The sequence below is a fragment of the Nesoenas mayeri genome (assembly GCF_963082525.1).
Source record: "Nesoenas mayeri genome assembly, chromosome: 1".
NCBI lineage: Eukaryota > Metazoa > Chordata > Aves > Columbiformes > Columbidae > Nesoenas > Nesoenas mayeri.
In genome coordinates this window covers 129,022,608-129,094,696 of record NC_137541.1, presented here as the reverse complement: position 1 = coordinate 129,094,696, position 72,089 = coordinate 129,022,608, and positions in this window count along the sequence as shown.

Here is a 72,089-nt window from a genome sequence, read left to right as displayed (position 1 = left end):
AGAGGAGAGGAAGAGAAAGGAATAAAGAAGGAAGAAAGAGAGAAAGGAGTTTTCTTTCTGTGTGCTCCACTTGTGATACAGAGTATATAATCTTCAGCAACCCTCTGTGAACATGTATTTTAAGCTATTTCTGTTGATCTGAAATGATCTTTGCCTGTCATGCTTTCTGTTCCTCCTAGAAGACAAACAGTTGTCCTTACTTTAATGTACCTCTGGGAGTAAGGGTGATGCCAAAGATTTTGAACTGTTTAAAAGGAAATTTTAAAAGATCATGAAGAAGTAGTTATTGAACAAAAAAGGTAAAATGATCCAAAGCTGCAATTTAACAATTTCTTTCCCTTCTTAATGCATAATTATTCAGGTGACAAGCTTGTTTTCTGGAATGTATTTCAAGATGTGGACATCTGGAGATCGACAGTTATTTGACTGTATTTTTGAATGGCAATCTACATTTATAAACTGAATAAACAATTTCAAGCTTACTTGAAATAGGTCCAGAGCTGTAAAATTTTAGTAACAAGTATTGATCCTTTACTGACATCTAGAAGAATAAAACTTTGCTAAGCTAGAGATAGATGAGGTATATTCTTTCCTTAGTGCTTTCTCTGGGATCCCTAGTATTCAATAAACTAAAATGAAGAATTGTCAGTGTTTTGTTTCTCATTTGGCCTTCTTTTACATCATGTTCATTTTTTCTCCATTAAATTATTTAGAATAACATAAATGATATGATCTAACAGGTATTTGATACAACAGTGTATAGATGAAGGATCTCCAAGCTGAAAACGTCCAAGTCTACAGCATTTATTTTTTGGTAATTCATTTGACCTGGTTCATCCTAGGCTGAGGAGCTGGGCCTCTTCAGCCTTGAGAGAAGACATCTCGGGGAAACCTTATCACTGTCTACAGCTGCCTAACCAAAGGATACAGAGAAGATGGAGCCAGATTCTCTTTAGAGGTGCACAGTAACAGAATTAGAGGCAACAAACATGAGCTGGAATATAGGAAATTATTATTAGATATAGGGAATAAACATTTTGTGATGGGACAAAGGGTAGTGGCTTTAAACTAAGAGAGGGGAGATTCAGGCTAGACATGAAGAAGAAACTTTTTACAATGAGGGTGGTGAAACACTGACACTGGTTGCCCAGAGAGGTGGTAGATGCCCCATCCCTGGAGACATTCCAGGCCAGGCTGGACGGGGCTCTGAGGAACCTGATCTAGTTGAAGATGTCCCTGCTCATTGCAGGGGGGCTGGACTAGGTGGCCTTTGGAAGTCCTTTCCAACTCAAACTATTCTATGATTCTACAATTTTCTACCACAAGGTAAAAATGTTAGTTGAAAAGTGTTTCCTTCAAGAAAAATTATCAGGGGGAGGGGGCTTAGGGTGAAGAATGCTTTTCATCTAAATAGAAATTTTTACACACCTTACCTTCTCATAGCAACTGTGTATATATATATATATATATATATATATATATACACATATATAAAAATCTACTACTCTGCAAAAGAGTGACTAATCTGATTTAAAATTCACTTAACATACCTTTTGCTCTCCTGACAACTGATGCACATACAATATTAGATAAAAATCTGGAAATGTAGCAGGCATGCACTCACATAATAACTTCTACCAGGCAGACTGGGATAGAAGATAGTTGGTAATCAAACCTATCAGAACAGCAGATGTGGAGGTTTAACCTGATAAGACTGCAGTCAGTAATGTGGTGCAAGATGGAGGAGACAGGACTGACAACTGAAGGCAGGCAGCTACTGAGTACAGAGAAGAATAGATTTATTGGGTCAGAGAACCTGAAAGGTTCTCATGCTCGGGATACGATCAGAGTAAAAGATATCTCATCCTCCCTGGAATACCAGTAAATCTCTGAACTATCCAAACAGTGCAAGTAACTTTACCAGGTGTTTACTGTTTTCTCTAGTGCATAATCACTAAACGGTGTGTTGCGTAAATACGTATTGCATTTTCTGAGTGTAAAAGTTAGGCTCTTATCCATTTTCCTTCTCCTCCTCCTGCGAGGCTGTTGATTACATAAACTCATAAAAGTGTTCAGGTTTATTATGATTTTAACTTTTTAGACCTGAGGCTACCTGAGGCGGCATTGGATTTAACTTTATGAAACTTCAGTAATATTTGGAAAGAAAGGTTTCCTCAGTAAGCTATTAATAATTCCCCTATCATAACAGGGGAGAAAAATACAAGAGAATAGAAACTACCAGAAGTTATGAAAGACTGGAATGTTGCCCAGGAATTTACCAAGTATAAGATGCATTTTCAACTAGGATAACAATAAATACATATTTATGAAGACACTTAGCTTTATATGTAAAGATAGCACAGATTACCACATATACATAAAGAAGTTAGGTTAAATCATTCAGTAGCAGAACACTGTGTACTAAGAAAGGGAAAAGTTTGAGAAGAAAATGTATTAATTGTCACAATAAATATATTCCTTCTATAAGGAGCTGTAGAATAGACATTTCCAGCCCTGTAGTAGTGATTCCATAGAGCACTTGGAAGGTCTTTTGAGAAGATTGCATGAAGCAGTTAGATACTTGTTTTCTTAGGAATCTTCAAACTTCAACAAACAGAAAACACAATCATTTTCATTTACAATGTGTTTATGGCTGTCTGCATGCCTATTGTATGATTCATATCCATGAAATTTCTGAATGAAGTGAATATGAGTTCTTTTAAAATTATAATTACAGTAATTAAAATTGCAAACAGGAAGATTTTCACTATTCTCCTACAGGATGAAAGTTTAATATTATTTTAATCCAACCCCCCCAAAAAAAAGAAAAAAAAAAAAGTAAAAATCTATAAGCTTCTGAGTTAATCTTACTTTTTTCAAGAGCTTGATTTAGTGAATTTCTTCACTAAATTCATAATTTGTGTAAATAGTGTAGACAGAGACACAAAACTTGGATCGATTGTCTGTGAGAATTATGAAAGTGAGGACTAAAAGTGCAAAGTTACAGGAAAAGCCAGAAAACTCCTTCATTGCCTATATTTCAAATGATAATGTCACTTTATATTATGTGTTCCTGCTAGTTTCCTATGTCTGGACTACATTTTAAACAGAACTACTTGTCTAGAATGCTAGAATTGTTTCATAAAACATGTTCTTCCATTTACAACTTTCTTAAAATACAAATGCAGATGTATTTTGTTGTTTTACTCCTGATCGCCTTTGAATTAATTTGCTTAAGTTATCAGTGGTTTATGGATAGGCACAGAAAAGCTATATAAAATTACTACTTTTTGATATATACACACAGAATATATGCATACATATAAAATATTAAGAAAACAAGCAAACAAACAAAAAGAAACCACATTTGAAGCATTTAATAGTGTCATGCTATGGTAATAAAATCATAGAGACCTAAGGCTTTAAAACTTGAACTGGATTAAGCCAGGAAAACAAAGAGACCCACCTTTGCTCTACAAATAGCAGAATAAAGACACATGAAAGACAAATATCTTTTGAAGTTCAAGCTCAGATCCTGCACAGTGATACAAGGGAAGATTTTAGCTTGCATTATTGGTTCCTTTTCCAGTAGAAAAGTTATAAAAAAATCAAGCAGAATAGTTGTAGCTCTTTCCTCTCTTTACAATATATTTTATCTCTCTGAGACAAGAACAGACACACTGGCTCTTTTGTGTTTTCAGTTTTTAAGTTTGTGCCTGAAGTGCCAGTGGAATCAGCTCCTCACATTAGAGATAAAATAAATTCTCTGGAGAGCTGAGCCTGTCAAAATAGATGGAAAAAAACCCAACTTGCTATGTGTTCAAATAATAGATGCAGCAACTGCAAATAACACTGAAGAACAGCCCCAATACTTCTTACATTTAAATTAAGTTTTCTAGTGATACACTGGACTTCTGAAAAGTAGCATGTTGCAGATTGGACGGAGAAAAAGCATTAAGATCTATAAATCTTAGAATTCTTATTGATATGACAGGAAGTTTGTTGTGCTGAATAATAAGGCAAATACTGGCAAGAAAAAGGTCAATGAATATACTGAACTTCAGTTGCCATGGAAACCTGTAATCTCTTTTACTTATGATTAGATACTGAGATAAATCAGATGCATATTTCTGTGTATAGTTGTGGGAGAAAGGTTATTTAGTTTTAAGAAATAAATTCCTAAGAGAAAAACAAGAAGATATCTTATTTGATGTTCCATTTACAGACATGCTCTTATTCAGAATTGTCCACTCTCCAAACTGGTTCAGCAGTTGGAGTAAAATAATTTTTGTTTGGGAAAATCAACAGCTGTTTTTCTCCAAAGTCAGATGACTAAGCAGGGAAAAATTTCTTAGCAAATAAAGTAATCTTAAAAAATAAACCGAATCTATTTAAAAACTGAATCTACAAGTACTTACTGATGATTATGTGCATATACCTGGCCCCAAATGCCTTCAGGTCCTTAGCTACTTTATGTTAGCACAGATTCTTCAAACCTGTGTTAGATCTTGGAATACATATTTTATTGATGGTATGACTACACAATAGAAAGTTAGAAACATACATTTATCAGTCTACTTCTTTGGTACACATTCTCAAAAGTACTATAAAAGCTCCAATAACTCATTATCTGATTAATTTGTCTGATAAAGCAAAGGCTATTTTAGACCAACATAATAAAAAACAACAGCAGCATGAAACACGACTCCCAGAACAAACACTTATCTAAAATAAATATTCTATGGTAGAGTGCATGGTGTACAGCTTCTTTCTTGTTGCTGTAAAAATACACTTTTGTTTAAAATCAGATAAACAAAATATGTCATTCAACTGTTGTTAAGCTGCAAGTGACAGACTTCTTGTGAGTTAGCCTGCACCAGCCCCACTCTCACAGATTCTTTGCATCATGTTGATGCCACAAAAGCCTCACAGCCACTACTGAAGGATTCATTTTATTATTTTTCCATTTTGCAACTATCAGTATGCTCTTGATACTGAAAGCAGAGAGGAAGCATAGATGCTTTTTATTTCTTTACTTCTGTGCCCCTGAAGAACTATATCCTGCCAGGGGAACATTCCACCAAATCGCTAATACTGTAACCACAGTAGACTTCAAAGAGTCATCTTTACGGACTGTGACGGAGTAACGTAAAATTTAAATTTGAAAATATTTATTCAGTTCTGTTTCACAACAGAATTATAAATTATTTCATTAAAAGTGACATTTTTGTGTTCAAAAAGTCTTATCAAGGCTTGCATTTTACATTGGACGCTGCAACTTGTTTGCATATGTGCTCACTGTTACCTGTCTTTCACTTCTGCAAGAATTTAAGAACTGCCTATATAGTAAACAAATCATAGCAAGTAATTCTTCTGTTACCAATAATGTTCTTCAGTGGTGAATTTCCCAGCCCACAGAACTGTCCTGGTTTGGATCCCAGGCTACTGGAGATGTTAAAAAGTCTGCTGATGGCCCACAAGTTGACAGCTCTATGAGCTCGACTGGAAGGTGTGATACTGAAGTTGTAGAGCACATTAAAAATATTATTATAGTGTCTTCTGAATAACAGCCATATTATTGATTGTACCTGTTGATCCTATTCTGCTGTTTCATTTTAGCAAGGTGATAAATCTCAGTTGGTAGTTACAGCAATCCTCAGAGCCTTGAAATAGTTTTCAGTGCACGGTTGGTTCTATCAGTCAGGATGAGAATATTTCTTTCTTGTATTATTTGTTGTGAACCACCAATTTTATAAATTAAAAAATAATCTCTACTAAATGAGAGAAAAAGGTACTTTCAAAGTAATGCCACTTTCTAGGAGAGAATTTCTTTAGCTTTTTCATCAAATATATCTTATCCAAAATCAAGATCATTGTTCCTGTGTATACATAATCAATAAATCCTCCTTTCTATAGGTACAGCAATGACAGAAGAATCATGGAATAATTTAGGTTGGAAAAGACCTTTAATATCATCAAGTCAACCGTTAACCTGGTACTGCCAAGTCCACCACTAAACCATGTCCCTAAGTACCACATCTGCACATCTCTTAAATGCCTCCAGGGACAGTGACTCAATCAATTCCCTGGGCAGCCTGTTCCAATGCTTTACAACCCTTTCAGTGAAGAAATTGTTCCTAAACACCAGTTTAAACCTCCTCTGGTGGTGATCTGATGTTCATCCAAATACCAGGTGATCTGATATTAAGTCAGTTTTATCATCCAGTTTTTTCTTTTTATCTTATTATTTCAAGAATAGTTTCATTATTTGTGACATTCATTACTCTTACGCCCGTATTTGCAGGTGAGAGAGAATTTCCATTACAGTTGTAACTTATGATACCGTTTTCTTTTCTTCAAATTTTGGCACAGGAAAATTGCACTCATTCACTTAAATCTATTATGCAATGGACTTTTATAATAATGAAACAAGAATATGAAATGAATAGCAAGGCACAAAGACATGTAGTGCAGTTGCAAGTCTAAATGTTGTTTTCAGTATATCATTATCTACATATGAGAAGTAAAATGCAGCTGTGAGGAAGATAGCATGTGAGGAAACAGAAAACCTGAGCAGTATTAAACTCCAGAATTATCTGAAAACTCCATTTTTTTTTGCCATTGAAACTTCCCCTTTCCCCCTCTACCTAGGTAACATTCCTTTCTGAAAGAACACAGGAGGACCCCAGTTATTGACAATAAGAACTGTCTTTTTATTGTTTGTGTTCACTTGCTTCCCAGATTTCTTCCAGTGTGACAGAGTTCACTGTGGAAAGCTTTGCCTGAACAGTCTGAGAAACACTGCAATAACACCAGTCTATGCAGAGCCTAAAATAATTTATTCAAATGCCTCAGATGGATTAATTTTCATTCTGCACATCTAATCAGTCTGGATACACCTATTTGTCTGCTAGATCATGGTTATTCTACAAAGTAAAATTCATTTATTGTTGTAGTAGAATAAAGCTGATGCACTCAAGGAAGGGAACATATAAAAAATTGTTTTCTGATGTGTTAACAATTAGGTCTTCTCCATTAAAAAAATCACATAATAATTATACGTCAATTTTAGTCTGCATTTTACCAACACAGAAATATTTTCAGCAGTTACAAGAAACTGGAGAGTAGTTTACCTAATTTAGTTCAGATTTAAGTGTGAAACTTGACTGAATGATCAACTTTCAAAAAATATAACTCATATTAAAAAAATTCCTGTATATTTTAATTTATTTCAAGAATTACTGCATGTATTTCAGTTTAATATAACAGATAGATAGAAAACAGAAACTTTTTCAAACAGACTGCTTCAATCCAGCGTCAGTGTGCTTTACGTTTCTTTTTGTATCCTTTGAAAAGTTTGATGTCAATTGTTTTTCATGTGCCACATATTAAAGTTAGCAATTATTAAAAATACTTATTCTTCAGCATAATAATTATACAAAAATAGGTTCATTTTACTCAGTAGATGTGGAAATTTTAAATACTGGAATTAAGACATAGAGCAGTTTGGATAAAACTGTACCCTGCTGTGTGACATAGTACAGATGCTTATAAAATCCTAACTCCTATCTCCATTCAGTTTATTTTTGCTTTTCCCTGAAACACAAGTGGAACAACTATGAAAGTGTTTGATAGAGCAGTATCAGGAGACCTTTGCCTCCAGGGAGCTGACACAAGCCCAACTTTAAATGTTTTTTCTAGAATTAGGATTTATGAATCTTAGTTTCTTGCATAAGGCAAAAGAAGTCAGACTAGAACTCAATAAAATGGGGTCCTCAACAGAGCAAGGAGGTTAATAATTATTAGAACTATGACATTACTAATGTTAGTAAATATTCAAGATTAGTCAGGCCTACACGAAAGACAGTCTGGCCTTTCAACAGCAGAATAATACTTTGTCTTTAAAAACTCACTCCGTTCCACCTTAGCATTCTTGGACACCATACAGATTTCTAAAAAAATGAAGTAAAATATTGGAATCAAAGAAAAAAACTACACTTTCTTGTGACAGAGATCATGAAGATCAAAGAGGAAATCACGTGGCCAAGAACTATGTCTATTTCTGTTCCACAACTCTTAAAAAATTGTTGCTTTGTTACTTTCTCACTATCAAAAATATCTCCAGTGAAGTGATGAGCAAGTACACTGTTAAAGTTACATTCTTTCAAAATACGCTGAAAAATTTTCACAAATGGTATAATACAATGCTCTAGCAGCGTTCTTCACCTACAAGTGGAGACGAAGAAATGGTGAATTACAACACGGGATGTACACACAGTACTTCAAAAACTGCTTTCAAAAAAGGAAATTAAATAAATATAGAGATATTTCTGGTGGTAGTATAATAAGCAAATAAGTAAATGTGCATATATTTACGTTATTGTCTTCTAATCTATTTCCCTACAGCATAAATCAACTAGTGTTGTATACATATGAACCTGTAAGGTTTGCTTCATTTTTAAGGCCATTGTTTTACATTACATGGTTTGGGAAAACCACAAATTTCTTCTATATTTAACATGCTAGGAATCATTTAATAACATCCCATTCACGTAAGGCTAATTCAGATGAAGAAATTAGATAAACTTCATTGTTTTACTTCAGAATTTGTAATTAAATCAGCTTCTAGAGCAATTTATCTTGCATTAATATTTTTTTTTTTTTTAAGTTTGGGTTAATAAAAGCAAAATAAACAGTTTTGAAAAATCAGAATTTTTAATGTTTTGATTGTAAGTATTGAAACTATCATATCATTGAAATAATATAATAAAATTATTATGAATTATAAAATATTTTATGTACAAACAATGTAATCTAGAGCAATGATTTCTTGAAACAAAATTGTTTTTTATTAATTTGACCACTGTAAAGAAAATAAGAACATTTACTAGTCCCATTGTGTTCAGGAGAGCTTTAAGTTTAAATATTTTGATGGATAAAGAATTACTAAAATATGAGTAGTATAATAAACACTGAAATTTAGTAAAAATGAAGCAAATTATATATTTCCTACATCACAGAGAAGGTAAGAAGAAAGAATCAGAAAAGAGAAATGTCAAAGCTATCCTTTCTGTTTATCTCCCACTATTTACCTCATGTCATTAAGAAAATAAATCTCATTATTACTGAAGATTCTAATAATGGGATACATGAAAGATTCTAATAATGGGACACACACACAGACTTCCATAAACCATTCTGTATTCTTTTTATCCTACATAAAATCTTGTTTTATGCTTTGTTACAGGCTATTAAAAAACAAAATACAGAGTGTCGCAAATTACCATGCTTGTTTTAGAATGTAAACCGAAGTCCATAAGAAGGCCTAACTACCAGTCCTGATATATTTTAATATAAATAACCTATTCTTTCATTTCCAAAATTGACCAGAATCATAAGATCAAATTAAACCCACCTACTATATGTTCACCACTACAGATCTGCTTGTTCCTTTTATGACGATTTTTCAATAATTAAAGAGACTAATGTATTTAAGATGTGGATAGTCTGACTATGGTAACATCCTATAGTAGGACAGTAGAACTGTTACCAAACATACTAACACAGAAATACCATACTACCTCTTAACAAAGCAAAAGAAACAAACATGTAAAGACAATAACCCAATAAAATTTCAACTGATTTATTGATCTATTTTATCAAATCTAAAAGATCTGTTTTAAAGAAAGCAAAGATTCATATTCTAATCATGCTCAACTATTAGAGCTTGAAACCAGAAAGCTGATCAGGAACAAGTTCCTATAATGTCCATCAGGTGTAGGAGTTGGTAGAAGAGAGGCTTCCACTGAATGTTGTTTTAATATTTTTTAATAAAATATAAGTCACTTATGTGACTTCCACACAAGAAGATGAAATACCAAGGTGAACTAAGTACCTCTGTGCAACATAAAACAATTATTATTTTAAGTGCCTATTGTAAGAGATTTGTAAAATCTTATGGTAATACCATGAATGGATTTTTTTGTACAATTTTATGCTATATTCTATTCCTCCAGTTTGCTAGCACTACACAAAGTGCTTTTCCCCCTATATTTACTTAAACATTGAGCCTATAAACTTCATGAAGCCTAATCTTTAAAGTCTAAAAATCAAAACTATATTTATAAACAAAGTGAGTTTTCATAGCAGAACAATAAAAACAGTAAAAAATTAATGGGTTTTGCCTCTTCTATAGGGTTAAGGAGAACAGTATTCAGGTGGCTACTACTACTTACACATATTTTCACCAATAGTTATTATGTTTTAATGACAATCCTGCCTTGCAGTGTACCTTTTTCTTTCAGTCAACAACATGCTGAAGTTTAGATAAATTAAACAATTCTGTGTTATGTTTTTAGTTTCTTAATACCTTTTTTTTTTTTCCTTTTTACCTACACAAGACAAGAAAGGACCTCTGAAACCTAAAATGAAGGTTGAGCTGACAAGGTTTGTTTGAAATTAAGCTTTTGAGTTCTGCATATCTTTTAAAACTAATTCTCAAGCAAAGTTTCATTAACAAAATTTTAAATTGATTTCAAACATTGGTTTTTAGCCCATTATAGTGAATCCTACATATATTCAATTATTTGTGATGTACTATTTACCTTCACCAAACAAAAACGATAGAAGAGACTTCCTTTTCACTTTCAAGGTTGTAGAGTTGTTAATTGTTATTGGTTTTGTTCTCATTCATATCTGTAACCTAAATAATGATTACTTTCATTTTCTATTATATTTTACTTTTTCTTTTTAATAAATATGCTATCTTTTAAATCCTCCATATCTACTGATTCTGATGTGATGCATATTATGTTTCTAAGACACTTTTTTTTTAAACAATAAAAATATTATTAATTTCTCAGATGCCATTCAAATGAATGCAGATCCAAATAACATTTACATGCATGTTACATTCCCTCTGAACAGATATGTATAATAGTAGATTGGATGGAGTTTACAGTAGAAATATAATGAAAGAAAAAATACAATAAATAAAAACAGATCAAATGAAAATGCTAATTATTTCTATCTCATTCAAACATTTTTATTTTGTCTCTTTCTCTGCTCCTATAAAATTAGTAATACAAATTCTCAGAGAGAAGAAAAGCTAGCCTGAACAGGTTCTAGTGATTTCTTCAGTTTACCAAAGAGATCTTTGTAAAGGTGATCTGAATAAAACTATTCATTATTTGCTCAAAATAATATTTCTAGTAATCTGAAAATCAAAGTGTCACTGCAGGACAGTCAAAGGTGTGACCTCTGTTGTGTAGTTATCTGTAGGTAGCTCTTGTCTAATGAGTTAGTTAGGGAATGCTCGTGTACCTTCAGCTCTATGAAAAGCAGTTGGGCCACCTGGATTTTGCAACAGGGAATAAATATATCCGATGTGTGCCAAATCCAGCTACCCTTACTACTACAGATACGTACTCAAAAGAGTTATCTAGGTTTATTTTTCTGTTTTCAGCATTCAAATATTAGGTACAGCTTTTTAATACTTGGATATATTTGAACTTTCAGATCTTCAGAGATTATAAATTGATCAAGAATAGTATAATATTTCAGTCAATAATCATAATTAAAATATAGAAAATCAATAAATTAACTCTCTTTTTACATCTCACAAAGGAACTGAAATCTGACTATAATATATGTACAATTTTCACCAAATTACTTTGGACTACTATGTGCTCCTGACCAGATTCCTTGTTTTCCTCCAAGATCTGAGGCTGGCATTGCAAAAGATCTAAAGAGGAAAGTGGAAGGAGAGGTGCTAACTTTTCACATTCAACTAACATTTTTTTTTTTCTCATGGGCAAAACTGATCTTCACAAAATGAACATTCATCTGTTCAGCTGATGCCACCTGTCCATTCTTCCCTCCAGCATCTAAGTCGTTATGCAAGAAATATTTACCAGGTTTCATTTTATCTGAATTCTTTACTGCGGCTACCACTCCTAGCTGTAGTAGCAGTCTGGAATAATGCCTGAAGCTGGAGTGAAAAAGGAAAATTCTGTTTTGTGTGGGAATTTTGTATTTTGAAATTTTGGGTTTTTTTAAACAATAAAATTATGAAGGATTAGACAGATGGCATTCTAGTGACTTTAGATGCAAATAGTATTGACATATGCAAAACATTACACCCTCTGTGAACATGCATGTATGATAGTAGATTCGATGGAGTTCGAAAGGAAAATTTTAATTAAAAAAAAGATGTAGAGAAAAGAAAACAGATAAAATGAAAAAAACTTGTTATTTCTTAGAAGAATTGTTTCTTAGAATTCTTACTTAGATGTAAAATCAGCAGTATTTTTTCCTAAAAGCAAATGAGTTCCTATTTAGAACTTGTGCTTTTTGCCGGACTTCTCCATAAAATATTTGCTTTTCTCAATATGTCTAAATATTCATCAGAATGTTTACAAATCTCTTAAGAATAATGGTGTTTAAAACATAATAAAATAAACCCTGATGTTGCTTAACTTACTGGCAAAATACATGGAAAAGACAATGACAATGGCATAACCCCCCTCCTCAAAAGATCTTAAACAAAACAAAAGGTCTCCTTCTTGGTAATTTGCTTCTGTCTGAAGTTGATTCCTCACCTCTACATGTTCTCACCACTGTACTTATTATTGATGCTATACCAGTGATAGAAAATGTGAAGAAAATTAGAAGTCAGTATCTGAAAACCATGTAAGAAGTTACAGACATAGTACTGTATAATAGCAGTTTTGACGGGTAAAGAATTGGTTTCCAATTTCAACAAAAACCCCAATAACTTTATCCTTTGAGAGAATTTTGGCACCTCTAAAGTGTCCGGATTGCCTCTCTTTCTGATGTTGCCACAAAGACCTTGCAGGAAATTTGAGCCAAATAAATTCTGAAGAACAGCTTTCTACCATTGCAACACAAAAGCTACCAAATGCATAAAAAAGGCTGATCCTGTAAAATGCAAAAAAATCTAAATTTGTAATGACTGAAACTCAAATATCATTCAGTGCTTTATTTAACAGAAACAATGGTTATTCACTCAACTGATTTTTACAAGAAGCTTCTTTGGCTACTTACAGCACAAATTACTCACTTAGCAACTAGCTATTTGTGCCATGCTCGTAGTGCAAGCCTCATCCATAACAAATCAAATGAATTCTAGTAGCTTTGTGTGAACAAGAAAAGATTGTTACTAATGTCTCTGTTGAAGACAGTTTGATCTCAGTTCTTTCTGAAAGTGGTGTAATCTCCTTGTGAGATTGAACTGCAGAGAAAAATCAGCAGAAAACAAACAACTCTAATTCTCCTTCTGCACTGAAATAGTTGAGAGATGTATTTTTTCAATATTTTCTTCACATGAAAACTGCTGTTGCATTTCTTCATAGGGGAATGACTTATTGAAATCAACACATGGTAGGCAAGAGCTTTTTTTTTCTTCCTCTATTTTCAGGAAAATGGGATATCTCTGTTAAAGTGACAATGTCAAGAGCAAATATATTACTGTTTGACTCCAAACAGCATGGGCTAATACAGTCACAGAGGTTTGAAGTATTGACCTCCTATTCTGTTGTGGAATCCAGCAGTATCTAATCACCACTGATCTCCGTACTGGCCTCAGTACCCTGACATTTTTTCGGCAATTATATTTACCATCTGCCCCCACCTGGCTGTTACACTACCTGTAACAGGCTCTGCATGAAACTGGCCTGCTTTGAAGAGCTCTGATACACCTCTGATTGCCACCAAGTTCATTTGTAATGAGTTCTCCTGGAAGTTCTGGACATGCAGAGCAACACGTAGACTGCTTGTTGCCCAAAGAGCAGCTCTCTCAACCAGCCCGTTCAAATGGTCCTGACAGCACCACATTTCCTACTGACTGACTTTGAACTTGCATGTTCTCAAGTGGTCTCTAGCTAAGACTCCTGATGCGAATAGCAGATCAAAAGCTGGAAAGTTTATAACTCATTAGCTATCAGGAAAAAGAGCAATATTCAAAAGCAACCAAAGAGATCATGATGTTTGGTCTTAACTTCATACTTAACTTCAGACAGCCCAGGACAGTAGGAGAAGTGGCAAAAATATAATTTATATTTATATTTGTATTTATCTTAAAAATCTCTCCCTTTAAATAGAACACATGGGGTAAACCCAGAAGTTAAAATGGAAAATCAAGTTAATGCATTGCAGGTTTTAGCAAATCTACCACTCCCCTGGTTCTTCCTTCCTGTAGAAAGATTTGGTGTGGAGTGGGGGTGAAAGCAACATATATTGGTTGGCTAGCCCTGCCAACCTTTATCAACATCTTCACTCTACAAACACATTTCAGATTTATGAAGTTATGCTGCTTCATAAACTACAGGAACTGATATTTTATATTTGCCTACTTGTAGAAAACTGTATAGAAAATTTATACTTTGAGTGCATGAACATTCAGGATACATAAAAATGAGTAAGTATGCTTTTTGCCTTGTATTTGTGTTTTAATTGAGAATCAAAGCCAAGCTGGGAAAACATATCATTGTTTATACAACCACTCAGCTTGACAGGGCAGATGGAAAATTGGGCTAAAAATAGAAAGCACTGGAAAGCATTCTTGCTGGGTGAATTTCAAATACAGAGATAAGTTAGAGGTGTATGCAACCAGCATAACACATAGAGGACCACTAGCTAACAAATACACAGCTTGAAAAGGAAAATTTAATGGCAACCTTCAAACAAGTGGAAGTGATAAAAGAGGTATGACAGTCTGCAATGCTTGATTTCTTGCTGAATAAATCTTCGAGATACATTAATACAGATGTAGTTTATATGAATTATCTCTTAAACACCTCATTTTTCTTTTCCTGAGTGGCACAGTAAAAAAATTTAGAAAGGGAGCTGATAAACACTAAATACTTGGAATACAAAAGATCTGTTACGTAGGGAATATTTATTCAAGTCATATGCCTAGTGAACTGCTCCTTCTTTTGGTCAATTAATGAGGTGTTCTAGAGGTTTCTGTATAGAGGAACTGATCTTGAGCACTCAACATTTTACTCTACAACAGAAGAGATATCCTTTACTATCTAGACCTTTTTCAGGAAATTCACTCTGAAATAATATGAATTGAAACAATGAAAGCTTTGATATGACAAACATGTGGCTCATTCTATCCTGAAAGTAAATTGTGAAGGGAAGCACTTCACAGACAGGTAGTAGGCATTTTTCAAGGAAGATCTATGTCACACCTCAACTCACCACATGCCACAAATTAGTGTCAAAAGAGAGAGTATGAAGAATGGAAACTTTTTGTGATTTATAGATATTATACATATAGAGACATACAGAGGTATGCACCCATACACCCACCCTTAACTAGTGTCTCTTACATCCTATGTAGCCGCTCACTTTCCAGTTTTTGACTTCACGTAACCACTTGCAGGTCTAAGATTACATTGACAGCAAGCTATCAAGCTATCTGAAGGGTTTTTGCCTATATTCCACTGTATAGTTAAATGGATATCAAATGAGATTGGCAAAAGGTAGCCTAAGGAAGATAATAATGAAAATCCTGAAATAGCTGTTAACTCATAAGGGGAGGACCCTGCTTGTAGGTAGACAGAGAAACCTTTAGATCCTTCCAACAGTGGTTGTCTGTGTATTACAGCAAGTTATAGGAAGTCTGAAACAGAATGATCAAATCTTCTGATGGCTGATAAATAGAATAGAAAGATGTGATTATTTTCCTAATTTACTGGCAAACTATTGAATACATTAAATAAAATGGTAGCTATCTGTTATCACAAGTAATCTTTTTAATGTTTCTAGTAAATACATAACAGTACAAAATGTCTTTATTTGCTTCACTTAAAAATTCCCTTTTGCCTCAGTCAGCTTCAGCTTACTTCCTGTCTCTCAGGCCATCACTAGTAACATGTTTTCAAGTCATAAGCTTATCTAGTCAGACGTGAAGATACAGAAGTCCCCAAAACAGGGAAAATCAAATTTTGAAAGTAGCAGGAATTCCTTACTGCTAAAAGTACTAAACAACTGTGTTCCCACAACTAAAAATAATTAAACAAATTATGCATGGACCATGAAATGTGTTAAAACTTTTTGTGACCTTCACTTTGAGAAGCTACATCATCAGTTTGTTCCACTTTCTTACTTAGCTTTGCTCTGTTGTCTTTTCAAACAGAAGTGAATGTTCAAATACTACAACCAAAGCAGACAGGTATATCATTACTGTCACCTCACTTCACCATCTGAACAGAAACATTTCTTCTGGGTAATTTTGGTAATAATAATTATTAAATTAGTCCAGAAATGAAGTCCATTTTCTGAATTAAGCAGGTGCAGAGGTTACAAAATACTGAGGCTTCCAAGTTATTTAAGTGTGGGCTACATTTCTTTTGAATAAATGGGCTATAAATGCTTTTATTAAAAATTGTCCATACTTGTGAGCAGAATATGCTAAAACCAGCATTTAACAGAAATATATTGGAAATTGATATCAATAAAAGTTTAAAAGCCAAAATGGCACATTAAACAAAAAAGTTAAAAATATATAACTAATAAAAGGATTGTAGAAATGTTCAGGGTTACAACAAAGAAAAAATACTTGATGCATTAACTCTTATTGTTTGGTTAGAAACTAATTGGGAAACCTTGGATTCTGAAAATTATTTTTTTTTACTGTGACCTTGTTGTTTCATAGGCATGGTTTATAAGAATGTTGTACCCTCACTGAAACATTTCAGATACTCTCAGAACATTAGCACACTTATATGGCAAACTGCTATCTCTAGTCATATTTTATGAAGTAGGAAGTTTGTTAAAGAGGTAGCAAGAAAAAACAGTGAGCCCTTCATTGGAATTCCATAAGAAAACACGGAGGGAATTTAACTCAAATATATTGTGTGTCACTGACATTTGAGATTTTATTCTGTTTTTTAATTCTTAAATTGTGTATAAATTCATTTTTAATACTTACTGTATAAATAATAATGCTATGTTAATAAATTTTGAAGACAGCAACAAATTATAATTTTGTAGTCAGTTCTTACAGGTATTATAAAGAACTTAAGTTGGTTTACTGTACTTGAACCAGTCATCAATACCATTTATCTGTTTCTTACAATAACTAATCTTGCATTTTATGTGCTCTCTACAAAGTGTGAAGTTTGCACAGTGTGAAATGTGTGGAGGGGAAATGGCATTGCAGGGGTTAAATAGGATGGGAATAGGGAAGATATTTTTCTTTAGAAGTCTGCCAGAGCAGACTGCTTTTCCCAAGAAAGCTTATATAGAGAAAAAAAAAAATCTAAAATTTTCTAAAATTTCTGGTAAACAAACAGCTAAGATCGAAAGAGGTTGCATGCAACTGACAGAGCAAGCAAAGGATGCATTCATTACAAGAAGTTCTACATTTCACACAGAAACAAAAAGTTAAAAAAATCTTCAAACAAAAAAGCAGACTACCACAAACCTGTAAACAGCTGTTTTCCATGCTTAATCTGCACCCCACCTCAGCTATCTAAAACCTGCCCCAAACCTGTGTATAGATTGAAATAACTGTGGGATATTTTTAAATAGTAATTTATTTTCAGAAAAATACAAACTTCATTGTTGAAAAATTTGGGAAAACATGTCAAAAAAGGATTTTCAGAAAGGGAAATGAAAGATGAAAGACTTAACTTTGGCATTTTAAAAGTGAACTGTTCTGATATTTTTTCTTAAATAAAAAAAGTATTTTGCAGGAGAGAAAAAAAAAAACAAACAAAAAACAACCCATAAATATGAAAAGAGTTTCCATTGCAAAAGCATGAGAGTTTTCACAGGAAATTGTGTTTGTTTTAACTGGGGTAAATAATCTTAAGTCTTGTTTTATAAAAAAAGCCATTATTCTCAATAAACTCCTACCAGAATATTAAGCCCAAACCATTACTAATAGTGTAGAAGCATTGGTAATCATTGTGTAGGAAGAAAATATCAGATAAACAACTTTCCGATGAACTAATGACAAAGTCCATGCAGAAGACAAAAGTGTAACAAAGATGTAATAGAACATTACACTTAAATTTATATAGATATGTTACCTCTGCCACCATCCCACCTTCTTTCAATGAGGCAAAAAATATTGAAGCATTTTGGTGAGAAATTTTGGGTGATTTTGAGTTCTGAAGTATTTAAAATGTCTTATAGCAGATTTTGTTTTGTCTGATGCAGAGAACAAACTGTCAAGATGGGAGGTAGGTGGCAACTGAAACACCTTCATCTGGGTTCTGAAAGGGGTGGCTTAGGATCACAGAGAGATAGTGACGACTGCCACAAGTACACAAAAAGACTCCTAGACTTGCCACTACAGAAGGAAAATAGTATTGCAAACTTTTGATGCCAGCTCAATCATTTACCAGCAAAGCATTGTTGAAAATAGCCAGAAAAGACAGGAGAGATAGTGGGTGCAGAGGGCATGTTTATTGCTCTCAAGTACTGACACTAATGAACTCCACCCATCAGCGCAACAGTACAACTTGCATTTCAGTAGTGCTTTCTTTTCCTGTTGGAGTTTTCCATACATAGTTACAAGAAAAGTAATCTTAATGCCTGTTTTCAATGTATTACCTTTCACAATCAGAGTGAGAAAAATGTTATTTGAGATCCTGATAACAAAACATTGTCAGTGTTTTTAAGTAGTTTGAAATGTTGTGCACATTGTCTTTAAATTCATAGAAAACATCACTTAATTGTTAAGCTTTAGATTATAATTTGCTTTCAAAAGGAGATTCTAGCTTACTTCAAACTCAAAAATCAAGCTTGCCATTTCTGTCTTCATTATCTGATATAAGTAAAAAGGAAAAAGAAGGCTTCAAAGCTTTTCAAGGTTTCATTGAAAAAAGAAAGTTCTTACAATTGTTTCATGTCCTTTGACTGCCCCAGTGACAATGTCTATCTTTCAAAATTTTGACAGTGCACAGTGAATAAAAACTATAAAACAGGCTTCAGCTTACCACCTATGTTTTAAAAGGCCTTTTATTATAAAGAACCCTCCATTAAGTAGTTGTATAATTGCTGCTTAAGAACTTCAGCAACCTCTGCCCTGTTTTTACCCATCCTTTCACAGTGACTGTATCATCCCTGGTCTCCAGGGTCTTCACCAGTTTCTACCATCTTTCTAGGTACAGTTTAAGACACTAATTTTGTAGTCCAAATACCTCTTTTTCTGTGCACTATTGCTTAATCAAATAGTTCATCTCTTCTGTAGTTGCAAAGATATACTGGAATATATAATCCAAGATGCACTTTATTTCAACAGAAAGAAACTGGAAGAATATTGGTAACTTTTAGTAAGACATCCTCACGTCAGAATAAACTTTGCTCTTTGATCTCAATATACGGACATTATGACCAGCAAAGTATCCATTAAAGTGGTTAAGTACATTCTTTCTCAGATTTTTGAAATTGGCAATTTCAAGAAGAAATTGAAAACCCAAACTTACTGCATATCTTTGTCTCTTACTGTTTAAATGGTAAAAAGAAAACCGTATTTCTGAGTCAAAATGAGCAAAAACACAGGAGTTAACTTATACCCTCTCAAGAATACTATACTCAGGAAAGAGCACAATTTTCCTTCTTTTTGTTTTGTTTTTGTTTTGTTTTTGTTTTGTTTTTGTTGTTTTGTTGCAGAACAAAGCACAGGACATGCAACAAAGATTATATTTGTGTAGAGATGTGGTAGAAAACTTGCACTGAAGACTAAGGGAAGAGGTATACTGTGGGTTAATTCCAATTATGAAATGATTCATGAATCTAGATAAGCAACAGAGTCGAAAATACACCTTCTGAAATAAGGACATCTAAGTGACATTTGCAGTGTGTGTGACATTTCAGTTTACATCATTGGAAACCTCCTCTCTTGCAAATGTTTCTATTCTCCAGATTTAAACTTCACCTTCTGCTGCTTTTTTTTTTTTTTTTTTTTTTTTCCCTGTGCTGTAAAAGACAGGGACTGAAAGGAAAAGGATGCAATTAAGATTTAGTAATCTTTTAAAAGATGATATTGAGCATTCTGAAAGAATGGGGGAAACAGAGATTCAGGGGAGAGGGATGAAGCAGGGGAGAAGTTGACTATGGAGACAGAGTCGTGAGTGGAACAAAACACTATATATGAAAGAGAAGAAAGTGAGAAGGAGAAGGGAGCCATAACTGAAGTGAGAATTAACAAGGTGGGCAGTAGGTAGAATTTCTTTGAATGAGAAGAAAAGAGGTGATTTGTTTAAACAGCAGACATGAAGCAGAGAGAACTGTGTAGAATCAAAACTACCAAGAAAGAGAGAACGAGTGCTGTAAGGAGATGGAGGAACCAAAAAATGAAGAAGGGATAACAGATTTGCAAAGGCAGAAGAATATTCTAAGAAAGACAAGTGAAAAATGGGCAAGATAGAAACTACATGTATTCATTTTTATGCCCAAACCTGCTGAACAGAATGTACGCTAATATGAATAGAACTGACTAGCATTATTTCAGAGATTATTGGTGATAAAAAAGGATGAGAGAAAGGTCTGTCTTCCAGAGTCAGACAGCAGCCCTTGCTGCCTGAATGGAGGCATGCAGCCTACCAGCAGCCTTGAGAGCTACAATGAAAGAAAGTAGAAAGGGCCTTGATGCAAAGTTTATGGATTATTTGTATTCCCTTTGACATGTCTTTTCCAGAAAATAATAGTCTTCTACATAGGTCAATTCTAAGAGCCTTATTTCTATAAAACAAATACACGGACTTTATCGACCACACTGTCCCAGCCACTTTACAAATCATGCAGGAATATAAAGCTGTAAACCTGTGTTAAGCAGTCAGGTTTACAACTTCTCTAGCAGACAAGTAGCTCAGAACAGATGGTGTATAATGGCAAATTTTTTCTTTTGTATGTACTTCCCTACCTCAACACCTTATCAAATGAGTGTCAGACAAAATATTCTCCTGGTTTTGGCATGCATAGAGTTCATTTTCTTCCTAGTGGCTGGTATAGTTCTGTGGTTTTGATTTAATATGAGAATAATATGAATAACACACTGATGTTTTAGTTGTTGCTGAGCAGTCAAGGACTTTTCAGCTTCTTATACTGGCCTGCATATGAGAAGGCGGTGAGTGCAGAAAAGGCTGGGAGGAGACACAGCTAACACAGCTGACCCCAACTGACCAAGGGAATATTCCACACCATATGATGTCGTGCTCAGTATATGAATCTGGAAGAAGAAGAAGAAGGAAAGGGGGGACATTTGGAGTTTTGACATTTTGTCTTGACAAGTAACTGTTGAAAGTGATGGAGCCCTGCTTTCCTGGAGATGACTGAACACCTGCCTGCCCATGGGAAGACTTTGACTATGTCTGCTCAGCTCTGATCTGCTAGAGAATGCTGGTATGCACTGAGAAAACAGAACAAGCATGTATGATTGTACTGGGGGTAGTTTACACAAAAGCTCTGGCCTACATCTGCTCCTCTCTAAGAAGTTAGGTGCACACAGGAAAGAAACAGAGAAGCATAGCTCTCATCCTTGTGACACATTTGGAGGATAAAGGGGGGCCAGGAGATAATAGTACCCCAGGTAATAACTGCTATTTGGATCCAGATATGAAGCAAGTTCTAGGGCAATGTGTCCAGTGGCATCAACCATCTAAGTTAGAAAGTAATAGTGAAGATAGTAGCACCGTGGGCGAAACATCCACACCCAGGGGCCTCACATAGTACAGGAATCTGAGCTTTTGGAGGGATGTCAATAATTAAGGGCTGGGTCACCAGGCAGCGCCTGGTACTCTAAGAAGCAGCAGTGAGTGTCCCCTTTCCTTGGGTCCATGGCATAAGTCACAGCTGGATCACAGTGGACCACACTAGTGTGAGTATATACTCAGTAGGAGACAAACAAGCTTGATGCAAAATAGAAATTGCTGTCCACCTGGTGTACCCATCTGTCTTCATAACTACATTAAAATCATTGTATCTGAGTAGTACAACCCTGTTCTTGTGACTAGCTCACTCTGAGGTTCCCATGTCATGTTTATATTTAAAAAAATACTCAAAGAGCAGGACATAAATGACAGAGAATCCCTGATGCCTTGCATTATTATGACAATTTTAAAACTATAAAACGCAGCAGATTGCTATACTTTAAATATCTACTTGCAATAAAAATATACTTTACCACAGCAGTGTGCCCAATCCTTTTCTATCACATCAGGGAATATGTTATTTGCTGCACCAAGATTAGTTATTTGATACTGAGCTCAACTAGTTTGATGTCAAGCCTCTTTGATTCATGCAACTTTTATTTACAGAAGTGCCCAGAAGTAACAAGATCAGCTCCAAAAGTAATTTCAGAATAATTTCCTAAACAAAGTAAAATAAACAAGATTATAAAGGCCAAGCTTGGTCTGAAAGGTAATTACTCACCAAAGTCTCTTAGAATGAGATAAGTTTCTTCTACCTTAATAGTCTGCATGCAGCAATGGGCAAAGGGTAGAGGGAGAGACTTTGATTGTTATTATTTTTTAATGCATAAACTGTGAAATTTGACTTCAGAGAAATTTGAGATGACCCTTATTTCCAGTGACTGCTATAAAAATCTTAAAAAAAAGGTAACAAAGTATTAATGATAAACCAAGATTATAATCTTTCAGGAAGATGTAGTGTGACCACAACTGGCAAATGTGTCTCAGAGGTGTCTCTTTGTAGCTTCAAGTCAAGAAAAAGTGAACAAAATGCTTCACTAATAATATCCTCCAAATATCTTTACTGCAACATTCCAGTGTTCTGTTCTGCATCATCACAACCATCTGGCAATAAAAAAATTGACCAGGTGTTACAGGAAATAGCTGGCATGCAATCACCTTGAATAATACGATCTTGAATAGGATCAAAACCAAAAAGAAAATTATAACATTAGGAAGAAAACACCACAGAGATTTAAAGTTGTATGACTTTTTTCTTTTTTTCATAGGAAGACTTGAGGAATTAAGTGCAAAAGCAAACAAATGCACAAAAGATATTTTGCTATATTAGCAGGAAAAAACAAACTTCAGAACTAAACAGAAAAGAAGGAAAAACTGGTAACATCTGATTTATCAAGACTCCAAGTGTTTGAACTGTTGTGGCAATAGCCTCCTGCATATGTCCTACAACAAACAGCATTTCTGAAGGGTAACCTGTCATCTAAGTTTAGAAACACAGCTGTATAAAGATGTTTCTTAAGGCTGTCAAACCATGTTAAGACTGAACTGGGTTTAAAAGTGAGTGTCACCTACTTTGCAGATTGGGTATTCATTAATTCCAGATGAAAAAGTACATGTGAAACATTTTATAATTTTTTCTTCATGTGAAGAAACCAATAATGCATAAATGTCACTGTTACCAATATAATCATTCCATATGAACAAAGAGAGTGTACAGATAATAGAATATGAGCAACATAATCTGCCCAAACATACAATGTAATTATAGACAGATCAAAGCAATATTTAGTATAGCTGGAGCTTGCAATGATTCAGCTGAGAGTTATCTTAGCATTCAACATAATTTCCACATTCAGTGAACTGCACATTGTGTAAAAATAATCTAACAATTACCAAAATGGCAATACCCACCTTCTGTTTATTTAATTTTGCTATGGTTAAAGTCTATAAGCATCTTGCAGCTGGAATAATTATCTTATTACTGAGAGTCTACTTAAATTCTAAATTTTAATATGGGTTATTGAAGTAGTTTTCCAAATGCTTTGCTGTTATACTTTTTACTAAAGAACTCCCAGTGCACACTAATATTTATAGTCTTGTTCATCCTGTGCAAGTATATTGAAATCTGTGTCAAAGACCGTTCTTGGGGCCTTCATTTTAAAGTGTAATTGATGAAACCAAACCACATATATTAGCACACAGTTCTTCATCAATGGAATGACTGTAATATTTGGGAACTTGTATACAAGACTCTGATGATACTAGACTAGAATTTTAATTGAAGCAGGCAAGGATCTCAGGATATTTTATGGTAATCTGTGATCAATGATTTACACATAACATTTTTCCAAAAATTACAGTAACAGGTTAGTGATGTGTATGGCTGAGAGTTTCCACATACAAAGGAAAGGCACATTCATACTATTTTTAACGTATCCTAGTCAGTTTAGTGTCAAAAGATACAAGTTTGATTGTCATTGCAAAGAAATCCCACTGTTTAGGCCCAGGGCTTCTAATGTTTGGTAAATTCAGGAAAAAAAACCCCAAACAATACCCTGAAAACATATGAAAGTTTTTATACTATTGTGATTTAAAGCACTTTTATTACTGGACAATCCATCCACTAACAAAAATGATGTGATTTCGGGAAACAAGAGTATGACAGAAGTTAAGGTGATATACATTAATAACTGTTATTAGATTAGGATTAGATCAGAAGTGATTAGGTAAGCATGACAATTTAGAGATATACAATCTTTTTCTCTCTGTATTTAGATGATACAAATAATAAGAAGATCAGAGAGTTTTGACGTATTCCATAATATATAATATTATTAATTAATTCAATAGCAGATAAAAAGTAGAACATGAAAATTCCACAATCACTTTCTAAATAAAGACTGTGTGTTCCTATATAAAAGTCAACAGCTCAAGTTGTTAGGTACAGACACCTACATGAATTCACCATGCTTCAAATTTTTAGGTAGCATCGGGTGTTTACAAATTACCTGGGACTACAGTACAAGGTAAAAAAAGGATGGTACTGAGAAGGTGAGTTTCTAATAGCTTCCCAAAGAAAGCTGGTAAGAATGATGTCTGAGGAGATGTGCAGAGACGCTCAAACAAAGGAAGGAACAATCAGAAGGATGATGTAATCTGTCTGTAAACTGAGGGTAGCTGCACAATTGTGGTTTTTGTTTTGAAGTTATCTTTTTCTAAATCATTGATACTTCTTTTTACAACTCTTAACTGCACTGTGAGGGTTAGAATTGCATGTTCTGACACACCTAGGAAAGAAAATCACAGCAGTGTACTGTCAGGGTTAGGAAACCTGTTTATTACCATTCTCGACCTCTGTAGTAGTAAGGACAAGCAGACCTCTGTGTGTGGGTATTAGTGTGTAAGGAAAACTAATCAGGAGATAATACATGCTTATGATGTTATTTATCAGGAGCTGATAGGTATCTGAAATGATCTTCATTAAACCTTTCAGCCAAATTCAGACACATACAGATTTAAGTGGCAAAAACTATAAGAGAGTGTGTTTGTTAGTCATTAGTTTTGTCTAGTTCTTATCCAAGTACAGTTTATCTAAATCACACAGCATAGAATTGTATAGTGATGAAAATTAATTTAAATTTAAATTCTTGACTGATGATTTGACTTCAACATTTTAATTTAACTCAAGAAGAGCACCAAATATTATTGCACAACAGAGTCTGCTAAAAGAGTTTAATCTACTTTCCATTCACGTTTTGTATTAGACATTATATACAAATGCTGATACGAAATTATAATTAAAAAATGTCTTGTGGATGAAGGAAGCCACAAAAGTGATGCATATCCTTCATTTGCTTTCAGAGGTAAACCATTATAAAAGATTTATCCCTTGATAAGCAAAATACTTCAGCCTTCAGCACCACTAAAACCAAAACATATGGGTTCTTTATTAATTAATGAAGTAGAGCTTACCATCTTCAGCAACACAGTCATATATATACAAAATAATGTTGTTTATCCTGAAATTCTAATTACCTTAGAACCATAATTCAATTAGTATTATTAGTTCTCCAGCACTACACTTGACATTAAGACAAGCTTTAAAAGCCACAGCAAATTTGAGTTAATAATTTGGTACAATTGCTACTAGCATAGTTATTTCTCTGTGGCTGACCTTTGGATTATTGCACTTTAAAATGGAATTTTCATAAAATTAAAAAGCAGAATAGTTCTGTAAAATGCTACTTATTCAACAGTATGTATTCATTAGATCCTGCCAAATGCAAAATACAATTATTTCAAATATATATTTTAGAAATTCATATTACAATAGTACATATTCCTATGCTGTAAATCTTCACGTTACATCAAAACTAGTTTTTAACTTTTAACATGTCTTTTTTATTGGCCATTAAGTTTTCAATTGTTTTTATTACGGTTACATAGATATAATTTGAATTAATTTCAGACAAAAGAAGCTCACACTGGTTTTGACTGAAGGATCAATTTTGCCAAACATCTGCATAAGAAATTTGGATTAATGCATCTCCCAGAAGTGAAAGAGAAGACAGAAAGGCACTGAAAATTAAAAGGTTTCCTCAGTAAATATTCTGGTCTACACCTGTATTCAGTCTTGAAGTTTAACAGTTCAGTAAGTAGTGGAAAAATAAAGATCCTACTTCAATCTGGAAAACATCCCATCCTACTATATTTGACCTTCCATGATACTGTTCATCTTCACTGAATACACAACTTTTGCAACATTGGGCTTTTCTGGAACACTCGCAACACAAAAATGTTTACACTCCTGGAGCTAAAAGCCCTATTTTAAAAAAGGGATTGAAGGCAGGATCCAGAAGAGTATTTAAGTATGTCAAAACTTGTAAACACATTGGTCCTTGAGCAAAATCCCTACTAGTAACTTGTGGCACACTATGTAGATGCAATTTAATGCTGCAAAATCAGGTTCACAAACATCAGTATAGTGAGTTGAGAAGCCATTTATGGGTGAAAATAGAAACTCCTGAATAGACAAGCATGATTACACAGTTTGGTTCCTAGGGACCTGATTTCTTCCCTCTGTCTAGCCTGCATCTCCCCTCCTATAATTTAAAACCATTACCCCTTGCCCTGTCACCATCTTTCCTATAGGTCCCTTTCAAGTGCTGAAAGGCCACAGTAACGTCTCCCCAGAGCTTTCTTTTCTCCAGGTTGAACAATCCCATAGGTGCCCTCGTAGGTGTTCTATCATTCTGATCATTTTTGTGGTCTCATCTGGATCCACTCCAACAGGTCTATGTCTTTCCTGTACTGATGATTCCAGAGGTGGAAGCAGTACCCATGTATGGTCTCACCAGAGCAGAGGGGCAGAACCACCTCTCCCTTGACCTGCTGGCAACTTCTTCTTATGCAGCCCAGGATACAATTGGCCTTCTGGGTTGCAAGAGCATGTTGCTGGCTCATGTCCAGTTTTTGTTCACTGAGTGCTTCTCTTCAGGACTGTTCTCATTCCATTCATCCCCAATGTGTACTGTATGCAGAACCTTGCACTTGGTCTTGTTGAACTTCATGAGGTTTGCACAGGCCCACTCCTCAAGCCTGTCATGGTTGCTCTGGATGGGATGTCTTCCCTCTAGCATATCAACTGTACCACTCAGCTTGATGCTGAGATGTATGGTAATTTTCCAGGTGCATGCTTTCTCTCTTTCTTTTTCTTCTTTCTCTTCCTTAGTTCACCAATTGTTAGTTTTTGAACCTTTTCTGAAGCTCAACATTGTGTATTTTTTCCTGTCCAAAATATTTTTTCCTCATTTTAATTCAAATCTCTTGGTAAAATAACTTTCTTTCCAAAATAATCCATTATTTCAGAAACACTAATATTAAAACAGAAAAAGAAAAAAAAAGATTTGTGCTTTGTTGGCAGGGAGAATTTTTGTGACAACAACTAGAGAAGCTAGAAGGATCAAAACAATAGGCAATGAACAACAAAGGTTGCATAAATAATACAATATTATCTTTCAAACCCCACATTTGTTACAGCATTTGCTATGCATTACAATGATATAAGGTTTAATTTTCCGTTATGCACTAAACTGACACACACTTTTTGAAATTTGCATTATTTCTTTCTGTGATTAAATATGGTCTCATATTTGTCTAATTTATTTATCTTAAAAAAAAAAGGCTGTAAGCTTAGTAGAAAAGGAAATAATGCTTATGAAAAAGTGTACATTTAAATAAGTGCAAACACTTTTGCACAGTACAATCTATTAGTTTTATGTTAGCATATTTTGAAGTAGTTTTCAAGTTCTTGTGTATTCAGCAATTATATTAAGATCATATCAGAGAAAGAAATCATATCAATAAAGTAATATCTGTGAGGGTGAGATTTATCATTATTTGTGTCTCTTCTTGATGCAGAGGTATTTTAGGAGTATTTGGATGAGCATGCAGAAGTTTAGCTACCAGGCATACTAAAGATGTTGTTGAACTAGCTTCAAGCAGATATGGTAAGGATTTTTTCAGTAAAACAGTTTTAAAGTTAAAAAATCCAGGTCAGAGACCAAAATTTTGAGTTTTGGTTATCACCTGTTCACCATTTTTTTACAAAGTGCAGAGTGGATTGCTCATGAATTAGGGTGGCTGATTTCCAGTACTGGAAATGAGATGTCCCTGCAGCTTCTTAGAACCTTGACGTGGTGCTATATTTCATGATTTCTACTGAAATGTCTATTCGTCAAACAGCTACAAATTGAGACTGAACATTTATCAAACCAAATGGGGATACATGACCAGTATAGAATCAAATTTAAATTGCCATTAAGGTTGTTTCTTCATGAGAAAGGACATTACATTTAGGTCTCTATGTATAGACCCAGGTATAGCCCAGCAGTATAGTTTACACTAAAAACCATTTCAGGAACTCAAGGATGGAAATGTGTGATGCAGGTCCACTCAGTTATTTACAGCAGTTAGCCTGAGTCCCATACTTCTTGGTTCTTGGATATATGCAGAAGCTCTGCACAATATCTAAAGAGATAAACAACTTCTGAACCTGGGTTACTCTTGAAATCCTAAATTTGAGTTCTTGCCATGCTTCAAACGATCCAATAAATTATGCAAAGTTCTGTCTTGAACTTCACCACAAAATTCCTAGAACAGTATCTGGCATCTCTCCATATTTTTCTGCATCTCCAATGGCCTATTACAAGACTCACTTTTACTGAGAAACACATGAGTTGTGATTTACCTTCCCACTTGCCTGAAGTAATAAGTTCTCCTGAAAAGGTATCAAGTTGGCATTGTAGCATACAGATGACTACCACAGAGACAAAGCTAAAAGTCTCCATGGAACAAAACTCAGTGCAGCTATAATAGATGTACTGCATTCCTCAGTACATCCCACACTACCTCTCACTAGTTTTCCCATTACCTGGCATATGCTGCTCCCCATGTTGGCAGAAGTAACAGAGAGCTCATTGTGCTGGGGCAGCAGCCAAATACCTGAACGTCCCCAGTCATGGAAATTAGTCATCACTGCATGGTATTCAAAATGTCACCTTAGACACAGTGTGAGCTCAGTTTCATCTCATGCAATAAGACCCTCTACCTATTAAATATGAAATAACAACCTTCAGGCTTAACTGAAGTGTTTAGGAATGTCTGTACCTGTAAATGCAAGATAAAAAGCCCAAGCCAAACTAGAAGTTAGGTGGCTCACCAGGTTGCTATATTTGCACATCAGTGACTGTTAAGGTTAATACTATCTCTTAATAGATTAAAGTCATTGAAACAGAGCCTCATGAGCAGAACATTACTGTTAACTTCCCCTCTGTGTATCTGGCCAATTGCTTTTTTAGTGAGGCAACTGTAGGAAGTCAAACATAACAGTGTTTCGGCCTTAAAAGAAGTCACAGTAATTACTCAATTTTAATTGAAATACCATTAATTTAACAATAAAAAAATGTAAAGCCATGTAATAATAGTTACCAAAAATACATTATACTCTTCATTAGAGTTCTCATGGAAATGTGTGGGACAGCTGTGCTACTTCTTTCCAAAATTTGCTTTCTTCTTTCAGTCTCTGAAAAAAACCAGCAATATTAAAAGCAACTGGAGCCATCTTTTAAGCCCTTTTTCCAAACCTGGAAACATCACGAACCCTACACTTCTAACAAAACTATTAATTCAGTGTAACAGCTATGGCCATGAATCCTAAGGGCTGATTTTCACAACTGAGGGGTGGCTGCCATGTTGGCAGCCAGGACTTCTGACACATTGTCATCTTTCCAGCCACTTGTTCTTGTTCCCACATTCTCAATATAAAATTGTTTTTTTAAAAAAAAGTTTTTTTAAAAATACAGCCAGCCTTTCATACAGATACTTCAGAGGACATATGAAGATTTTATTTTTTTTAAATAGCAAAATTTTTCACCATTCTTAATTTTCATAACAATAATCGATAGTAAACATTACTCTCAGCTCTGGTACACAACCTTCAGTTGTCACAAAAACGAGTTTACAACATTGTACCTAATCAAAATATTCTGGTCTCTCTGAAATACACTGAAACGTCTTAGTTATCTTGCCTTCTGTACCACACACAGAGGAAGAAAAAATAACTGTTACATTCTGTACACTGATTCTGTTGGCTCAAAGCATGAACCTGAAGACTCGCTTACTAATCTTTAATACTGTCACACCTGACACCTACCCAGAACTTTTAATTTCAAAGAGAAGATTGCTGTAATTAAAATATTGTGAACACAGGTTGTTCCTACCAGTTGCAAGATCTTTGCTTGATAAGGGTTCTTCTTATCATTTCTACTTGGCACCTACTGCACTGGATATAAAATCATCATAATTTTTAACACCTAATTAAACACTGTTTAATCAGGTGGTATTAGTCACAGTGGTCCTTGCTAAAAATAAAAAGGGAGTGAGAGATTTATGATGATAGTGTTCCAATTAAGCCTTGGCTACTGCTGTTCTCTAGCACTTACTGGACTAAGCAGAAATCCCTAGGAGACATCCCAATAAAACAACTAGTGTAATTAAGTTGAATATGGTATATATTGTATTACATGATAATGAGAAGATTAAATATTGGCTCTCTGCATACTAGATTTTCTGATGAATAATGATCTGCTGAGGTCATGGCAGGACCGGTCACACTTTCTATCTTGTAGTTAGAAGCAGTACAGATTTTTCGCTACCATTTTTTTTCAGCCATTTTTCCCTAACAATAGTCATAACTTCATAACACATGAATGACATGGAACCAACATCTGACAGATTTGCCAGAAGTTAGACAAAGTCTAAACAATAACATGGTTAAAAAAAAATAAATCAGAAAACTATCAAAAAATGCAAGCCATGAAGAGAATTATAAGGAGTCATGAAACCGTAGCCTAGAATTTACTTGCTAACAACTAAAGAGAAGGCAGCTTTGAAACAAAAATATTGCTTGAAGAAATACCAGGAATTTTTAATCAAAGACAAATTATGTACAATATCAAGATATTTATAAAAATAAGGAAAATATTTTAGAGCTGTGAAGGACATGTGTAGGCTAAGTGACTGGTGATAAGGATGCATTAGTCTTTGTAGTGTCAGATGACACTAAATTATAATGATCTTGCTATATGTCTTAAAAAATGTTAAGAAAGTGTTAAAAAATATATAGAGTCACATTTGTCCTTTTATCTTCAGAAGTCATCCGTTCGAGTCACAGTAGTTTTGTGCTCTTAAAAATATAATTCTTGACATAGGTCTACAAAACAAAGAGCTCTTACAAGTTCCACTCCTACTACTAGAAGAAATGGAGATCATTGTGTTTCTTGTTTACAAGATCATAAATTCAATGTTAGCAAAAATTTGAAGTGTCATGAAATATTCTATAAAGACCACACATAAGCCCCACTACAATACAAAAATAGTGTTTGAAATTCTTGCTTGCCGGGGGAGAAAATACATGTTCAATTAAAAGATTTTCTGTATTTAAAAAAAAAAAAGTTTTCTACAATAAATTGTTTATGCACCAATAAACGTATTAAGAATAAGAAGTTTCTCCTGAAAGTAAAGATGCAATAAATTAGAAGAGCATTGTTGTGTGTCTGTAGTAGTGCCTTATGGGAAAATGTCAAATCTCTGGATTATGCCAGTAAATTTAAGGTATCTCTTAGTATTTCTGGTTTTGTTTGTTTGTTTTCTAATAGAAGAGAAAGTGAATCCTGATAAGAAAGAGTTCACACACAGAGCTTCTTCCATGAATGAGAACAGGTATATCAGATACTTAATCCACAATTGTCATGGAATGCTTTTGCAAATTCTGCATTAAGACTTTTTCCTTTTATTTTGTCACATGATTAGATATTTTTCTAAAACCAATCTTTTATATCTAATTTCAGTAAGAAGTTTTCACTTTCAAAAAAGTACTATCTGTCTTGACTGAAAACCAATACATATTGGCACTAAACCTAACTTTAGTTTTATTATGTAAGATTTTTTTAAATGTAGAGATATTAAATGCATCCTGAACTCAAGTTTAACTGTCACTTTCTGAATTGAAGAACAATCCCGAGTTCATGCAAAAGTATCAAGTAAAAGTGTAAACTACAAAAGGTATTTTTAATTTAATAATATAAAAATTATACTATAAATTATATATAAAGGTGTATAAAAGCATCTGTTCTTCGTAACATGAAAATTAAATGCTGAGGTAAATTTCAAACATAATTTACATTATCATCACAGAAAACCAGTACTGAATCTGTTTATTTTTTTCTGTCTTGATTTCATCTGAATGAAATATCTTTCAAGATTACTAAGCCATGGCTAATGAAACAATCTCAGTAATGTACAGTAAATGCCGTCCTGCATGATCACAGTGTCTCAAGGACAAGATGTAGCCTACATAGAAAAAAATTTAATACAGATATTTTAACAACCAAAAAACATAAATCATACAGTGAAGAATGACTGGAACAAGCCAATATTAGTCTTTCCATACTCTGAAAGAATGAGGTATATCACTGCGAATACACTTGGTTAGTTGACCTTATCTACACTTTGGAACATATATTTTAATGTATTCAGTTTCCAAACACTATATTGAATAGAGACCACCTGGAATACAGTTGTAGATGTGAATCAATATAACTTCTTAAGATGTGCTGAATTTGATATGCTACCTAGGAAGAAAAAGAGTGATTTTCTAAAAGGCCCGTATATATTGATTTATAATGAAAGAGGGAGTAAAGACAAGAAATATGCCTTCTTGAGTTTAAGCCACAGTCATTCATCATTAAATCAGCTGAGACAACTTCACTGCCTTCATATGAGGATAATCTTTACAGTAAATCTACCAAATTTTAAGCAGCAGGATATGTTATCAACTATATTAAATAAAATATACTGGTTAATTACAATTTTGATATTTTCATCCAACAAGATTTAGGACAAAGCTATATATTACTATTTGCGTAGTACAATTTAATAAGAATTTGAATGAACATGGAGGGAAGGATGTTTAGCAAACACAAAGAAACAGCTGATCTTTCTTCATAAAAGTGAAATAATATTTCATTTTTTACACAGAACAAACAGAAATCTACCTATATAAAATCGCTATGGAAAGTTTTTTCTTTTACATAGTACTCTTTGTGGAACTCCAGTACTACTGGCGATAACATTGTGTGTTGTCCAGAACTTGCAGCTTTGGAAAGATTAATAATTCCAAAGAAAGGTGATTTTTCTAATACATTCTTTGTTTTTTCCACCAAATGCTAGTACTCTTCATAACTCTCTTAATATCTTAAAGAAAGGCAGTTGCATCTTGAATTATTAAATAAACACTGAATTCTCACAAAAACAAAACAAAACAACACAAACTCCAACAAAAACTCTACTGAAATTTCATTTATCTGTAATTTATAATACCAACATATTAGCTAGTCTTGCTTGGGCTAACAAGAGTTTGGCCCCATGAAAGGGAAGTGAATACTTATAAGTCTAGATATATCATGTCAGTGAGGGTAAAAAAATGCAAGTATGTCTTAAATTACTGAGATTGATTCATTCCATAGACTGAAGATTCATAGTCATTTTTAGAAATGGATCATATAGTCTAATTATTACACACCTGAGCTGTCAAACTGTGACATCTGAGCTCTTGAGTAGTAAGACAAGAGCAGTAATGGGTGGTACTGATTAGCTAAAGCATCTAACAGAAAAGTACCAGTTTAAAATAAAATAGTCCTCCATTTCTAGAAAATATTCAAACATAACTTTCCAGACAAAGGCTTTGGAAAGAACAGAGGGAAGGGGAAAGGGGAAAGGGGAAAGGGGAAAGGGGAAAGGGGAAAGGGGAAAGGGGAAAGGGGAAAGGGGAAAGGGGAAAGGGGAAAGGGGAAAGGGGAAAGGGGAAAGGGGAAGGGAAAGAGAAGAGAAGAGAAGAGAAGAGAAGAGAAGAGAAGAGAAGAGAAGAGAAGAGAAGAGAAGAGAAGAGAAGAGAAGAGAAGAGAAGAGAAGAGAAGAAAAAAATAGAAGCCTAATATTAAAAATATATTTTTATATTTAACAAAAGGTCTGACACCATGGTATTTGTTTGCAGTAGAACTGGCATATATTTTCTTCAGATATGAATTTGCAACCAGCTTATAAAGCAGTCGTATTTTCCAACTGTATACATTCAGAAACAGCTCTAATTCAAGCTCCAGTTTCATCTCTAATTCAAACCAACAGAAAAAGTAACTATATTCAGCTTTGAATATTAGGCAACCTGAAATTGTAGCACTTATTAGCAAATTTTTTAATTTTATACAGAAAAGTGTGCCAATATTAATATTTGCCTTCCACATACTCACTTAAAAACTTAACCTGGAACTCTAGAACTAGAATTTCATTTTGACATTTTGCCAGGTACTTAAGTACTGAGACAAATTATCTATTTGGCACTATCTTCACTTCTGCAGATCTACCAGCAAAACTCTTCTAAAACTTCAGAAAGAAGAAGGTTTAAATCTTGTCAGTTCTAACATTAACTCCCAGGCCTTATAATTACCCTCAAAATATGACAACATGGCATACATTTAAAAGGAGTCAAATTTCCATGAAGGACTCATTATAATCTGTCTACATGAAAACGTAGTACTTAAAGTTGTAGAAGTGATGTTAAAGTCAGAAAAACATCCTCGTACCTTGTACTATATCAAGAGTTAAAAATTCTGTCAGTGCAGTCTGGCTAAGGAAGATAACTCCTTACAATAGCTGATGCAAAGGATTTCTGCTTGACCAAGATGCTTGAGAGTTTTCTGCATTAGGAAAAAGGCTGAGTGAATACATCTAGCTTCAGGCAGGGCAAGCACATATACTTCTGGTTTCCATTCACTGACTTCAATTTAGATATCCTTTCAGGTCATAAGAAAATCAGAGATGGCATCTCAATTACATATATTTAAGAGAGTCTTAAGACAACATAATGAAAAATGTAACCAAGGAAATAGTGTTTAGATTTGGATCTGAACTGAATTTATGGCATGTTTCAGATTCAGAATAGGGCCACACATATTCCTGTGTAGGCACCAAAGTCTTGAGTACTATTTCATGAAAAAGTGTCAGTTTTTCTGATAGCTACAATTCCACTGTTTTTTGAATACCACACATTTCTTAGGGGACAAAAACTGTGTCAAAAAAGCTAATATCAAAGAATTAAACTGCTACAGGTCAAATTTGCTCAGATTGAGCTATCAAAAGAATTTACATTTCACTAAGGAAGAACAGTTAACTTCTATTAAAAAGGCATTTTAAATTAATGCTTGAGAGAACAAAAAATAAACCCAATATCTATTTTTATGGTTCTAAAATCCAAAGACAGCAGATTTACTCAGGGTGAAAAAAAGGAGCAAGAACATTATTACTTTTGACTACATTTGCTGCCATCAAAATAATAAACATTTTTCCTACTTCAATTACTGAAAAACCTTAAAGGCTTTAAGAGTATTAGCTACAGTTGAAAATGCATAGTCGTATCTTTATAGCTCTTGTTATTTAAAGTGGTTTAACAGGCAAATAGATTTAATTTATATGTACAGCTGGGAATCTTCTGATTCTGACACAACTGCTGCTTTTAGATATTGAAAGAAGAAAGTGAAATTAATGTAGTTGTACTCTGTAGTTTTTACTAGTGTTTATAAAACAAATTCTTCTGAGAGATGAGAAAATCCATACATGAAATGAAAACTTCTATTTGCTTTTTCAAACAATCCATCTTTTTGTTAGAGCTGAGCTCTTTATTCATAGGGGTGAGTTTATTTTGGAAATAAGTAATTTGAGGTAAGACAATATTTTCTTAATAGAAGTTCAGTATTGATCCTTGTGATGATCCTCTCTGTAGTTCAATGCAGCATACCCAAGAATGAGCTGGGTTTTTTTACACATAGAAATAATTCACTTTTAGCCAGTGGCTCAGTAATATTGTTTGTAGTGAACATATAATAGTTTGGATTGGAAGAGACCTTCAAAGGTCATCAAATCCCATTCCCTGCAATGAGCTGGGACATCTACAACTAGATCAGGTTGCTCAGAGCCCCGTCCAGCCTGGCCTTGAATGTCTCCAGGGATGGGGCATCTACCACTTCTCTGGGCAACCAGTGACAGTGTTTTACCACCCTCATTGTAAAAAAATTCTTGCTCATGTATACCCTGAGTGTCACCTTTATTAGTCTCAAAATGTTACCCCTTGTCCTATCACAACAGGCTCTGCTAAAAAGTCTGTGCCACCTTTCTTATAGGTCCCTTTTAAGTACTCTAAGGCTGAAATAAAGTCTCCCTGGAGCCTTCTCTTGTCTAGGCAGAAGAACCCCAGCTCTCTCAGCCTGTAATTCTGCATTATTTGGAAGAAAAGAAAACAAACAAACAAACAAAATGACCAAAGAAGCCCACAACAAACACACAAACACCCCCCCCAAACAACAACAACAACAAAACAGAGGGCAACTGCTTCTATACTGGTCTTTAAATATGGAAATTTATCTGCCTCCTTTAAAATTGTAGAGTCAAGCTGTAAATATATTTTAAAACCACCATCAGCAAGCATTTATAGCAAAGTGTTTTCTTTTGAAAAAGTGTATCCTGCTTCACTACCATACCAAAGACTGTAAAACAGAAAATTAAAGTTGCCCAAACCAGTCTGCTCCATGCATCTGATGAGGGTTCATGAGAGTTCTCTTGTATTTGTAGGCTTTACCTTCTGAACCAGAGATGCACTGTTACCTCTGAGAAGATCTCAGCTAGACACAGCCATGGACACTATCCAAGAACTTGTGGAATTCATTTATTGGCAAAAATATACAGGCACAAAAATATTCTCTCAGTGAATTTGACTGAATCTGCTTGTTACATCTGAAGAAAGAGTAGTGGTCTTAATGAATTCTGGCCTTTCACTTCATACTAAAACCAACTAATATTAAAATGGACAAAATGTGTTCTGCTAAGTAAGTATATGCTTGTATTTGGCAAGTCCAATTGCATATTTGCAGTTTTGTAATTTCCACTTCTAGTAATGTTCAAACCCTATGATCTATTGTTATGCAATGGAAATTGAAATAATATAAAATAAATGATGGTTTTTAATGAGGTCGAGTAGTATTACTACATATCTCATTGCCAAGACATTATAAATATGAATTTAAGAATTATTGTAAGAGCTTACTCCAAAATGACTTCTCTTCACATTGTTTCAGGGGAGAGTAAGAGTTAGTGTTGACACACTCAGAAATAATAATCTTATAATATATTTTACACATTTAAATTGAGATGTCATTAGTATTATTTTACAAAATAGATATTTTTAAAAATAAAACTTCTTCTAAATCATTTTTACAGGTAACATAATACCTGTAATCAGAGCGACTTCTTTAGTTATACTGGTTATTTATATCTTCCAAACCTTTGTGTTTCAGAAAGTTAGTCAGTAAGATTACAGTCACAGTCTGAGAATCCAGACATAAGCTTGTTCAGAGCATGGCTATAAATTAACAAAGTTAATAGTATATTCGCTATGCAGTGACTGACTGAAAAAAAATAGAAGACACATTCATTAACCAGTTAGCTTGGCTTTGAAAAAATTCATTTGCATCAGAAACATTGCTAGTTCTGTCATTTTTTTTCCAGAAGAAGTAGTACTTCATTTGGATGCAACTGGCACTTAAACCAAGAAAATTAATAATTTTATTCTCTACCTTTATTTTAGAGAACTGAATTCACAAACAACAAATAGTGAAATTATTTATGAACACAAATCTATTGTAACTATAGACTCATTAAGGTATCCTTAACAGACAATGTAGGAAAGGTTAATTAAACCACCTGTTATTTGTTTATCTCAAAAGCCAATTTCTACAGAACCAGGCACATTTAATCAAAACATTACCTAGTAAATTTTGAATGGCTGAACTGTCTGTCTTTCACCTAACTTTTTAAATTTTTTTTTTCCTGTGGACACAAAGAAAGTAATAAAAACCTTGTACGTTAAGATAATTGGAGAATACCATCAAATTTGACCCAGGTTTTCTGCAGAATTATGCAACTGGAGTTTCTACTGAGATTATTTTGATATGGAACAGATGTTGTTGTTGTTGTTATTATTATTATTATTTCCTTTTTCTTAAGTCCTTATTGCAGTTTTCCTTTTTCTTGAGTTTATGTTTTGCTGTTAAGCAAAGAAACTCAAACTGGGCTATCTTTGAGGCCAGCTATGAAATTCATTCAGCAGCTAAATGAGTTTCCTAAGATCTTTTGCTTATTCATTAGAAAATGAAGCTACGTTACAATTAATTTTCTGTCACATTCTTATGTTATCTCAGTGACTGTAGTATGTCTAATATGCATAGAAAGCATTTTGGGAACTGCTCTATATATAGTCCTAGGATACAAAAGGGAAAGTGATCCTGCCAGATGCATGTTACTTCATTGCATCAGCATGACAGGTTGGCCTTGGGTCATTACCTTCACTCCCATCCACAGTCCTGGCAGGTTCTTCAGGCCTGCCTGAATGGACCCTGTACTTATTACAAACACAATTATTTGTTTTCAGTTTTTTAATTACAGTTTTACATCTCCTCACATAACCATATTGTATTGTAAAACCTCTTGCTCTTCCAATTAATGCTTTGCAACTACACCTGTTTATATTCTACATAGCTCAAGGCGAGCTCTCAAGGCCAGCTTCTGTGGCCACGTTATAAGTGCCCAATTCCTCCCATCTGAGATTTTCATTGCTTTTAAAAGGTTCTCAAGTGCTGAGCTACCTTAGAGCCAGAAAAGGTTCAATACATAGTTTCACTCATGACAGCTGCATGCCTGGGGTTTTTTTATAGTTTTGTTTTTATCTACAAAGTGTTTGCAGAGGGTTTGTACATAAAATCCGCTGACACAGTTACAAGATGACCTGTACATTAAATCCAGGAGGCTGGAGGCTCCATACGTGTATACAAGCTCTTGATCAGGGAAGTGTAACACAGATCGTGCCTACATTTAATTGCTTCACAGGTTGCTGGAACTGTGAGCAGACAAAAAACCCCAAAACAAACCAACAACCTAAACCCAAAAATCCTCAGATGGAACTGGAAATAATCTGGCAAATAAAAACTTAGAATAAAAGAGATTTTGATCTGTTTTACAGCTTTATGTAACTTCATTAGCTGATAAAATAATTTCCAGCACATAGCATCCCTTCTGATGCAGTTTAATACAGTCTAAAACATCATGTTGAATGGATATTTTCCTATGAAATGTACAGTTAATGAAAGTAGCATATGATGATTTAGTGGATAGATACCTTAAAACTAAGACTTTTCTTCTCCTGCGTTATGGATATAGAAAACATAATTTGTAATAGTCCCATAAAAAGATACAAGTTCTAAGCTTTTTATCGTCTTTAAAAAAAAAAGTGTTTTCTCTCATTATGAAAACTTAAAGAAACTGCTTTCATTGATAGTCTTATGGTGAACAGGGATGTTTTTTAAAAAGGATCCTGCTTGCAAAGTTTCATCAGTGTAGAGGTTGCTGTTGTCAGGAATAGCAAAAGTCAGAGACTCATTACTGAAAGCGCAGTAAGGAAATTGAATTTCTGTGGGGTGGAGGGTTTTGGGTTTTGTTTGGTTGTGTTTTTTTTAAATTTTTTTTTAGTTTTTTTCCTTGCCCTAACGCTCCCCTACTCCCATTTAAATTTTGAGAGAGTCTTACTATAATATTGGTTATTTTTTCTTTCCTTTGGTTTGTTTGGGGAGGGGGTTGATTTTTTTTTTTTTTTGTTAAAGTTCTTTATGACCCTCCCTCAGGGTTTGTAGAGCTCTGACATAGCAGGCCTTTTATAGCAAGACCACAAAACTGAGTCTAGTTTTCTTTCAGCTTGGTTAGCTCTTCTTCTTCGTTTAAAGAAAATTATGTACATAAACCCCACAAAATTCTGTGTGTTCTGGGAAGGAAAAAAAATAAAAAGACAAAATACAAACTCTGGAAAGCATTATAACAGCGTAAGTATAGACAAAGCCATTCGAAAACTGAGACAATCATGATGTATCTGTTCCCAGAGAGATGTCAATCCTGGGATGGTCTAGTACACTTTAAGCACATTCTGAGGCAGATGGTGAGATGCTTAGCTGCTGTCCATCAAAACTTCTTTTCTCTGAAGTAGCTACACAATTTTCCTCAGCTGAAATTGCCCATCCATAGTGTCTGGCAACTAATCTAGTTAGCCCCCAGGGTTTGTTCCCTCCGTGGATTTTTTCCTTGATCAAATAAACCATGTTGAATATTAACATCATGAGAACAGTAAATGCCACAAAACAAATAATCTGTAAGATCATCAAGAATGTTATATGCAGCTAGATATTTAAACTACAACAGGTCCAAGTCTTTGCGGAGTTCAAAAAAACCCTTTCAGGAAAATCAAGATGGTGATCATCCTATCATACATGATGTTATTAACAGATCTTGCATGTTTCAGCTAATAAAGCAAAGGTTGAAGGAGCAGGTGATTAGATTTGTTAAATACAAAACAAAAACACAAAGACCCGGGTGAAAAGAAACAAGTAAGATTAAGGGATTGTTGGCATAAGGACAAATGGCAGCAAGACTGCTCTTAATAGAAAGACCAGAATTAGAATTGAAAATGTCCACTCTGTGAACAAGACTCAAACTCAAATTTGCCAACGTGTACACATATGCAGGCATGTCGCAAGAAGAGCCAGAGGCCACGAATGCATTGCAAAGAGCAAGCTTTATTTTAGTTACCTCTCTACTGGGGGATCTCCGAAGCCACACCTGAGCTCCCAGGCAGAGGTGACACCAGCAGGTACACCGGCGCTGGTCAGTTCAGCCCTGCTGGAAGATTGCCGGGCCTGCTGAGCTCACCTGCATTTCAAGGCTTCAGGCAGGTGCAGCCTCTCGCTCTTTCTCACAACAAAGCAGGAATCTCAGACAAAGTGATAAGGTGCCTGGAGTTTCTCACAGGCCCATGTTATCTAACACAGAGGTTCTACTCATCAAGCACACAAGGTCAGTAAAACAATTAGTTTGATGTATGTGCTTTTTCTACAGACAGCTGCAAGTCACTTGACTGTATTTACATTTAACTAATCTCCTCGCCAAATCTTCCACTATATCCCCATACAGCCAAGATATGTTTTAACATTAATCATTGATACATGACACAGCTGCTTTAACAGCAAAGACTTCAAACTGGTGGCTCAATCCTTCAAAATCTATATATTTTATGGAAAAAGAAAAACAATAGCAAGGAAAAATAGAAAACAAGTATCACAGAAAGCATTACCACCTGGAAGAAAAAAATCTTTAACTAATATAGTATCTTATTGGGGATTAAAGAAAGAAAACCACTTAGAATTTTCATGCAAACATATAGTGATCTGAACACACAACCTCTTGGTCTGCTAACTGTCCAACTGTAATCTAAAAACTTTATTTCCCCTCTGACTTTAAAGAGGCCAACAGTGTTAAACTGCAATTTACATGTTAATAGAGGTCTGCTTCAAGCTATGTGTGACCTAGAACAACCAGTCATAAATATAACAAGTTAATGACTATGTTTCAAAATAGTCTAACAAAAATTTAATGAAAAAAATATTAATGCCTTCAGAGGTAAAAAAAAAGCTGCCATGAAAGTGGAAGCGGAATAAAAGCCCCTATTTATACAGTGTTTTATATATTATTTGTTTTGAGCTGGGCAAAAACATATGGGGAAGAACAGGAAAGTAATATTTGTAAATGAAAACAGCAACTGAGTATCTGTCTGTGTAAGCAATTTATCAGAGAAAATGTCAATCACACTTTTCCACTGATTGCCTGTTTAGGTAATACCATTTTAATACATACAATAGGTAAAATACTTTCAAGTTGCTAGAATAAAGTAATCCACAAGAGAGGTTTTTTGAGGCTGATGGTCTAGCTCTGTTTATACACTCATCTCCAGAGGGCTGAGTGACCAGTTTGATTGTTATAGCTAAAAATGCATGATTTGAGTCTTTCAAGTTTTCTGAAAAACCTCTTTTTCAAATGTCATTGCTATATCCAAACAGCTACACCAATATAAAAATATTGGTTAGTCTATGAATCTACAAATTGATTACCACTTCCAAATTGAGCTCGTATCGGTTTAGCTGCTACTCACCTGTAACTAGTCAAATATATATTTCACTTAAGTTGATTGCATGTAGACAACTTTGTGGGGGAATCTATTCAACAACAATCTTACAAGAAGTAATTTGACAAGAAATTCCATCAGAGAAACCTCAAATCCACAGTTGTCTTATCTCAGACATGGGACTGTGAGGTCAGAAAATCAACAGTGATGGCTCACAGAGTGTGGGAAACTAGGCAGTGCACTGACTGCCAAGATCCCTCAGGTTTTGGATGGGTATATCTACCAGTGCAGGTATCAAAGTGTTGTCAGTGGGGGGTGCAGAGTGGCCTCCATCCAGAAGAATGGTCAAGAATCAACTGTTATGGACTGAACATAACACTCTGTTCTCAATCCTCACCTATGCAATGTGGGGAAAGGAGTGTGTGGGGGCATGGCTAGAGGTGGAAGGGATAGGTAGAGGAGTGAAGTTGATCCTGAGAAAGATGCATTGGGGGAAGTAATTGTTTTGATTTTTCTTTGTCTCTCACTAGCCAAATGTATTTTTAATTAAATTAGTTTTTCCAAAGTTGAGTTGGTTTTGCCAGTGATGGTAATTGGTAAGTGATCTCCTTATCTTTATCTCAACTGATAAGCTGCCTCATCTGTTTTATTCTCCCCATGTTTTTGAGATGCAGGAGTGAGAGCTGCTGGGCAGTCATCTAAGAGTCAGCCATCAACCCACCATGACAACTAACTGGCTCAAACCACAGCCATACATTATCATGAGCTTGCTCAGTTGTGTCTCTATGCTAGATCTGTGGTTCTTTTTACCGATCACCTTTATTATTCATGTAAGTCTTTACATAACTCAGGACCAAAAGGCAAAACAGTTGCGTGTGATCTCATAAATCCTGGTCCATTGAAAAGAAAATAATGAATAAAGTTTTATTCGCTATACAAAGCTGGCATAAACTACATTGACAGAGTTATGTCACAGATGTTTTATCAGTTTTTATTCAAAACAGAACTAATGGAAAGTAGTTTAAAATACCTTTCTTTCCCCATCTCTTAATAACATCTCCAAGAAACTTATGAAGATTTCAAACAGGTGACAAATATAATGTATACACACTTGCATCTGATCAGAGAGACTGAAAGTGTCAAGAGACAACAGTAATGAGAGATTAAGCTTTACAAGCCTAGGTCACTAGCTTCTGTCAAGCTCGCATAGGTGTGGGTGAAAAGTAATCACTGGCTAATGGCAGTTCAAAGACATGATAACTATGTTGGTAAGCTGAACACAGTTCTAAGTAGAGCAGCCATCTTATAAATCATTTCACCTATTTGTCTCTCCTGAGGCAATGTATTGTAGTTCATTTGGTGCAACAAGAGCAGGCTGGAGAACAGAACCAAACTTGCTTTTTTCCTTACTCACCACATCAAAATCCATAGAGCAAAACAGCAGAAGAGGCTTGAGGAACTCTTTACTGTCATCAGTTGCTATGGACCTTCTCAGCAGATCCAATACAAGACTTTTTGCAAAGTTTTGAATTTAGATTTTACTTTTAAAAACCCTTAAATACAAAAAATTCCCTTTTCTTTGTCAGAAGTGTTTCTCAGTTGATGAAAAACAGCTCTTTATATTCTGTAATGTATATTTCAGGTGTCTCAAGAGACACATCAGGTTTTACTTTTCACTGACCATCAACAAGCATTAGCATCTTCTGCAAGACAGGGTAGGTGCTTAGTTGTTTTCAAGTCATAAAAGTTAAACTTCATATGATATCACCTGATAAATTATGTAGAGCAGAGATTCTTTTTATTGCTAATGTATTCATAGTATGTAAAAATATACTATTTCAAATTGTCTTAATTTGTCTAGTAATGGTCTTATTTAATAAAAGAATTAAGTAGATTTAGGAATAATATATGTGTACAGATTTTTTTAAGCTACTCTGGACTAAAAGAAAACAGCTAGAGTGTTTTCACTTTCAACAAAGAAGTACTATTATGAACTTTTATGCACTTCCATACAATGTTAACATTATTTGTAGTCTGAATAAACTCTTTTTTTTTTTTTAAAGAAAAAGCTAAATGTCAGTTAAACTTAGTGCTATCATCTGTAAAAACTGAAAGTAATATCACTTTCACACAAACAAGAAGAACTATGCTCTTTTTTTCCAAGACAATAGTTTCAGACTTCTTTTAGCTTGTTTACCTTGGCTGTCTGCCTGGTGCTCACCCAGCTGCTCTCATTTGCCCTACTCAGCAGGATGGGGGAGAAAATAACACAAAAACCTCACGGGTCTAGATAAAGATAGTAAATAAAAGAAAAAAAAAAGAAAAAAAAAAGGGGGGTTGTCTACAGAAACAAAGGAAAACAAAGAAGGTTTATTGGGGGTATCTTCCAACCAAAATTACTCTATGATTCTGTTCTCTGTGTCCCATCAGCAGGTGATGTCCAGCCACTGCCCACTGTCTGGGAAGTAGGGCCTCAATACACACAGCGATTGCTTCAGGACACAAATGCATTATTAAAGAATGTCCCTGTCCCCCTTCTATTAGCTTTTATTGCAGGACAAGTCATATGGTATGGAATATCATAATGAGATAGCCCTTCCGTCAGTTGGGATCATCTGTCGTGCCTGTGTGCCTCCCTGGCCTGTGAGGGAGGAAGGAGGCAGGTGGCTGGTTGGAGGGAGACTTGGCGTTGCGTGAGCACTGCTCAGCAGTAGACAAAGTATTGCTGCACTATCAATGCTGTTCTAGCTACAAATACAAACCACAGCACTATGAAGGCTGCTGTGGGGAAAGTTAACTTCATCCTGGCCACACCTAATGCATAAGTATACTTTCAAACAACATTTGGAGGGTTAGCATACTTCCAGATCTTGAAATGCATGAAACCAATGTCACCATGCAGCAAAGTAAATCCATATGTATCAGTATTTGTACAAACATTTATTACCTGCCAAGAACTGTGGGAGATTTGGGGGATTTTCTTGAGGTTGTTGTGTGGATGGGTTTCTTCTAGATGGAGATTTATTTCTGAACAAGCCAAAGGAATTTAAAGGCCAGCTTGAAAGCTGAAAACAGGACCTGCTGTGGGAGTGAGGCCTCAGGACCTCAACAAGATGTAAATCAACAAACGTATTAGCAGTGAGACTCGGGCATGTGGACAGCTCGTGAACATGGACAATATCCAATCAGCTAATGCATGCTTGGAGCATGGACGCGTGATCAGGAAACAACTGCATATATATGGAGGCTTGTTTCTGTAATAAATGGCTTTGCTTGAATTCATATTGGATTGTGTGGAGTCCATGATTTTTTGCCCTCGCAAAGAACCAAGCAATTTGTTCCATCAAATGAAGTTTCCTCTTACTTTACATTCATTGTGGTGTTATAGTAAAAGAAATCAAAAGGATAAGTTCTCCATAAGAGAAAAATTCACTATGTTCCTTGAGTATACTCAGGATCAAGTACTAATTTGTTAATAAGACTACAAATCCCTACAAATCTGCTACCAAGTTTTTTTTTATTTAATAGTCTTTTAGATTTTAAAGGTATACAAGGAGATGTGAAAACTGAATGACATTTCATTAATTCAGGCAGTCATCTTTATTAAGAGAGACAGAATTTCCTGCAGGTAATGGAAAAAGTTGCATGGAAATCTGTTTCTCTTCATTAGAGTTTTAATACTTTGATCCCCTTTCAAACATGTTTTCACTCTCAATGTATTTATGAGTTATCTTCCACCCTTTACAATCAGATACAAATGGGAATATTGATCCACTGACATGAAAGTATTTTTAAATAGTCTTTGGGAATAGTATCAGTCATCTCTTAGCTCACATAGTCTATAACAGGGAAATGATGTTAAAAATGAACAGATAAAAGAACAGCTGAATAATAAATACGATGAAATATCCAGACAAACAATATAGAGAAATCTTTGTTATTATATTTTATTTTAAAATGCTTATGGTCCTACATTTCCAGGAAGATTACTTGTAAAAGTTTCCACAGTTTCCTCTGTGAATCAAGTACACGTCTTTGGTGATTTAATATACAGATTATATATCTCAAATACACATGTCTCATAGAATGAGGTTTGATGCATTTGCTTTTTTTTTAGAGAAATATTTGAGATATTAAAATTACTCATCTCTAAATTAGATTTAATTGAATTTGTTTGAGTTTATTATTGAGACCAAAATAACATACAGAAATTCACCCCTACCACTTCTGAAGAAGGCAACTTGACTTCCAAACAAGCTAATGTCTGAACTGAGAACACCCCCCCCCCCCATACACTCTCCATATAATTTCGTGTCTCTATTTCATTTATATAACCAATGATATCAGGCATTGCTGAATCAGAGTTTTTTCTTTGCCTTTTCCTTTCCTACGGTTCTAAAATAGCAGACCTCTTATAGATTTCTGAACCTTTGACTTTCTCCACGTTTTTAATAACTGATAGACTTTTCCTTTTCTTAAGAGACAGAACCTTTCTTAAATTTTACACTAGAAGTAGCTGTTTAACAGATATTTTGAGCATTTTGAGCATTGTAATCCCTGGAAAGCTCTTTGGTTGGTGCAAGTCATGTCTCACCATCAACAACATAAATCAAGTTTCATATTTATACATAAGAAGTGTTGAACCATGTTGATTTACAATGACAAATCATACAGTCCAGAATCACTAAAAGCATCAGTAGACATGAAAAAAAATGCACAATAAGGCAGTAAAAAGATATTTTTATTTGGTAGATATTTTATTTTTCTGTTAAGATATAGGGGTTAATTTGAACTTCAGTACCCACTTCATGATTAGTTTGTGGTTTTTTTGTTTGTTTCTTTTTTTTTTTCAAAAGAACAACAAAAATTAAAAAAGGCTAGCAGAGCTGATGCATAGTAGAATAGGAATATAATAGTTTAGCTGGAATGAACTTAAAATGATCACCTAGTCCAACTGCCTGACCACTGCAAGGCTGCATGAAATTTTAAGCATATTATTAAAGGGCATTGCCCAAATGTCTCTGAGACACGTTTGGGCCATTGAGCACCTCTCTAGGAACCCAGGCTGTCATATTTATAGAATAAAGTAGCTGACTCGTGAAATTGAGTACAGTGGGAAAGGTACACATGAGACTCCTTGCACCCACAACATATTGGTGTTCAGTGTGCTATTCCTCTTTCTTGTAGGTTTCCTAAAAGGAGTTCTTGGCCTGGCTGCAGCTCAGGCCTTTACCTCCTGTGGAGTCTGTACCAAACTGCTGCTGGTTCGGCTGAGGGGGGTCGAGTGCATCCACCACAACACCCTCTCAGTAAAGAAATGCTTCCTAATGCCCAATGTAAACCACTTGGCAAGTTATGCTGTAAAAACAAATATGATGTAGTAAAATTTGGTATCCCTATAGAATCAATATAAACCCCATGTGATTGCACTTAACCTGAAAGATGGAATTATGAAAAAAGTTTGGAAGCTTGTTAAAAAGAAGATAAAGGGAATAACTAAAATTTAGTCCTTTTCAGCAGTGAGGAGAGAGCATTGAAGAGCAGCGCACTGTTAGCAAAGTATCAGTGCATATTACTTAATAAGACAGAACAAGAAGTTGTTGGTATGATTAAGCAGAATAGCAAGGGAATGTGTTAGAATGCAGCAGCGTATTCCAGAAAGAGAAAGCTGCATCCAGATGAAGAAAAGAGAATAACACCCTGCGAGGTTAAAAGAAAAAAGTTCTGGATTAATACCGTCTTCAAATCTACTTGGAGAAAACTGCACGCATAGCCAGCAGCATAGCCAGCCAGGTGTATGAAGCGAGCCTTCAAAGAAACAAGATTATTGAAGAACGGTAGGGGCTTTGTTTTGTTTTGTTTCTTTAATTTAGTGTTTACCATAGAGCAAGATCCAATCAGAGGTTTATACTGGAACTCCTTGTGAGAGGCTCAGCGTGTTTGCCTGATGTTGAAGTGGCTGTATGTTAGGTTAGAGAAATAAGTTAAGAAAAACTGCTAACAAGAACTTCTAGAGCAAGAGGATACTTACACAGAATTTTCAATTGTGGTCTTTAATGTCTTATTTAACACTGCTTTTGTGTTAAGTGGTGAAAGTTGCACCAAACAAAAAAGAAAATAAGAAGGAAGGCTCCAGATATTATCCAGGTAACTGAAGGCCTGTAAACCAAGCATCTACAAAAAAAAGAAAAACTTATGAAATAATGGACCCTAATGCCTGACAATGTGAAAAAAAGTCAATAGATGCTGGGTTGTTGAAAAATCCCTGCTTGAAAACTTCTTAAAGTTCTTTGCAAGTTTAAAAACGCCCTAATATTCTTGCATTTCAAGAAGGCTTTCATCAGAAGGCTTTATTAAAAGCTTTAAAGAAAACAAGTGATCGTGGGAAGAGAAAAAGGATAAATAACTGTTAAAAAAAAAGAGATTCACAAAGGTGACAGAAGTATATACTCAGTTACCAAATGAAAATCGAAAAAAAGTGTAGAAGAGTTAGTAAGATGGAAAGTTTTCTAACCATATCAGGTTTTTGACAGCAATGAAAATAACAGAAACTAATCAACTCCAAAAGGAAGTTTTGATCTTAAGTGACAGCAAAAACACTAACAAATTTTATTACAGACAGACACATAAGTGAAAGGTGGATATATAATACTTATTCGTCTATGTAATTTATAAAGGATGAAACCTAAATTTCCATATGGAATGTCATGCTCTTTGTGGACCATTACCAAACATGAGTGTCATCTAGAGGCTGTGATAGTTTCATGAAAACATGATCTCAAAAACTCTTTAGCTGACAAAAACAAATCTAGCGTTAGAAGCTACTAAGAAACAAGGATACTCCTGAAAACATTACATCACCACATAAGTCCAGGGTTCACTTTTCTTTGAAGCACTGACTGCCCTGTCTTGTAACAGATTAAAAACTTTGAAAAAAAGAAGAATTAACTGTTTAAGAATAACTAATCACAAAACAGATAGTTTGGTGTGGTATATGAGAAATCTACAAAATTCAGGAGCACAGAGAACTCCTGATCTTTTGTCACATCTTCCAATGCAAGCACTAGGAGCCTACTAGTGAAAGGACGAAAGTAGAAGGAAAAAGGCTGAAAATACACAGTAAGATAAGACAGCTTTTCACACAGCAAGAGACCTGTGTAAAATCACTGCTGAGGGTAATGTATATGTCGACAGTTCACATGGATTTGATAGAGAACTGGACAAGCATTCAAATACAAGTCATCGAGAGTTTTTAAGTACAAAAAGCACCGCAGGCTCAGGAAACCTCCAAAGCTGAACACAGTTGGAGGCAGGCAGATCTTGCGGGGGGAAGTATCATTCAAAAGTATCACTTAATCTATTTTCTCTCTTTCTTACATACTTTCATGTAGCTACTGCAGGAGGCAGGTTGCTGTGCTACATGGGACCTTGGTCTGAGCCAGTGCTGCTGTTCCTGAGAGCCACTGGGGAGGAGATGGGTCCCTACAAGCACTTGTACTGGAGTTTGGATGGCCTCCTAATAGTTTTTGTTGCAGTTCTGTGCCATGAGGTTAAATCACTCATAAGTGGGATTTGATTAAGGTAATTATTAATTTACATGGGCCAGGAGAAAGAGGATGAGAGTGAGGAAGGCTGTCTCGTACTCTCACCTCAGCCTCTCAGAAGCCCTGTGATTCTTTAACAAGTTCACCAGTACTGGTGAGAAGCAGAGGGGAGAGGATGATTTTTAATATTTTGAAATATACTACTGGTATTTCCTTATGTTGGCAACCATCTTATATGCATGGTTACCTCAGGGACCAATTAGACAAAAATATCTAGAATGAAATTCTGATGCAGCTTTTCTTTGCAATATGGCACTCCCAGAATTTCAACATAGACCAAAAATACTTGGTGATTTTCAAGTGCTATAGGAAAATAAGGAAATGTATTAAATAATGCATTATATACAGAGCTTCTGAGTCTCCTCTCTGCTAGAAGACAGGGAAGAAGAAACTAACCAAACAAAAAGGCAAAATCCCAGAGTTCTTTGTCCTCACCTTTATATCTTTGCTACAAGAGCTCTCATTTTCCCTTGCAACTATTCCCCCATATATCTATATCTGTATCTATATCTCTATCTATCTATATTTATCTATCTATATCTATATCTATATCTATATCTATATCTATATCTATATCTATATCTATATCTATATCTATATCTATATCTATATCTATATCTATATCTATATCTATCTATCTTTCTATAGGTTCTTCTGAGTTTTGTCAGCAATATTAGGAAAAACTTTTTTCACCTAAACACTTCAATTGACAGAACTCAGTCTATTCATTAGAATGCTTTTAAAAGAAAAAAAACTTGAACTGAATGATTAGCATATTTGATCAAAATTCTTGCATAATTTTATTTACTTTAGACTTAATTTTCCCAGTTAAAGGTTGGCCTAATCATCAAGATTCAACTACAATATTACTTTTACTAGCTAACATTTTCAAAATACATATCTGATGTAAGAATTATGTCTCATAGTTAGAGATGAAATACAGTAAAATTCAATTAACACTTCTTAAGCTATGTATTTCCAACTCACTTGCAAGTGTAATAGGGTATTTCCTAGTCCTGTTTAATAGTGATTTTAAATAAGAAAAGGCAAAACAAGTTATTTTCTCTCTTTGTGGAGTGGAAGGACATTGAATAGACTTGGGAAAAAAAAAAACAACCCACCAAAAAACAACGGCACACATAGTAGCAAAAGTTCTTCTTGGGAATGCTTAAGTCTTAACATATTGATTTAGCTCAGACATGACCAAAATATAGAACTTTTGCCCATGAACAAAGTGGAGAAGAGCAAAGGTACAATTGTACGTAGCTGGGGAATGTGAAAGCAGTTCTCTCCATCTTTTCCACTTAATCTTGAATCCATCATATAACTTGTTTTCATGCAAGGTAATAATCCTTAGCCCCTTCACTCAATACAATTAAATCTATCAAAAAAATACACCTACCTGCACTTCCACATTCTGATTGCATATATAAGCACCATCCAGGCTTCTCCTGTTACCATTGCTAGAACAATTTGTATAGCTTATTTTCAGCCATTTCTCCCCTGCAGCTTCCTCAGAATAGGAACAAACTTTTAAATGTCTTTGTACTGAATGCCTTTGAAACTAATGTTGCCTGCTAGCAGAACTCAAAGTCCTTTCTCCTCTGGAGGCTGGACATCCATATATGCTGAGACTCAGGGGGACCTCTTCTTTCTTCCTGGACAGCTTATTGATCTAAGTGAGTCCTCCAGGAAAGCCTAAGTTCAATTAAGTTTCAGTAGGAACTGGAACTGTAGCTGTTTTAGCCACTGTTGAAGGCAAAACTCACAGGTGCTTTTAAAATGACACGCTTAATGGAGTCATATAATAAAATATTTGTTGTGAAACAGATAAATTGTATTATTTCAGTATATATTAAACATTCATGCTTATTTGTTTTAAGTGCTAGTACTTCTGACAGTTAATTTGACAGATGCTGGAGAAGATTTCAAAACAGCTTACGATATACAATATTATCTATTTTATTTTTCTCTGCTTTCTCATTACCAAAATTATTGATAAACATAGTTACTGAATTTGTCTTAATTTCTTGCCTTCTTAAAAATAATCTCTATCAGTATCAATATGGTTTGGACTTTGTCAGCTACATCCTGCTAAAATGTTAGTCATTCTGCATTTTTAAAAGACTTAAATAGCATTTTCTCACCTCCTTCTCTCTATCCTATTCTTTCTCTCATCATGCTAAAAGAAACTACTGGGTGGCAGACATTAGGACAAACAAGATCATAAAGGGTTATAAAACAAACTCACTCACCATGTACATTATAGTTCCCCAATCCTCATTTAACATTTAAGAGCAGATGAACTGGTGAATCTCATAGTTTTCATCCAATATCTAGCTTTTTTTTTTTTTTTTTTTGTTTTGGCAATCGATGTTTTATTGGAGGCTGCAGTCCTAAAATTATATACAAGACTCTAAATGGATTTGAATCAGCAAGTTCCCTCTCATTCCTTGCTCTGCTTTTTGAATAACTTTATCTAACAAACTAATGTGAGCTAATAATGTATATCTTGTTTATTAAAGTATACTTTATAAAACAAATGCAATGATATTAAATTCTGTCAGTAAAATGAGATTCATAAAGAGTGTCTTGAGAGAGCTGTGGGTCACAGACTGCAGCACCTGGGCAGAAGATGGAGTGTAGAAGCTGGTGGGTCACCAGCTTTTCCAGGTTTTAACTTGAAGAGGCCAGACAAGCAGAAGAAGTAGTATTCATTTCATAAGAGGTATAAACCAAGTACTCCATATAGTAATCCTGAAAAAGAGCATATGAGCTTCAGACTCTCAGGGGTCTTTACCCTCTATGTAAAATTCAGATTAAAGTGAGGGATTAAATCCAGCATCTACAATAAGAACCATCTCAAAAGGTGTTACCAAACTAAATGTAAAGTAGGAACAGAAATTTCCAAAGAGTTATAATTGTCTTCAAGATTTACTAGCCTCAGTGTCAAGTCAGGAACAGAGTTTAGTGTGTGAAAAAGTTAGAACTAACAACAACAGCGGGGTGTGTAGTGAGGAGTCAAAGGAAATAGGTGCTGTAGACTGTACTCTCCCAGAAGTTACAATTGGCTTGAGCATGGCAGCAGTCTCTGACACTATGTCAGGTTCAGGTTAGACTGAGGTTTGGCTTAAGACAGAAAAGTTTGGACAAGGAAGAAACACAGTAAAATTGGAGTCAATAAGAAGCAATAAAATATACTGAGGTTTGGTGCCACATATCAACTGTCTTATGCTTAGGCAGGAGCCTGAAGTTCTTATGTCAAATTAGGTTTAAATACAGGATTAGAGTTTGATTCACAGAAAGGCAAATTTTATAAGGAGTAGCCAAAGGGACTAAGAGTCCCTTAGGCTCAAATGTCTAGATCTTCTGTCAAGCTAAAGTTAAGGTTAGAAAAAATATTGGGTTCCATTGTGAATAGGATCCCTGAGAGGCACCAAGAAAAAAAAAGTTTTATTAACAAATGTCTTCAATAAATCATACATGAAACTTTCAGGGTTAGGGTAAAAATTGGGTGAATGAGAAAGAATCACAGAATCACACAGAATCACAGAATGTTAGGGATTGGAAGGGACCTCGAAAGATCATGTAGTCCAACCCCCCTCCTGCCAGAGCAGGAACACCTAGATGAGGTTACACAGGAAGGAGTCCAGGCAGGTCTTTAATGCCTCCAGAGTAGGAGACTCTGCAACCTCCCTGGGCAGCCTGTTCCAGTGTTCTGTCACCCTCAATGAGAAGAAGTTTCTTCTCAAATTTAAGTGGAACCTTTTGTGTTCCAGTTTGTACCCGTTACCCCTTGTCCTATCATTGATTGTCACCAAGAAGAGCCTGGCTCCATCCTCGTGACACTCAGCCTTTATATATCTGTAAACATTAACGAGGTCACCCCTCAGTCTCCTCCAAGCTAAAGAGCCTCAGCTCCCTCAGCCTTTCCTCATAAGGGAGATGCTCCACTCCCTTAATCATCTTTGTTGCCCTATGCTGGACTCTCTCCAGCAGTTCCCTGTCCTTCTTGAACTGAGAGACCAAGAACTGGACACAATATTCCAGATGTGGTCTCACCGGGGCAGAGCAGAGGGGAAGGAGGACCTCTCTTGACCTACTAACCACCCCTCTTCTAATACACCCCAGGATGCCATTGGCCTTCCTGGCCACAAGGGCACAGTGCTGGCTCATGGTCATCCTGTTGTTCACCAGGACCCCCAGGTCCCTTTCCCCTACACTGCTCTCTAATAGGTCATTCCCCAACTTATACTGGAACCTGGGGTTGTTCCTACCCAGATGCAAGACTCTGCACTATGGTATGGTACAATGAAAAAAAACATTTCATGAAGAATATCCAAAATAAAGTGATAATGAGTTGAGTTCTTCAATGAATACTACTATAGTTTGGATCTAGCAGTTTCCCTGGTTATCAAAGTAAATCAAAGGCCAGTAAGAAGCATCTCTGGTGATTCACAATGACATTAAAGCGTATAGATTTTTCTCGTCTTTGTGTACAGCTGAAGTTAGAGTTGGGTTGTAGATTAGAAGGTGTCTAGTAGCAGTACATTCTAATGGTCTACATACTTAATGGGTTGATGAGAATGTCAACAATAAGTGTTACAGGACTCTACATTGCATCAGGGTTTCTGGCATCTGTCACTCCCAGGGAGTAAAAAGAGCTGTGAAAGACAGCCTGCATAGTAAATGAGAATGATGCTCATTATCTCTGTCTGACAGATTATTCTCAGCAGCAACTGTTGAGTAATATGTCAGGAACCAGGTGTATGCAGGAGATCAGACTGGATCATACCAGAGGACATGCAGCAATGTCCATGTCAGGCATCACTCCCACCCTCAGAGCACACAGTGGTTTATTCCACTGGAAGAAGGATCCATGTGAGTGGATGAAAAATGCTGTGAATGTGAACTTGAAGATTCACTTCCTCAGCAGGCTCCTAAGCCTGTGTCCTTCAGTATCTGAGTCAATGTCTAGTGTCATGATGATAGTATCATGTATCATCAGGAGGCTGCAGTCAGTGGGCCAGGCCCACACTCAGCTGCCTCTGCCTCACCCAGGGCAGCCTATCCCATCCACGGGGTAACATGCCAACAGTGCAACCACCTCCAGAAACGCTCCCTTCTCCTCTCCCAGAGCACAGAATCACCTACTCAGCTATTTACTCTTTGTGAGGGCAAATTGAGGTAGTGGCATCTGAGAATGGCTGTGAACTTGGTTATATCTCTTCTTAAAGTACCTTCCAAAACTGGAAAGCATACTCCCAACATTTTTCGTGCCAAGACGTGGCAACTTGACAGAATAGTGTAAGCAAATCTCCACTCTACGCACATTTTTAAACAAATCTCTTCTTTTTCTTTTGAGTATAATTTTTACTGGCATACTCAGTACCTGAAAAATGTAAAACTATAAATAGGCAGAATAGCCTGTTGCATCCAAAGTATTATATCAGAGGGGTTTATTATTTCTGATTTTACAAATGTGACTGAATCAGTTTAGTTTTTACCTCTGGCCAAAAAACACAAACAGAAAATGATGATAAGAATTATGACATTTTTTCTGTCTTCAAGTTTAGCCCAAAGAAGATATGAATTTAATACTGTTTACATATTCAGCTTCAAGAAGTCAGGTATGTTCAGAGATAGTCACAGATTTTGAAATTTAGCAGTATTTTGTGTAGATAAGGATGATTTGAAGTTTATATTTGAAACTGAAATAATTAAAAAAAAAAGTAATTCAATGTCTTATTTAACACATTTTGTGAAATCCAAATTATATTAACCTGACTGATGCTAAGAAAACAGGCATTTCCGTAGAAACAAGGAAGGAATAATATAACCATACACAAGACTCTCTAAAAGAGGATGCATAGCAAGGTTGTATCCGCTGTGAATTTTGATAGATACAAAACATTGATTTTTTTTGTTGACTACTTTTGTGCAGAAGATTTCTGAACTGTAGAAGTAATGCCTGCTACTTTTGCATGCTAAAATTGCTGTGTCTGATGAGAAATTAAAAAGAGATTTAAAGAGAGAACAGTGCATAGACTTTCTCTATTAATCTTTCAAAGAGAAGTATATCATAGGAAAGATCCATAACTGAAGTCAAAAGGTCAGTACCTACACTAAGTGTAAATGCAAGAAAGTGCTCCTGGCTGCTATTTCAGTTTGGGTATTTTAAATCAGTTGAACACTCAAATTGCCTTTCTTTTCACTACATTCTCTTTTCTTTCCATTTTTACTACTGCTATTACAGCAGCTCCCCTTGGCACCACTCTAGTTTATGTGCAGAGAGTGGTACTATTATACAGCACTCTTCCTAGCACTTTAAAACTGGCCCACGGATTTATTTCTTCCATGTGAAGTGTGTCACATGAAGCCTTTTTTCCATTAAATTAAAAAATAATATAACTTGCAAAAGAAGTCTAGTTTCAGCTTTGGAACAAATTTGGGTAGACATTGATTCTCTAAAGATAAAGGATTATGTTGGATTATACCAAGAAAAAAAAATGTTATTTTAGCAAAATAAAATATCTTCTTGCTTTTTAATAGTAAAATAGAAACAAAAACCTCAAATATTTAAGGTTACACATTGCATTGCAACAACCTTCACTTTAGCTGTTCTAAATATCAATATTTGATTGTCAATAAGTCAAAACTAGGGAGAAAAAAGTCTGTTACTAAAAAATAAATAGATGCCAAGTTTCTTAATTCTTGCTATTGCTTTCTAAAGTTTGAGAGTTATATATACTCTTAGCTATATGAAAGTAAGATTACTGGCAAAAGGATTTCTAGCTCCTTTCAGGATTGACAGGACAGGTATTTACTTAACTTTTTCTATTACTTCTTTGTGCTTTAAAAAAAAAAATATTCTGAATTTGAAGTAACCTGGAATATGATTTTAGCATTCATTTGTGTTACATAATTTGTGGTCAGGCATCAGCTCATGAGAGGAAACCTGCTGCAATGTGAAGTTATCTTCCATGATAAGTGATGTTAACATTTGGCTTAGGTTAACTCTGTAAGTGTTCTTAGTCACTTTGTATTTATTTCTCTGAAGTATACACTCACATTGAAGTTTCAAAGTTTTGAATATGTTGGGAGAAGTTGTTGACTGAATATAGAGCTGTCCAATGGCAGTAACTGCTGAAGTAAATCATAAGATTGTCAAGTAGCTTAGCTATTGCCCTAGTAGCTTATTTAATCTGCATGATGTGGTAGAATTTGGTTACCAACAAAAGCCAGTCCATTTCCCTTTGCAGGTACATCAGGAATTTCTATGATAAACAACCTCTCACTAAGCCTGGTACTTTTGTTTCTTCTCTATACAATGATGCTACAACACCACTTTCCAAAGGATAATTTACCATCAAAAAAAAGAAAAAAACTAGTGCCCAGAATGAATGGTTCTTCTCTGTTTACTGCTTCCAATAAACTTGATGATACATATAGCACAGCAAGCTTCATTTTCTTTAATGATGGCAACATAAAATGATCCATTGAACAAAAAATTCTGGCCATTATCTATTTAGATTTCAGTATCAAAGCATCTGTATTGTTAATCATTTTTATGTGACTATTATGTGAACTGAGTTCCATGATAAGAACTTGGTTCAGTGGCTAAACATGGGGATATAAACATAATGATTGTTGGAAGGTAAGTGTTTAATGGCTGCAAATGTAAGGTTTCTAGGTCTTACTGTATCTTCATTAAATGACACTGTGTGAAAAGAGATGCAACATGACAAAAATTTTTTCAGGTACATTGGTTTCAAGGGACAAAATATACATATATTGACCAAATGAGAAATATGACAGGAAACAAGGAATGCATGTAGTTTCAAAATATTATATCAGATCTTCAAAAAAGAAGTGGGGAGATAAACTAAGAGCTGTTGGTGTATAGCCAATTATTAATAAATTAATTGTCTGTTATATCTATATAAAAAACATCTTAAAGTTGATATCACTGGAATCTTGTTGCGTGGAGAAAAGAGGGAAGAACCAACTCTATAAAATTAAGTCAAGTCCAATTAAGTAAATGAGGTGCTTTCTTCCGTTCATTGGGATGTGGATGAACTAATAAATGACTAGTGACCACATCTGTGTTTAGTTCAGAAGATTTAATTATCTAATAGTTATAGAGACTTATGAAAGAGAGAACACTACACAATATTATTTAGGAGGCTGGAGTGAATAACTTACAGAGCAAGATCAAGAGAACTGAGCACATGTACTTGATAGTCAAGGAAACATTCAGCAAGAAGTCTAAGATGAAAATATTGAGAAGGAAGGAATTTATACAGAAGCATACAAGAATTACTAGGAATAATGGAAATAATAATAATAAAAACACAGTTATTAAACCACAGAACACTTTTTCTCAAGGAACTCACAGAAATGCCATTCAGTTGCTACTAGAGAAAAAATGTGATACACATTATACCTAAAACTCTCTGAAGCTGCTGGACTCTTTCCACTACTTCAAGTTCATTTAAAATGTCCATTTAAATTCATATTTAAAGGTCACCAGGGAAATGAAGTGTACTCTCATTTTCTCAAAGAACAGCTTGGTATCTGCAATATTTTTTTTTTTTTTTTTTTCTATACACTCGTTTGCTTTGCCTGTTATTTTACCTGCACATCACTAAAGCGATTTTTCAAAAGATGCTCAAAAATAGTCTCAAATTGAAATGTTTGGGTCTTATTCATATTAATGAAAGTGGAAATACCCTGAAAAGTAGATGCCTACTAAAACAGCACAAGCTATTAAAAAAGTACTTGCATAAACAGCCCACATAAACAAAACAAAGAACAAAACTTTAAGTGAAAAACCATGGTAATAAGACTTTAGCATCAAGAATCAGAGCAAGGAAAACTGTGGTTTTTTTGGTTGATTTTTCTACAAGAATTATTAGTTTTAACCCAGATTAACTTAAATACTTGGCTAACAAAGTTTTAATGGTGGAAATATGCAAAATTTAGCATTTAAACTGTGTGGGATATTTCAAAGTACAATGTAGGAGTCTGCTACATTAGTCAGAAACATAACATCTTGAATGGGGGAAGGAAGGTCTTATATCCCAGATGGGTTGAAGAATCTAGTGTCTGATCAATTAGTTTTATCATTAATATAGCTGTAATAAGCTAGAACCAAGGCAAAACCAAGTTTTTTTTAGGGTCATGGAAACCACTAGTGGTCATTTGTGAATAGTTTAGTTTTAACAGTTCATTAGTGTACTACTAAAGGTACAATTTCACCTCTACATTTGATTTATTTTTTTGTGTATCACAGCTTCACCCTCCACTCATGTTTTAGGTTCCATTTTTCATGTAATCGTAGGAAAATAACTTGATGTACCATTCTTTGTCATACCTCACTGAGCTGTGCACATTAAAAACCTTTGCAGCTTAGTGGCACGCAAAAATGAAATTAGCAGAGTACATCACATACCAAGGTCTTTGCTCATCTACTGAAATAAAATGATTTTGAATGATATGTAATTCTTGAGCATATGTCATTAATTTATTTGGCTGCAGATCTGCTTTATGCATTACTGTTTTTCATAAAGAACATTTTGTCCGTTTACATGTTTCTTCTTTGACAGAGGAAGCGCTCTTTGTATTTGAAAAATTTTATTAATATATATTTTCTCCTCCTCCTCACATCTATCATGGAAAGAAACAAAACAAAAATTCAGCTTTATGGATTAGTTTACCATATAAAATAAGTGTGAAGCATACAAAAAAAAGTTCCCATCAATAAAATACAAATAAGATATTATGAAATGCTGTGAATGACCTGTCAGATATTACATTCAATGACACTTAGGTTACCAGAGTCTCCATTTCAGTTAAGCCCTTGGGATCAAGTGTTAAGGTTTGCTGGGAATTGGGATTTGTGGAAGGCTAGGTGTTCATAAAAGTGTGAAGGGCTGAGGCGCAAACTTGGGAAATGAAGTCATGCAAGGAGAGGAAGGAGGCTCATCTCCTTTCCTGCATGTTTGTGCAAACACTTGTACACAAGGCTTTTCTGGGAGAGAAGTGCTGCTGCCATATTACCTGCGGGCTCACCTAAGTCATTGCCAGTACCCAAATAATGCAGCAGCTGTTGCCTGTAGCTGAAATGGGTACCGGATATTGAAAGTGAGGTCTTACAGATGTACAAGGAAGAACAGAAGATGCTTTGTTCCATCTTCAGCTCTGCTGCACACCAAGCCCATGTACTGAAATTCCAGGCTGCGTGGCTCATTATTTTGAAAGCACACTTTAGCCTGTGGAGGATTTGTGTGCCATTTTCACAGAGACAGTGAAGTGTGACCCTCTCACTCCTTGTTCCTAGGGCTCACGTAGGAAAAAATGATCTGACAATGTTTCTTTTCTCTGCTCACCCTTGTCAAGGGGTAGATATGTATCACATTTGTGATAAGTCACTTAGACCCATGATAAAATGTCTCTCTATTTCTTTCTTCTATAATAGCAACCCCTTTGTGTAATTGACCTTCATTGTACTCTGCTTAAATAGAACAAAGCATAATGACAATCATCTAGCAGAAACATTATTTTATGTTAGATTTTGATTCTGATTTGATATACAGCAACAAACTCAGAGACTCAGAGGGATCTTTCTGCATGGTGTGCTGGGGGAGGTCTGAGACAAGCACCTCATCCTCTCTTGACTTCTCTCCCTCCACTTGGATTATCCATTTTCCTCAGTCTTGTCTCCATATCCCAAAACAGTATTGTTTTATTAAAGATTTTATTTTTGTACTTACTTTCAATCCTTAAGCCTACCTTGAAAAATGCATGTCTCCTTTCTAAACTCTTTTGTTTCTATTCCTTTTTCTCATTTGTGTGTACATTTCTGAGTTTATTAATTTTCTCAGATTCTCTCGCACTGCTGACCAAAGAACACAGTTTTCAGCAAGTTAGACTGTTGAGTTATTATGATGGTTTTCTAGCAAGTAGCACATCAGGTCACATAAAAATAATGAGACACTTTATTTATACAACAGCATGCCAAGAATTCTGTCGGCATTATCAAAAGATAAACTGAAGTATAACTTGAGATGAAAAGAAAAGAAGCAGCACAAAAACTAATTACTTTCCAAAATAGTTAAAGAATTAAAATAAGTGAAAAACAGCAATAATGAAGAACAGTAATTTTAATTGCTAAAAAACTTTAATAAGAACTTGGCCATTTGGTCTACTACTGTCATAAAATTGCCTATTACAATTGTTTATTTAAATACAAAAATTGAAATAATAGTTGTTCATGTCCATTTGTTAAACCAATTTTTCTTTCCAAATCAATTTCAAAGTTGTGATTTTAAACTGATTATATTCTTTACATGCGTAAATTATGATAGCATCTCTGCTACTTGTCTTTTGGTATATTTATTTTTCAGGAACAAATTCTCATTTAGTTTCATATATCTACATATTTTAGCAAGTAGTTAAGGAGACTTTTGTCTGTGTGATATTTTTTTTAAAAAAGCTTAGTTTGAAAATTCACTGCTTCCCCCTGGCTTTGATTAGTTCCGTTAAGCATTTTATCCTTTCCTCACTGATCATTTCTGTTGTATTTCTAAACCATTTTTTTATCACCTTCTTTGTATTTTCAATTTACTCTTCCATTTTTACACTCTGCTACATCCTCACTTCACTGGAGAATTTTTACAGTTCTCCTGAATCATAACTCTCAAGAACAGATGGATAGGGACATACCATTGAATAATGAAACCAGACGTGTTTAGGCTGATTACTTTGTACTCTCTATGACCTTAGTTTCTTAAAATTGAGAATTCCCTCAATGTCTTTTTTCTGAAAACCAAACTCAACATAAAAGGTCATCCTAAACTGATTGTATGGTCAAGAGTCCTGTAACATGTGGGCTAAGAAAAATATCTAGCTGATTTCCATCTCCAGCAAATTTAGTCTTAAAAAGATAACATAAAATATTTATTGTTACATCATTGAATTTTCAAAGCTACCCTCTTTCAGTCACTGAAGCTTCCATATAAATTAAACAAAAAAACCAAACAACTGAGAAATTATTCTGCTAACTATAGGTTGCCATGAAATATTACTAAAATGTATTTTCTGTCCTAATGTAACAAAAAGTAAGTTAAAGAAGAGAGGCCACAGTTTCTGAATAGCTGTTTTATAGCTCTTGTTATGTTATTCTAGTGGAATTCAAGCTGTAATAAATCACAGCATCTCACAATGAGAGTTTCAAAAGAACGCATTTATTTGGACAGACAAGTACATCACTAAGAGTGCTATTTACTTCAGGTACTGACATACAGTACCAGCTGTTGGATTTATACACTGACTCAGTCATTGCAGTTGAAAACTATGGGAATTTTTCAAATCATACACAAATATGATCAGAACCATGGGCATAATATCATAAGTAATACTGGGGTTTTTGTTATTTTTGTTGATGTTGCTGTTTTGTGTGTTTGTTGTTCCCCCCACCCCCCTCACAAAGAACCAGACAAAAATTCCACTATCATCTCTTATAGCAAAAAAATACTACATTTAGATAAAGTATTAATATTGCAATTATAGATTTTAAGGAAGTTTCAAGACTCTTCTTCTTTGAAAATGCAGTGACTGAACTTTAGAAGCTTGCTGAATTTCAGAGCTTTCTTCAAGTATATGCCTCTAGCCACCATTTTTCAGAAGCAGGTGTGTTTACCAGCAGGCCAAACTCAAATGCAAGATGGGTTTTATTGTCTAGTAGCCTAGAATGGAATCACACTCAGTACTGCTGAGAGCTCTTGGCTCTACCACTGAACATGAAGACATAGCTCATGCTATGTGTCTATTCTGGACTTAGTGAAGAGTGATTTAATATATTTGGCAGAAATTCAACACAACGTAAATGTTATTTATCTTATGAAATGGTGAAAATATAAAGAGAGTGTCAAGAATACTAGAAGGGAAAAATTACAATAGAGAGACTGGAAAAGCAAGACCTTAAAGAGAAGTGAAGCCTTTTATGCTGAGAAACAGAAGCATGCAAAGGACTTCAGTTACTAAAACCAAAGACTTCATTTAAACCAGTATGAAGGAATACAAAATCTTGAAATGTACTGGGGTACAGTTTATCTTCCAAATCATCTTCCACATTTAAAATCTCATGTAGTGCTTAATGGTACTCAAGATCAAATGTAGAATAATAGCTCACAGATAACTTCATAGGTTTCTAAAATAAAACAGGTGAAAATTGGTTTTATATAGTTGTACAACTACATTCTTTATCATTCTAGGGCAAAGGACAGACTATGGCAGCAGAATAAGGACAGCAGCTTTCACAAATGCAAACCATAATTTGAAGAAGGTGGGTGGAGGTGCAATCCATAAGTGTGTATTACATATCTGAAAGTATATTTTATACACACGAAGTTATTCTACTGGGAAATGGCAGATCCTGAAAGTGACAGTATTAAAAAGAAAAGTAGTCAGACTACCCTAATTCAAAGGAGAGATAGTTAATTCAATAAACTACCAATTTAAACAGAAATGCATCAACGTTAAGGGGAAAAATGGGGAAAATTTAAAACTGAAAAAATACTATTGCCAAAGGGTAACTATGAAGGCATGACAGAAAAATGAAGACATGAAAATAATCAGAAAGGCTAGCTATAAATAAGATACCACAATAAGAGGTTTTATAAACACAATAGAAAATGAAATCAAAAGGAAACACAAGTCTATTATTCAAGAGGAAAGGAGAACAAAAAAGAGATTATGCACAACAGACTAAATTCAGTATCTTCTTTGATTTTTTCATTAAATAAAAAAGAAAGAAAGAAAGAAAAAGGTAGTTTCGACCAGGTACTTCACACAGTGAGTTTTATCACAAGTATGTCAGGGAGAATCTTAAAAGAGCAGTGTAAAGTGTATTTAGATAAATGAGTTGAATTTAAGTCATAATAGCCTGATAAATTTATCTTTAAATGCTTAAAAAATAACAAAAGAGATTTATAAAACATTAGTGGTTTTCTTCAAGAGATCATATCATACGGGTGGTTTGAAAAAGAAGGAGAATGTGAAATTCTATATTAGCTATTAAGAAGTGAGAGGCGGAGCAGTGGAAGGAATGTAAAAGAATTACAGATCATGGCACCTACCTAGATGAACCAGGACAGAAAGAATTATGGATCTATTTATATTAACAGAGAATAAAATGAAAAAGACAGACAGTATAGATTTGTCAAAGTTCAGACAGTTACAAAGCCGTTTAATTTTCTCCAATATGGAACCTGTATCAGGTTACAGCAGAATATGCAACTGACTTCAATAAGACTTTCCCTACTGCCCGGCTGAACATTGTCAAAGGCAAATAAAGAACCACAATCTGGATTAAATAAGTAAATAAAAAAGTGAGTACTCTCTGCTTTATAAACTACACTCTAAGTAGTTATGAGTGTTTCCTTCATAGTGAGAGAGTATTTCATTAATACAGAAACTAAAATGAAAGCAGAACATGGCAATATGTGTCAATGATGTAAAATGTAGTGTCTTTGGGAAAGAGTTCATGATGGAATAACAAAAAGGCTTCATAGTAAAAAAGAGAGCGTGAATGGTTAAAGGGAAAGTTGTATGGAAAGAGACTAGAAAAGAAAATAGGAAAAATCACTGTAGATATATGGATAATGTGCACTATCCACACAGGTAATGGAAGAGGTCATAGATGCAAACATTGTGCTTTGAACTTGAATATATATGTCTGTTTGATGCCTTATCCAAGAAATTATGAAGACTTTGGCTTTCAGATGTTTATTCTCTGTATATCTAATCATTTAAATTTGGTGAAGGAACACTGTACCACGAACTTCATATGTAGCCTTTAAACAGTGCTACTGCTAATATTACAGATTCTGTTCTTCATCTCTGAAATAAATTTTGTACATCTCTTTCAGTTTCATCTGAAAGCAGACTGCTTAAAAGTAAAGTGATATAAAGTGTTTCCCAGCAACTACTGCATCATTTCCAGTGACCTTCAAATTACATTTCACATTTGTCTTGGACAAAACTACAAGGCTGCTCAGTGTTTTGGACAGGAAGATTCATCTGATACTGTTAACCTGATCAGTAGAGAAATAAAGAGCCAACTGAGCTTACGTTTTTACAGTCCCAGAAGAAAGTTAAAAAACACATTAGTTAGTTTAACAAAATGATAGAAGATAGAGAATCTGTACCCAAGGTTATAAATGATAGCAGTTTAGTAAGCCCTCTACATCATATACAGTCATAAACTACTCCCACTGTGTTAGTTTAAGGACAATCTCACTTTTGTTTTCTTTTACTTCGACAGTTCCTTTGCTTTGTCCTCCAAAAAGAAAACAAAAAAATGAGGCTGCAAGGGTCAAAAACATACAAATTATTACGGATTTCAGAAAAAGAGAAGGTGTCATGTTGTAGGAAGATTTGTTCTATGAGCATTAATTATCAAAACTACATGTCTGTTTGTAAGTTTTTTTGTGCAACGGAAGTAGATCAGCAGTCTTAAACAGATGGTGCTAAAGCTCCGGAGCCTTATTTTTGTTCTTCCTTATGCTTTTATCAGAAAAAAAAAAATAGCGCCTGACAATTAACCTTCCTTTTTAATCCACTTTTAGATAACATCCACTGTACAGAATCAACCCCAGAGATAGTGTGGTAGACTCAGTTCAGTGGCTAAGGAGTTTTCTGGAAAAAAACACCATAGTGAGCTGACATCCAGCTTCCTGTACCTCCTTTTCTCTAAGGCACAAGGAGACATGCACACTGACTTCTCTGGGAGTCTTTGCACAGGGACTTCTTTACCCATGGTCACCCATGGATGTTCTGAGCACAAGAGATGCACATTATTTCTTTAGGGCATGTGAGCTACTTTCTCCTCTATGCTCTTTTTAACATATGCCTCCATTAACCCTCAGAAAACCTCCCAGACCTAAACTTAAGCAGAGTGCTGGAGGGAGTAGAGTGGACAGGTGCTGCAGTGTGAAGTTTGGAAGAAACATTGAAAGAAGGATGCTGGCAAGGTAAGGTGTTATTTACTGCTTCACTAGATAGCAGGAGAAAAATGGGAAAAAAACCTGTGTGATTGCCACTGCTGAGTGAAGACAGCCTTCATAAAGTTTAGGAAAGTAGTAGGAAGAGCTGGCTGCTTAGTCTCTAGTGACAAGGGGCTTACTTTTTGTGTCCTCTCACAAGGGGAGGGAGAGGAGTAGGTACTAATCTCTTGTCTCTGGCAACCAATGACACAACCTGAGGCAATGGCAGGAAGATATGCTACGGAAGGTTTAGATTGGACATTAGGAAAAGGTTCTTCACCCAGAGGGTGGTGGAGCACTGGAACAAGCTCCCTAGGGAGGCAGTCATGGCCCCAAGCCTGACAGTATTCAAGAAACATTTGGACAACGCCCTCAGACACTTGGTGTGAATCTTGAGATTGTCATTTGCAGGGACAGGAGTCGTACTCAACGATCCTTGTGGGTCCCTTCCAACCCAGGACATTCTATGATTCTATGATTCTAAGTGACCAAAGTGATATCTCCTGACCTTATGACATTACGCTCAGCAATAAAGGAGAAGGAAAAGAGGATGTTAGAGGTTTGTCTTCCCAAGCAATTATTAATGTGTGCTGAGGATCTGATTTCCAGAAAGTGGCTGAAGACCTCCCCACTGATGGCAAGTAGTGAATGAATTCCTTTTTTTGCTTGGCTTGCACCTGCAGATTTGATTTGCCTATTAAATTATCTGTCTCAAACTATGAGTTTTCAGCTTTTGCTTTTTTAATTATCTCCTCCATTCCCCTGAGTGGGAATGAGCAAGTGACTGCATGGATGTTTAACTGCTGACTGGGGTCAATCCATCACAACCATTTGCGTCCTAAGGAAAAACAACATCTAGAGTAGAAGGCCTCACTCATTTTGGATACATGTTGAAACTAAAGGACTTTAAACCATTTTGCAATGCTTTGAAGAGCTTTTCAAATGGGATGTTAAAGCAGCAGTCAGATGATCCAAAGTTTTCTCCAAAGTCTGTGAAGAAACTTACTGGAGGTGCTACATTTTCTTCTGAGAAAGAGGATAAAGAGCAATTGACTCTCTTCCACAACAGTCCAAAAAACAGAAAAGATGACAGTTGAAATTACTTACATGTGAACAGATAATTAGTGTCCGTGTCAACCTATAACTTTTGAGGTGCTTCAGAGTTTTATTGACTTCATTAGCTGAGGGAGATGACCAACATCTTAGTAAGCTGTTACTGCCTGCTGAACTGATAAAAAGACTGTGTAGCATTGTGTAAACTTAAATATTTTCTGGAAAAGAAACTGATCCTTAGATGCCAGCACAGAATCCTTTTCCTCTCTTTTCCTTGTGTGCTGAACTGGGCAGCTGAGTTGAAATCTGCAAAGTTTTTAACACTTGGCCTCAGATTGAATAGTGTATAGCACAGCCAGCAGTGAAATTCGGATTCACTTAGTGATGTTTTTTGTTCTAGTCTTAATAATTGGCTCCATTGTATGTTTTGAGTAGAGTTTTGGTACTCATGGGAAGAAAATATCTTTTCCTACACTCTTTTTCACAAATATGTAGATTAGTCAAGCTGGTGTTTTTCTGATTGATTGGAAAAATGCTGAATATTGTGTATATTCTCCCCTCTTTGGCTGTGTAACAAACTACTATAATCCTTTACTGTGAACTTTCTCATCCAAAACTAGTTATTTCAGAAACTTTGCAGAGGTATCCCAGCGGTATCCCAGAGGTATCCCAGAGGTATTTGGTGTTTTTTTGTCTTTTTTTTTTTTTAAATGTGTTATCACTTGTATGCCCAACAAATGATTCTTCAGCAGAATTTGGTTACTGTACCTTTAATTTCAGTTCTAACTCATTAGAAATAATATTTGGACAAGTACACTCGCTTATTTATGAGCTCCTCATCAAATCAGATACCTGAAGAAGTATATAATTGTCATTACTATCCTAGACAGCTATGAACTTTATGCTTTGTGTATACATTGCAAAAACATATATGTAAAATTTGATCACCAAAAATATGTATTTAAGAAAGACCAAGTGAGAGTTACTTGATCATCAGTGCTTACAACTTCAGTCACTTAAATATAGTCTTAAATATGGTCTAGGCAATATATTTTCAGTTTTAGTTTGAAAATAACACTCTATTTACTACCATATTTTCACATTTCGTTTTATTGCTGGATATTAATTCCTGATATAGCTTTTCAATTTTTGTTCAACTTAGGTATTCTCACTATGATTTAGCATAACTTTTTTGAAAAGTGATATATTTGAAAAGCCAGTTTAAAATTACATACCTTAATTTCCCAATCTTGATTCATTTGCCACACTGATATAAGTAAGAAATACCTATATAGTTTCATTCATAATAAAGCTGGTATGATTTACTTGTAATTAGTTTTTCTCTGACTTTTTTCCTCCGCCCTGTACTGGTTTATTGCAGGTTATTTCTCTAGAGATTTGTAGTGATAGCAGGTGTCTTTAAAGTACAGGAAAGGCCATCACATTTATTTTTTTTCTCCTTTTGTTTCCTCTCCAAAGAAAAATGCTTGCTCTTCTTTGTAGTCCACACTGCACCTCCCCAAAACTATAATAAACGGCCTATTGTGAGGAATATTCTATCACATTTGCTCTTTGCAAAGGGTCATTTATACAGCTGAGGTAATGCATCAAAGGCAACCTATGCTTCAGAGAACATACATTTGGATTTTAGTTCTGCGTTTACTGCATGTTAGATGATATTTGAGTGTTTAAAATTCACAGAATTATTATATCCGATCCCTCCCTATTGCCACAGAAATAAATGAAGCTTAGAACAAAAATAACTTTTATTTTAACTCTCTGAGAGATGGAAATTGCTTTCAGATTGTATTGAATGTAGAAAAAGTTGCTCACCATCTGTATGTGTTCATAAATAATGAAATAATAACTAATTTAGTTGAAATTTAATACATCTTTTCTTCAGGTAACTGGAGTTAGGAACTTCTGTAAATTCTTACCATTACAGCATTTCACTTTCACAGATGAATATGGTTTTAAACATTTAGCTTTTAAAAGCTGATGAGAAGTTATGACCTACCTGCTGAGCTGCCATGAATGACAACATAGTCGCTGTTAGGACTGTTTGGCTGTTGGGTAGAATTCATTAAAATGCTTTTATGACTACTTAAACTGAAATGTTTTACCTTAGTTGTTGTGAGCTAAGAGTACATGCATAGTTATGGAAGCTCTGTCACCAGGAAATAACTTAAGGTTGCTGCAACTTGATTGTTTTACATTATGCTTCTATATTCTTATATTACCACTGCTGTAAAAAAAAAAAAAATTGGCTATCCTTTTCTTCATATCCAATAAAAGTATTGCTTTCAAATTATTTCTATTACTAAGACATGCTATTTCACTAAAACAGTAAGCTATATACCTTGATGCTTGTTACCTGTGTTATAAATTATTTTAATTGGTAAGAGTCACATTAAGAAACTGAAGCATATGACATGTGTGATAAATAAAGTAGGTCCACTTTTAACTAATATAATATAAATTGACTGGTCTAAATAGAAAGTCCTCTCAAAAAGAAACAGGACTATAAATATGTAGTGCATAAAAATAGCATTGTTAAGATGTTGAAAGCACCATAATTTCTCATCACACTTAGTCAGATTAAAGCAAAGGTGATAATTCTGGCCTCTCCCTGCACAAAACTGCAAGTCCCTCCTCTCCTGGGGTAGCTGTGGTATTCATACAGATTTGTTTTTGTTGTTGAGATTCCTTAGGGTGCAGTTTGTTTGTTTGTTTGCTTGTTTTTTTTTCTAGTGGATTAGGAGATTCATCCAGCTGAAAAACAACCTGATTTCCCATGTGGCACTATAAACACTAGTGCTAAACACTAGTGGTAGCATAAAGAAAAGGGGAGCAATGGACATACAGACATAATATATGGGGGACTGAAATATTCCCCTTGGTGACATTCCACCCTTAGACTTGCTTAAAGAGGTTGGAAAATCATAGTCTTCGAATAATCCTGCAATTACTGCTAATATAACCATTTAAAATCTACATATATTTTTCAATAGGAATAATGTAATTTGTTCAATTTTCTATCAAAAACCCTGGGATAAACCTTGAGGTTTCACATAGTGTTACTCTATTGGTCCTTATTTGCTTTTCATGAACAGCGGGTATTTAGCAAAAGCAGTTTTCAAAGCCCATCAGTCTGCTACTGCGAAATCCAAAAGTTTTTCATAATCAGGTGGGGCCTCTTAGTTTCAGAGTCTCTTATCTTCTCTTCAGTAAAGCGATGCAAAAGAAGAACGGGAATCTAATTTGCCTTTTAAATATTTACATGAAACAGGCAACAGTTAACAGATGTAAAATAGTCCATCTTCTTCACTACAGTGAATAATTACCTTGAATAAAAATGTCACTGTGTCCAAATGAGTAGTATTTTTTTTTCTTTTTTCTTTTTTTTTTTTTTGAGCAAGCGAAGAATATAAGGCTGGTAGCACAAGTAATTGAGAGTCAGCTTTCCCTGGGACTTGCCTTCTCATCAATTCCTGTCAGTCAAAACCCACAGTTATTTGCAGAGGAAGGAAAATAGCATAAGTATGAACTGGCACAGAGGTAAATAGGGCCTTAGCAGGAATAAGGGCAACTGTCCAATGCTGTTCAGAAACTTAGGCTTAAGGAAGCGTGCTCATGTTTTTATTGTTTATGAAAAGATTGTGGAAAGAGACATTATCCTCACCGTACAACAAGAAAAGTTGTAAAGTTCTCATTCATTGAACTGCCTAACACAAGTGAAAAAAGAGGGAATGCCTGAATCTGACATTTTCTACCATGTACAGCATTCTCTGCCTCTGGTATATTCTAGCTAAAAAGTGAAAGCATCGTCACATTTGAGAGCAGGCAGAGAAAGACCGGTAGAATTTAAATTGCAACAGTACAAGTGAGTTCCCTGTGTACATTTTCACAGCACCTGCATGTCTAGTGAAACACCTAACCCTCTGAAATTGTTGCAGAGCAACTAAATATCTGTAAGTGAAACCTCTAGAAAACTAACACCTGGGAAAGTCAAACCTCCAAGAGGTTAGATTCAATTCATTGATTTGCAAGCTTTGTCCCAACTTTGCAATACCTGAGGAGAAATCTTACTTGATCATTCCTGGAGGTTGTAGGAATATCATTATTCCTATTGTACAAATAAGATCAGAGATATTTATGGATAAAAAAGTCCCATTTAAGAAGTTTGTGATAAAGTTTCTGTGAGAAATAAGATCTGCATCATACTATACACTACCACACAGTCTTAGTAGATCTCTTCTTTCAATCCTTTTTTTTTCTTTATTATGGAAAAAAAATACAAATCCCAGATTCTTTTGTCTACATGTCATCTGCAGAATGAAACTGCTAGTGTTTACTCACTTCTGAAAATGCAAACATGAAATTAAATCAGGCCATATAGAGGAAATATTTTAGGTAAACTGAATCTAGCACAGTGAAAATGAAGTTTGGATTGATTTTTGACAATACATTAAGAACAGTTTAGCAATGTGGTAAAATCACATAAAAAATGAAACCTCACTTCTCTCACACATATTACAGACACATAATGATAAAGCATATGATTTCCAGAATGAGGTACACAAAATGTCTCTAAACATGAATACTTTGTACTTGAATATTTTTTTTCTTCAATCTTTTCAACTCTTTATGTATTTTGCAGAGCCCCTCTAAACATCCCACTGTTTGTTGCTATATTTCTAGTGCTCAGGTGTTTTGAACTTTAATATTCATTTATGCTTACACTAAAGCCAGAGAGAAACAAAATAGTAGTTTTTTTCAGCATGACAAGACATAAATATATCAGAATTGTTCTGGAGTTTTATAAGTGATACTGTGAAAAATGCAGTTGTGATTCGTGCTAAGATGTTTAATGTTTACAGATATAACCAAATGAGGCACGGGCTCTGAACCTGGAAAAAGGAAAAGGTGGTTAAGCTCCATGAAACTTGTATATGAAGTTATATTGACAGAGGGAACTAACATTTTAAGGGTTAACTAAAACTTATAATGGCTGCCTACTAATGAA